The sequence below is a fragment of the Amblyomma mixtum genome, chromosome 3, assembly GCF_055824585.1.
Source record: "Amblyomma mixtum isolate Tamu chromosome 3, ASM5582458v1, whole genome shotgun sequence".
NCBI classification, from domain to species: domain Eukaryota; kingdom Metazoa; phylum Arthropoda; class Arachnida; order Ixodida; family Ixodidae; genus Amblyomma; species Amblyomma mixtum.
The window spans coordinates 127,640,904-127,712,992 of record NC_143014.1 but is presented as its reverse complement, the minus strand read 5'-3'; the positions used below and the strand labels follow the sequence as shown (position 1 = coordinate 127,712,992).

At 44.8% G+C, this 72,089-nt stretch overlaps 1 protein-coding gene across 1 annotated transcript; it reads left to right on the top strand.

Annotated features, from left to right (window-relative positions):
• The first annotated feature begins 20,015 nt into the window (after positions 1-20,015).
• Positions 20,016-54,312, top strand: LOC149351777 (cytochrome P450 4V2-like). The gene is made up of 11 exons (XM_089577087.1): positions 20,016-20,226; positions 32,561-32,673; positions 39,321-39,406; positions 39,493-39,680; positions 46,090-46,159; positions 46,230-46,356; positions 46,495-46,647; positions 46,796-46,969; positions 51,865-51,931; positions 52,341-52,514; positions 54,027-54,312. The coding sequence occupies exons 1-11, from the start codon at positions 20,016-20,018 to the stop codon at positions 54,200-54,202; spliced, it is 1,539 nt and encodes a 512-aa protein (XP_089433213.1). The 3' UTR covers positions 54,203-54,312.
• The last annotated feature ends 17,777 nt before the right edge of the window (positions 54,313-72,089 follow it).

Genomic DNA, 72,089 nt, shown 5'->3' with positions numbered 1-72,089 from the left:
GTCCACGTCCACGGCTGTAGTTACTCTATCACAGCTTATCCTATCTGCTCTTCATAACCATAATGTTGCTGTAAGCGTATTTATAGACATCAAAAAAGCTTTCGACACAGTCTCGCACTCCATTCTTTTAATGAAACTGGAAGCATATGGTGTGCGTAGCGGGGCATTTGAATTCTTTAAAAGTTATCTTTCTTCACGACAGCAGCAAGTTGTCCTCAAACAGTTCAAGTCTGCATACCAAACTGTTACGTGTGGTGTACCCCAGGGTTCAGTTCTGGGACCGCTTTTATTTTCTCTCTTTATTAATGACCTCCCTAATGCAATACAGTGTTCTCAAATTTTGATGTATGCGGATGACACTGCACTTATCTTTACTGGCAACTCACTTGAGTCAACAGAAAATCCTATTAACAATGAACTCCAACGTATCTCGACTTGGTTTCGTAATAAGCATCTAACTTTAAACACTGAAAAAACTAAATATGTTGTTTTTCGTTCAAAACAAAAGTGTATTGAATCAAGTGATTTTTCTGTATGTGTTGACAACAATGTTTTTGATAGTGTGTCTTCTTTTAAATATTTAGGGGTCATGTTTGACTGCGAATTGTCTTGGAAGGAACAGGTGCACAGTTGTGTAAAAAGGTGGTGTACGGTTGTTTTACGTTGGCAAAGGGACGGCGGCACTTACCACCTGCTATTCTTAGATCACTGTATTTTTCATTATGTCACAGTCATCTCAGTTATTGCAGTGAATCATGGAGAATCACATACAAAACGTATTTATCACCATTGCTAAGACTACAAAAACGTGCCTTGAAAACCATGGGATTACCTTCTTCGTATAGTTCTAACAACAACATTTTTGACGCAATGCAAATCATGTCATTCACAACCTTACGCGATTACAAAATAGCTCTTATAGTTAACAATATTACAAATACCAACTACCCCTTACCTCTTGGTGCATTCAGTATTCCCGTCCGTAACACTCGACAAGCCAGCAATGGCAATTTTAATCATCCTATTTGCCATCATGCGTACGGAGAAAGACGAATAGAATTTACAGGAGCGAAAATTTGGAACTCGTTGCCAATTGAAATAAAGCAAGCTAGGAATTTCAAACTGACATGCAAGAAACATTTTTTTGGGAATCGAAGCAAGGCTACAAAGTTAGTTTTCTTCAATGTGTTTGTGATTGCTGTCCTATATGTTATTTTGTATTGGACCGCTGACTAGCCTCATTGGCTATCGGTCCAAATATCTGTGTATAAATTTTGTTTGTGTTACTCAATAAAGACATCTTGATTCTTGAAGTTTCGAACGGCTTTTGGAACTTTTAGGTATTTCTTGTCTGGTTGCAGACTTGCATTATTAGTGCGAAATCACTGTCCCGGTGGGTAAACCCAGAGCTAGATCTTGCTATGCATGTAAGTTTGTACCAGGAATATAGCAACGGCGACATAGCATCCGCAGCGACACAGCAACGCTATAACATAGTTAAGAAATAAATTAACAAGTAAACAAAATAAATATTGGCGGGACTAAGTTTGGAACCCGCGGCGGCGCGAACAGACCAGACTCGCTGGCCTGTAAAGGAGAGCACTATGCTATCGCCGCAGTCGAACACGCCTCGTGTTAAACTGCAACACGCTCTCGCGCTGTGCATTGCACGTCATCGTCTCCAACAACTTTCATCTGTGCGCAAGTCACAAAAGGAAAGGAAACAGGTACATGGCGTTGGTGTCTACGTGCAAAAACCTGCTTTCGCACAATATTTCGTGGTCAGCGATGCTCAACTCCCACCACATTTTCCGACGATGACGCCATGCGTACAACGCCCTAGCCACGGTCCGGCTTCTTTTCTTTCACCCCAGCAAAGAAGGGAGCGAGTAGGGGAGCCGCACACTCAGCGCGCCTTGAATACGCTGGGTGAGAAAAGAATAAAAAGTGGTATGGGGGGAGTACGCACAAAGTGAACAATGGGTGAAGGTACTGGTTACTCTCGCAAACCAGGAAGGTGGAATGTAAGAGGAGAAGGAGGAGCTCAACTTCATGCGGCGCGTGGTGGGGGATTTGTGAACTACAGGCTCATGAATCACAATCGTGGCTATGAGTTAAAGTATGCTGCTTTCGAATATTATGCTTTCATTTTAGGTTCAGCCTTTTAGTGTCTGCTTGCCTCGACTTTCAGTACGCAGCCGCGCACTGTATGTGGTTGTCGCAAAAATGCATTCAATTGCTACTAACGAATATCGGGCCGGATTCAAGCACTGTTTCTTTTTTTCGAATGAGTGGTTGATGACGCTACAGCGCATTGCGTAATGACTCTGGAGCTCTCACAGCCCGTCGGGCTAAACCGCCGGCCACCCACAGATGGAAAATACGCAAGGCCAACTTTGTCATTTCCATATCCATTTAAGAAGGAAGTTATTACGAAAGAATCCTTCTGCCGATATCAGAATTCATGTACCGTACAGTATGGAAATGTCGACTACGGGCTGGGCGCCATAGCCTGCTTTCTCAAGTTTGCCGTGTCGATCACAGCGTCGTAACAGATAGCGATAGGAGCAATTGGTTTTTAGTCCATCTTTAGTGCTCTTCACGCCGCCTGCTTAAGCTTCACGGCGTGATCTGAGGCGTTCTATCGAAGCCTCAGGTGACGTGGGTCAGAAAACTGGTCCGTCGAGAGCAAGCACATAGGCAAAGAACGCGATCGGGCAAACGCGCGCCACTATAATTAAAATGCATTCTCGCGTTCGTAGCGGCCCAAGTGGCTGAGAGGCATTAGTTTTAAGCTCCCAGTGGAACACTTTTAGCGGCTCGTGGGCACTTAAAGTTGCTTATAGAAGCGGAAATGAAATGTACTTCGGATGGACTTTTTCTTTGACTTTTCTGATGGCCACAAATGACAATACAGAGCAGCAACTGGTATACGATTGCCTTTCGGCGTCCAGCGCCTTGTTGCGCAATCTGATAAAAAGGAAATAAAGTATGTTTGTGTGATCAACGTTAATTTAGTGGTACCCCGTCAATTTTTGTATTCTAGGTGTGAAGACCTGTGAACAGTGCAGTACTTCATTTGTGTGCCTACGTAATACCGGGTGTTTCATCTAAGATCTTGTGCAATTTTTAAAAATAGGCTGTTTGAGTTAAAAGAGCGCGATTGTCTGCACGGCACGGTCAGTGCTGTAACGCATTAGAATACAGCTAAGACTTGCTAACTGGTAGGATGATTAACTAATACTGAGTATTTAGCGTTTTAACTATTGCTGTTAGTCTCCTAATTTATTTAAATCCGAATAGCTCGCCTTTAGTAACATCCATATCAGTGTGTAGAGCATGTCCAACATTTTTGGAGAACATATTCGAAATTTTTAAGGTACTCTTCTGGAAATATCGAATGTAAGGGCCTATCCTTCCGATGTGTAGTAAAATGTTTCTTCTAAAGTATCTCCATCACTCGCACTGAGCAGCTAAGACTTCCAGAGAAAACGAAGGGGGAATGCTTTTGATGGTTGCAAAAATGTTCATTGCAAAAAAATGGAATCCTGTCGCCAGGAGATCTGCGGATATACTGATTGTTGTAGCGAAATCTTCCAATATATGAAAATTGCGCTCATAAACTCTTCCCCTTTCAGATATGCTTTTGTCCAGAAATGCTGGATATGTCGAGATCGCCGTCACACTTGGCGCTATTGCTTAAAAATTTTGGCTATTTCGACCACCTAGGACCCTGGAGGGATTGCTTTGCCTGGAAGCTTTCCGAAAGCGCCTGCATTTTGGCGTGTTGTAGGCAGTATTTGTTCTGCCAAGGGTAACTGCGTTTTCGAAATTAAAAAAAAAACTTTTATGGATGTTGCTTACGGTAGTCTACACGCATCTCCATAAATAAGGAGACTATCAGTAAAAGCTAAAAAGTTAGCTACTGCGCATTAGTTAATTAGCCTACTTATTAGCACGTTTAAGCTGCATTCTGATGCGCTAAACCACTGGCAATGCTATTCTAAAGAAAACGAGCCCTTCTAACTCAAAAATCTTATTTTTACAAAGTACAGAACATCATTGACAAAAAATTTGTATAAAGCTCAGTTCCTCACAATGCCGAGCACTAGCGTAGTGATACGATGGAGCCGTGATTTCCTTACAACGGAAGCGTTCTATACAGCACAGACAGAAGATATAAAATAAAAATTAATGTACCTTTCGAAATTTTACAAGAAACCATATAAAACAAAGTGCCGTTTTTCCCTGGTCTGTTTCATTTTTTGTCATTTTTTTTCTTCTTTCGTTACAATCTAGCTCTAAAGGCATGTGGCGACGCCGAAGAAAGATTCTCAATCCAGCTTTTCACTTCCGGAACTTGAGCTCCTTTGTTTCCTATGATCAGCCGAAGGTGCGAATCACTGGTGGCGCAGCTCGCAAACAAAAATTCGGTTGACTCTGAAGGGTACTTTGATATACTGACCACGCTGACGTTGACCACGTGTGTCGTGTTATTAGTTGAGAGGCCGCTTGCACACGCCGAGGGAGTATCTCGAGTTAAGAGCAGCGTTCACTTAGTGGATGTGCCGCCAAATTAGGTCAACTGCACAGTACTTGAGAAACTAAACGCGTGCAGACAAGAAAAAAACAACAATAAAAACACAACTCACAAAACATGAAAACTGCGTGTCGTTCACAGTCGGCTCGATACAATGCACGCAAGAATTTTGGTGATATTTCAGCTGACTTTACAACGCTGTAACTTATTAGCCGATGTTACTCAGGATAGATGGCATGCCTAAGTACGGTCAGAAATAAAAAGGTTACTTTCTCGAAGGCACTATTTGCACACATCTTAAGGAATATTTGCCACTGAACAACGTTTTCTCAACGTAAGCGAGCTTCAAACAATAGTGAGATGCGTATGTACAATTACGCTTCGTTGCTGTTTCGCTTCAAGAGAGTTCTCGGCATGATGGTCGATGATATTAATCTGCAGGAAACGGGAACGATTGCAGCCAATAAAGTGTATTTAGGTTCCTTCATGTTTATCACATTACCTGCCTCAAGTTTCTGCCTGCGCAATAATATATTGCCGATTTTGTCGTTATGCACTCCAGATAGCCTACTTATTTAGCGTTTTTGATCTCAGATTTTGTGATGGATACACGTCACTCGGATGGCGAATATACCTTAATGGTGGGATGCATTATATTTCCTTACCAAGGAAGTCACGTACCACAAAAGGATTTGCGAGGCTCTGCGGGACTGTAGCAGGCAGGTGAGCGACTCAGCTATTTGAAAATTTATATGATATGCACGAGCGTCACCTATTCTGGTTGCATGCGAACCGTACGCCTTTGCGAGAGTCTGACTTGCGACGTGCGCCCGCTTTCTGTGCTTAGAAGACGCAAAACAAAAACACAATTTTGGGGGGCTTAAAATTTCAAGCAATTAAAAGTACAGTAAGCGTAGCAGATTGCGGCAGGAGCTAGACAGAAGGGGGGACCCTCTTGTCGCTTGGTCTTCTCGTTCTATTTAACTCTGTTTCCTCACCAGTTACCAATTACCGCTTCCACAGTAAATTATGAGCGTGTTAAGTACCGCTTCGGTGCTTTTATGTCACAGACGCAGAAGAAAAAAAAACTCGCAACAGACAAGTGATAGTAAAATATGATCAAGCGGGAAACGGCGCAAAGACCAAGGAAGACGACTATGAATTAGTGCGATTTTTTTATTACTAAGGTGCCAGGAACAGCGCCAGTCACGGTCACTTTGAAGGGACCGAAAGGGGGCAAAAAGGGGATCTAAGGTATTCCTTCAAGCTGAAAGAAAGAATAAGGCGGGCTATTTATTGATGGCAAAAAAAAAGAAATCCTAATTTCATTTCGGCACAAAAATTCTTGCAAAATGGCATTAAGATAGTTCCGCTCTGGAGCGTTCGTGCATATTAGTACTACCCACCAAACTGTTGCTATCCATAACTCAACAGTTGCTAAATGCGCTCTGTTCTTGCTTATAACGATAGAATGCTGTTTTGTTTTCACGTCGTTTACTGTCTTCACAGCGCCTTCTGCTTGAAGAACTCATCTCAATGGCGCGGACAGGGGTTTCGTCATCCTGCTTGCGTAAAAAGGCTGTGCGAGCGATCGTAGATTAGAAGAGAGAGAGAAACAGAAACTTTATTTTTTTTTTGGCTCATGTCCGAGCCTTAGTCGCCCTTTCAATGGTGACTATGCTGCGGCGGGGGCGGACTAAGACCACGTGTCCCTTGGATGTGCCGGTTGTTGGCGACCAGAAGCGACCAGAAGTGGCCAGAGGACGGGCTGAAGAAGGGTTGGCGGAGCAGTCCATCTGGCCCACGTGAGGTTATAGGAGGGAGGCACGAGACGTGACGGAGGTATGGTGGTTGGGTTAGAGGCGCGAGTGCAAGGCCAATATGTATGAATACTGCACGCCTAATTTTAAGCATCTTTTCTAGTGAGCCCTTTCATCTCATCTCATATGGCAACATTCACAAATAAGAGATTACAAGAAACAACACACTATAAAGCATGCTTAAAATTAGGCTTGCAGTACTTTTGCAGGAAACTCGTCCGGCTGGCATATAGCTTTTACTTAGGCGTTTCGTCTGCCAATGAAGCAGAGCAATAGGTAAAGCTGATAACGTTTCTCTTCCATTTCCCACTACATTTAAATAGTACAAGAAAGGCTATACGCCACCGACGCGTCACTAGAGGGAGGAGTCAGGCGCTGATGATCGCCGCCGCCTTGCAGCGTAAATACGTGGATTGGCAATGAGGTTCTGAGGCGAATATTTAGAACACAGGCATGCTACGAAAATTAAGATCAATGTAGTAGTCTAGGACTATGACCACCTCCATGTTTCAATTCAAATATGGGAATAATTTCGACCCCCTGGGGATCTTTAACATGCACTGTGCTGTGCGATGTCAGTGCACATTAAAGATCGCCAGGTGGTCGAAATTATTCCGGAGACCTCCACTACGGCATCTCTTTCTTTCTTTCTTTCTTTCTTTCTTTCTTTCTTTCTTTCTTTCTTTCTTTCTTTCTTTCTTTCTTTCTTTCTTTCTTTCTTTCTTTCTTTCTTTCTTTCTTTCTTTCTTTCTTTCTTTCTTTCTTTCTTTCTTTCTTTCCTTCTTTCTTTCTCTCTTTCTTTCTTTCCTTCTTTCTTTCTTTCTTTCTTTCTTCCTTTCTTTCTTTCTTTCTTTCTTTCTTTCTTTCTTTCTTTCTTCCTTTCTTCCTTTCTTTCTTTCTTTCTTTCTTTCACTCCCACCTTCCTCTCTTCCATTACGGCGCGGTTCAGGTGTCCGCCGAGTTATGTGAGACAGATACTGCGCCATTTCCTTTCCTCAAAAATCAATTTACCAATTTACGTTAACTGCAGGGAGCAAAAGTATTATTCATTGATTTGAAGTTTACCAATGCAATTTGTCCTCTTTTATTGCGTCCACGTGATCGCTGAAGCAATGAGTAAAAGTGGATTTCGCGTACTTCGCACAGCATCTTTTAAAGTATTTCTGAAATACTGCTTTTTACGGCTGGTGCCACATTTGCTTAGGCCTCTCAGTTTTGACAGCGCCACAAGGCTATTATTGTTTATAGCATCGGGATACATAAAAGCTAGCCTGACCACTCCCCGAAAAATTGTGGTTGACCGTATATCGAGGAATATACTTTCCTGTTTCGTTCTTTTCCCTGTTTGAGGTCGGCCAGGTCCGCCTTTGAGATCAGAGCCAGCGAACGAACAGTGCTTGTTGGCTCTTAGACCTAATGTCAGGCGCGGGACCTGCCAATGTGAAATGGGCAAAGGGGAGAGGATGTGTGGCAAAATACAGCCTCTCGAAAAGGTTTCATGGTGTGTTGAACGAAACCGTTGCGCTGGCGGGCACGCCGGATGCCAAGCACTTGACTGCGCGAAAAATCAATATTTGTTCTCTTTAAGCAGACCGAAGCAGCAGTTATTTCTGCTTTCCTATTGGTTTTTCTGTTTTTTTTTGTGATAATCGTTCGCAGCAATTAAAGAGCAACATTAATTTTTTTAGCAATAAGCTGAAAGTGGCGTTCCAGACATTCAGGCTGCACTATTGCACCGTGGTAGAAGTAATGTAACAACCGTGTTGAGGTCATCCACATTGCGACTGTATACTTGAAGGGACAGCTAATCGTTTAGCATTGCTGCTTTACTGCTTATATTATACTCATTTCATGCGACCATATGACGGCCCAGGGCTTCGCGAAAATTCTGACACCTCTACGTGCACGCCTTTGTGTGCAAGAAGCTGGCCTTAAAGTGAGACAAGGACGTACTATTGCTTAGCGCTGCGCCTCCTGTATTGGATTTCCTTCGCAAATATCACACTAATTACGACTGCATTTGATGCTGGCGCAGATAATGCCGAAAAGGAAGGAAGAACTCAGGGCCAAACGCTCCCACAGCGAATACACCGCTTATTTCTTGGACATGCTTCTTCAGATGCATTTGGAGGACGGATCATTTACGGAAGAGGAAGTCCTTGATGAAACCGTAACAATTGTCGCCGCGGTAATCAGCAATCGGCTCTCCCTGTAAAGGTACTTTCAATGTATTTGTGGCTAATAATGTGAAGGGGAATGCCGCAGCACGGCTTCGATTTGCACATTATCTCCAACCAGCCAGTAAATGTAGAAGAACGCTGAAGTTTGCAAGAAAGTATGTGCGGGGTACTTCGCATACGCCAACGTTACTAGATTACCTGGTCAGTTTGGAAACTCCGCTGCAGTTCGGCGGCCAAACGTGGCCCCATTCGGCTCTCTCTCGTCAGGTGGCACTTTCGACGCTGTTGGACCGCTCCCGCCGGTGTCTCGTCACACGAACTATCGCTATGAGACGAGCTCGCCGTGTTTTACGCCAGTTTACGCCGATAATTCCTGTTTAACGAAGATATTTCCAATATAGTGCACAAATATTATCCTCAATGTGCAACTACAGTGGCATTAAGGTTGCGCAAACGGTCCTGGGTGGCAGAGGTACGATCGGGATGCTTAATCATTAGCTATTTCGATGAGACATCTGGTTCTTGGTCGGCTATAGTTTTTGTTTCATTTACTTCCCTACAAACTAAATGACTCTTCGCTTACGGCGAGCCACGACGCGGTAAATGAGTCGCATATCTCTGAAAATATCGAAACCTAACAGTCGGGGACAAAAGTCTCCGGACCACGTGTTCGTCAAACGAAGCTTATAGCTCTACTATTTGACAGCGGCTGGAGACCACACTTGTGGAGATGAAAGAAGAAAATTTTTACTTTTACTCTCCACATGTGTGGTCAGCAGCCGTCGACTAATAGCAGAGCTATCGACTTCGTTAGAGGAACGCGTGGTCCGGAGACTTTTGTCCCCGACTGTAAGGCCAAGCACCATCGGTTTGAAGCAAGACAATCAACGATGCATACGTGCTTTTTAAAGGGAGATGCAAGGCTACCACCGTGAAAGTTCGACGTTATTAAGGTCATAAAACGCGAAAAATGATGGTGATAGCACAGGTCAGATTGAAAGCAGTTTGTGAAATTCATATAGGAAAAAAACATATAAATCTTAATGGGAGCCACTTTTAATGAACCATACAGTTACAAGAGACGTGCCTTTACAAGAGACAAGAGACGTGCTGGAGAAAAAGTGCATTCTTGTAGCAATAACAAAGTTTACTATCTGACAAGTGAATGCCGGCACGTGCTCAGCACAACACAAGCGAGCAAGGCTGCACTTCCCTAGCTCTTCCAGCACTTTCCAGAAAATGTTTGTAGCCTTGGCGATTGTCAGGGTGAATTGCGGTCGCTTATTAGGCAGAACGCTGGTCTTGCCTTGGTTTGGGAGCAGACAGGTCGACAGCTCGGCCGCACCGGCTCACGGACACATAGCTCGGGTGTACCGACGCTGTTGAGCTTCTGTGTTGAGTTGCAGCCGGAGCCAGCGCGCCGCACAAGCTGCGTCGCTCGAAACGCACTTATATAAATCTGGCAAGGACACAGAGGAGCAGCGATCAACTTGCAGCACAGTTTAACCCAACAAAGAAACGGCTGGCACGCAAACGCTTCGCTGTAGTCTTCGCAGACGTGGTCAGCGTGGCTACTCTGCCGAGAAGCCGGTCAAACAGTGACGAGAGCGCCCCCGCTCGGCGGTACAGGCAAGGGCGACATCCGCGGCGTCGGAGTTTGCAAACTGAAAAAGTAATCTAGTAACGTTGGCATACGATGCGTGTACTTTACAAGATGATCCGTTGGGACAGCAGCGACGAGCCGAGCTGGGGCCCCAGTTTTTTCTCCGTCTGGCGTGACGTCATCACAGCTGCACGGCGCGGCGTGGATCCGCTGGGACAGCAGCGACGAGCTGAGTTGGGCCCCAGTTTTCTCTCCGTCTGGCGTGACGTCACAACAGAGGTCAAGCTGAAGGTCAAACGTGGATCCGCCGTGACGACGCTGAAGGCTCAAAACCTAGCGCGTATTGCTTTCGCAATAAAACACACGCAAGCAGGATGGGCACAAGTACCGTCATAATAGTTATGAGCGGGAATACGCGATCCCTGCGTTCACTGCGACGTTTGCGAAGTTCTTCCGAATTCTGCTTCGTGCGACTCATCGTATCTGCCCAGGCAAGGAGCCGCTAAATTACGCTACGTGAGTCAGCACGCACCGCGCACGATGCAAGAGCCAGACGCCGCCAGCCAAGAGGCGCCCTGGTGACGTAGCTTCAAACGTCGCAGGCGTCGTTTGAAGGCTCGATAGAGTACATGGGCACATGGGCTTCTATGCAAAAGGAAAGGCGTGCTTTCAGGCGTTCATGAGCAGGAATGCACGGTAGCACTCTGGCGAGTGCGCTCGCTCGCGCTTACCGTTCCGAGTAAGCGGAGGTTATGGGCAAATGAAAGCCGCGCTAACACTCATGCGAAGTCCTCTGCTTCTTTCCGCTCGGCCCCACTAGTGCGAACGCTTTTTTTTTAAGAACAATAGCTCAGTGGTTGCGGCGTTCGGCTGCTCAGTGCCAGGCTGAAGGGCAAAACGCCGGCCTGAGTGGCGTTAAATTCTATGGAGGCGAAAAACGAAAAGGCGCTCGTGTGATGTGCGATATCGAGCGCAGATAAAATAACTTAAGTGGTCGGTATTAATCCCCAGCTGTCTACTAAGCTCCTCTTTCACTCTTTCCTTCAACGGTCCCTCACGACCTAGTTGCGGTGCCCTCCTAGAGGTCAGGCACTTGACCTTCGCTTTCCTCACAGCCACTTTTTTGTTTCAAGCAACCTTTTCGTTTCAAGCAACTTTTTCGTTTCAAAGCAGTAAATACCGCTGGGAGACTGAAATGATGGAAAAGAGGGGAGGGGGCAGTCATCACACCGCGTGAAGAAGCCTGCTCCTATCTCTTTGTTTTCAGATCACGCGTCTGATGACATGCTTCTTTTTTTGCTAAATAACCCGACCGCTCTCTGTACTTCCGTGTAACAGCTATCTGCGGTATGCAGCGTGTTTCGAGTAACCTGAACCAAGTATTTTCAAAAGGCGGGGCACCGCAGCTGGATGGAATCAGCGGCATAGTGTTTGCTGTCATGTGGCTTTCCTTAGAGTGTTTTTCATATTCCGCTTAATTAGATAATTAACTGAGATGAATAATAAAAATGTCTTAATATTCACTCTAGGACCGAAACCGTTTCGCTAAGTTGTAGGGGGTGTTCAGAAACAACTGATCCGTTGTTTTCTGGCAACGAAAGTAGAGGCGCGGACGAAAGCTAAGTGAGCACGCTAGTGGCTTCCAACATATTTCACGCAGTGCCTAATTGACATTGGCAGATACCGTGTGTGCATGGCGATAGGGGACGCTAGTGCTCTTTCTCACGGATGATTATTGCTTCTTCGTTCCCTAAAGGCAAGGCGCGTTTGCACTTAAAACGAAATCCCCTGCTCCGTTTACTCATTTCCGCACCTGCACCTCGTGCGTGGTCCTTTTTCCCGGAATTGAAGGAGACCCAGCGAAGTATGAAAAAAAAAAATGTCACGTGACATCACTCATGCACTACCAAATTGCAGCCCTCCCAACTACGTTGTGAACGAACGAAACGTGTGCGCTGACCGCGGCCGAGTGCGCGGCCGCCGCAAAGCGGAGGCTGCCTTAAACTATGCGATTTTACTGCTTTCCGTTCCTTTTTTTGTTTTGTCTGTACGATGCCACAACAAACGCACCGTCTGAATAGGCTTTCGGTAGCGGGCCTATCACTTATAGCAGATCACGGCATGCGCTTTCCATATACCGGAACAATATACCGACGCACTTTCAAGACTGCGCTGAAAGCACTGTCGGCCGTCCGCATCGATGCGATGAGCGCGCACGCTTCGTTCGTTCAAAGCGCAATAGGAGAGCGCAAGATGGAAGTCACGTGTTTTTTTTTTGTATTTCGTGGGCTTTATTGAAATTCCAAGAGAAATATCCACGTAGGACATACGTTGCTATAACTGAAATGGCTATTACACCCCCCCCCCCCCCCCCCGGCTTAACAGCTTAATGAAACTCTCCATATAATATGTAGTGCAGGAGCGCAGTCGAGTAGTTTTTTTTTAATTTCGCGCACTTTCTTTAAATCCCGGTAAACCGGACCAAGTAGGAGATACGTTGCTACAAAACACCTAACCGGTTCTTTCTAAACACCCTCCACAACACAGCAAACGCATTTGGCCCTAAGGGGAATATTAAAACTTTTGCTTAATTAAGCTTCACGAAGTCGAGAGTGTGACGGAATCCCGTCTGGCCGGGCGGATACACTTTAAAACACAGAGACGCCGACCAGTAAAATGAAAAATTGTAATTGACGTTTCGGCGTCCAGAACGGGGCCCTTGTTCAAGGCCCCCGTTCTGGGCGCCGAAACGTCAATTACAATTTTTCATTTTACTGGTCGGCGTCTCTGTGTTTTGGAATTAAGCTTCACTGATTAAATAATTAAGCACAATTTAAAAGAGCTCATAGGAGCGCCATGCGGCGGCAAACAATACGTCGCTGGTTTCATCCAGCTACGATATACCGCATTTTTATAAGTTATCGGCTCAAGATGCATCAAACACCCTTATACACCGGAAACCAGTAGCGAGTTCCATCAGTGCAGGTGGTACGAAAAAGTTTATTGTTGTGTACTTCAAAAATTATGAGACTGGGGCTTCCGAGGAGAAATTTTTGAGCGAGCATATGAGTTTTCATTTCTTTCTCAATTCTTTTTTTCGCTCATCCTTTTGTTTAGGGGGGGGGGGGGGGGGGGGGGGGCTTGTGCGCTCGCGCGTAGTGACTAACGCTGCTGCAGAGATCACTGCGCCGAAGCTGTTGACGCAATGGTCTAGCAACATGCATGCGGTGCGGAGCGAAGTTTACCTATTGCATATAAAAATGATAACATTCCAATTCTTAATATTCGATGCAATAAACTTCGGTAAGAAAAAGCAATTTCTTGGGACTTGTGATAACAAAGTAGCGAGCTTCAGGATGAGCCTACTGACACAGGTAAGGTTGCTTGCTGCATAGAACATGATGCGTGCAACACACTCTCGAAAGTGCACTATTGGAGAGCCGTCGCCGTAGCTCGGTTGGCAGCGCACCCAATTTACCATTGATTAAATTACAAAAATGAAACAAAACATTGCCCTATGCATTTCTTGATGTCGACGACTGTTGCATTCCTGCGTAGGTAATGTCTAATCTACTTTTTCAACCAAAGTAAATACTTCTAGCTCTCACATTGTTTGATATTCCGCTAGCCGTCTGCGGTAAACTTGAAGAGAAAAGACGCGACCACTTGGTACGAAAATGAGCGAGCGCAAATGCACCTCCTCACGGACGATTCCCCAGCCAAACTTATTGTAACTTTTCATGGGGCGTGTTCGCAGACAGTTTCAGGGTCTTGAATATTCGCCTGGTAATACTCAAGTTTGGGTTGATAAATTCAATATATGCAACGTGTTGTTCTAGCCCTCCTGACGAGCTCATGAATTACGGGTCCCAGATTGAAATTACACGAAATAAACAAGCTATCATCGCCGAGAAGATGCTGGTGGCGATGGCTATTACAATATTTCCAAGGGGTCCTGTATATAGACTCAGGAAGGTAGTATGTAAAAGTCTAACGGACTCCATAGCAGTCGACCTGACCCGAGCCAGTGCGGAGCCGTGAAGCGCTGAATGGGAATCGGATCTCAACTGGGCGCGTTCGTGGCGCCATCTCAACGAGTGCCTTGAAAATAATGGGAGCGGTCGTCGGCCGACTGAGGGTTGTGCCTGTGAGTAGGCTGGTCTATGAACCGATCTTTTATGCGGAGTAGCCATTAGATACCGTACTTGAACTATATTGAACTCAATGATGGAGCTCCTATGTGCAGCTGTGCATGAGTACTATGAGCGTGAAAACAAGGATCACCCAGCACCCCGATGGCCAGAGTCTGTGTTAGAACAGCAGCCGATTACAAATTAAGATGCGCAGAAAATAAGTCTATTTTTATGCTGGCGACCATAGGACTTTTCAGCTTGAAAGCAATATGGAAGGGAATGGTATTGACAGGTAATGTAAAACATCAAGAAAAATTTAGCGTTTTCCACGTTTTTAGGCGTTCATCTCGGCGCCAAGGTCAGTAAAGCTTTTATACCTTGCCAAGCACTATTTCTTGCCTTTATTTTGTCCGTAGAGCGTAACAAGCCAGGCGTTAGGTATTCGGTCTAATCAAGTAAATTCTATGAAATGTAATTACGTCATTTCACTTCCAGGCAACGTGCGCTGCTTTCTTTTGTTCCAAAAGGGCTTCGATACCTCTGCTACCCTGGCTGCGCGCAGCCTTTACTTGTTATGCCGCCATGTTGATGTTTAAGCTGCAATGCACGACAAACTGGACAAGGCCTTTGGGGAAGATGTATATCGGCCTGTGACAGTTGGGGATCTAAGAAGGATGAGGTACCTGAGCTGTATTATTAAGCTGAAAAACTGGTATCATGCATTTTTTAGAATATAATATTTTTAGTAAACAAAATAATATCCCAATCACATGCGGCATGCGTCAAAGGGCACGTTCAGATCTTAAAATTTTCTTTCGAATCACGAAAAAATTACGAGGAACTTTATCGGCTAAAGTGGTGAAAGGCGAAAGCCTGAGTGCTGCATTCTGCTACGCGATTGTTCATTGCACATTTTGTTGGTGCATTAATTAACTGCCAATTAATGACGCTTAAGCTTCGCCTTTAGGAGTGGAACGCGACAGCGTGTTGTAGCGCTGCCACGGTCCAAGGAACGCCACCACCCGTTCGGCCCGATGCGTTGCCCTTTGAACGCAACGTTTTTTTGAGGAAAGGAAATTGGGCTGTAATTCTCTGTCATCTCGGTGGACACCTGAGCCGCACCGTACAGGAAGGGAGGAAGTGTGAGTGAAAGAAGAAAGAGGGGCCGTAATGAAGAAAATGAAAATTGTTTTTGAGGAAAGGAAGTTGCCCAGTAACTGCCTCACACATTTCGGTGGGCACCCGTCAAAATTCGCGCGCGGTGACGTCACGACAATTTGGACCAATCTGGAACGCGGACAAATACGCCTTGCTCGTCGGTAAATTGGTTTTTGAGGAAAGGAAATGTATCTGTCTCTCATATCTCGGTGGACACCTAAACCTCGCCGTAACGGGAAGGGAGAAAGATGGGAGTGAACGAAGACACCGTATTCACTAGACGCACCTTTGTTCATTCCAAACCATCGATATGGCATGGCGGAGTGGTAGCGTGCTCGACTCGCACTCCGGAGACCGGGGTTCGATTCCCAAGCTCGGCCAATTTCCTACTCAGTTTTATTTATTTACTGGTCTGACTAGAAAGGTTAATTAGGCTAATTAGTTAAGTAAGCAATTAACTAAACTCGGTCAAACTTACTTGGAGCATCACAATACGATCCCTTTAATTGGTTGCATGGTTAGTAGCCAAAGTACAATTGGCGCCGTTTGAAATTCGCGCTCGGTGACGTCACGACCGTTTCGACCAATTGAAAAGCGTGACATTTCTGTCGACAGCTCCTGCTTACAACGATGAAGCGTTAAAGGCTTGCGCCTTAAAGTTGCTGATTTAGTACAAATACGATAATGTAGTTGTGTTGAAGAATGATACCTATTCTCCGCGCTCCCTTCTAGGAAACAGTGCGTCTTTATCCTTCTGTTCCATTTATGGACGCTACATAGAAGTGGACATGAATATTGGTAAACAACATCTGTATTAACCATAGATAATGGGTACAACATCAATGCAAAATTGCATTAAGAAGAGGTTCCGGACCACTTCTATTCATTGCCCTCGTTTAGTTCTCTTTTTACCTATGACCTCTCAAGGTACCAAGCTTCCGAACTTTGGATCCTCGTGCATGCGTATTAAAATTAAGACTGTGATCATCACAGTAATTCCTACTGCTATTCTTTAAAGCAAGGCTGATATACTGGTATACGTAAACATAAGATGTTTTCGTCAACGAGTTTTGAACAGCCGTTTCGTGTGCTCACGACATGAGAATAAGAAGTACAAAAAATGTGCACAAATATCAAAATATTCACTCATTTGTGCAGGGGCATTCGTAGAGTTGGGCTTATGGACATTTTCGCTTTAGTAACGGGCGCCTTTACGAAGGCTGGTAACTGTTTTCCGCATGGAGATCTAGCCTTCTTAGACCAAACGATACTCAACTTATTCTAGGTTCGTTTGCCCCGCCAATTTTGGTAGAGCCCGCGAGTCTTCCCAAAAGCACCCGTCTAAATTGCAGGACGCATTATGTCGAAGGGCTACACTTACTACCACCACGGGGGTTTCAACGCATGCATTTTCGGGCGTCTATCTAAGCGCCCGAAAGACCACGTGACCATGGGACCTACCACACCATTCCTGCAAACAGGTTCGAGTGCCGAAGACATTTCTCGGAATGTCCGTTTGTGACTTTTCTCCTTAAGCTTCTTATGCGCGTATTCTAAAATCTCCTGCGCCTGTTGTTCTCCACTGGAGCAAATATATTACAACGCGAGCTGCACCAGGTTCCTTTCTCCTTTTAGCCAGTGACAGCGTCGACTAAATACTCACCTGGCTAACATTCGTACTAAGGGGCAAATGAACGCGGGAGCCAACAATTTACGGCATACATCGAGTGGAAGGTGACGGCCTGAGTCATAATGTTGTCTATACAACTATAAGTACTTGTTGGCAATACGTGCTTCGGTGGGGGGGAGGGGGGGGAGGTTGTAAGGGAGGATGCTGGCCGCAGCTAATGCGTGTTTCGCATATGAAGTACAGCAGTACGTTATTGGGGCTCTGAGGTGAGAGAGGGCTATGTAAGAATGCAAAACATAAATGACTTTAGTATTAATTTCAGTAGGTAAATAATGCTGTGATGCGGAAGCGAAGAGGGAAAAGTGCCAATAATACGGTCGTCCTTTATTTGTCTCCTCTCGCAGGAAATCGTCTGATACCGAAAGGAACAATCGTTATAGTCCTCATTTATTTTCATTATCGGCATGCCCGCTTTCACAAGAATCCAAATAGCTTCACACCCGAACGATTTCTGACCGACGACACTTGCCCTCACTCGTACGCCTACATGCCTTTCTCTGGCGGACAGAGAAACTGCCTAGGTAGCACACCTTTCATGTCACGTCCTTAAAGACCAACAATAGCCTCAGTGAAAATATTGGTTTGTGGCCGCACAAAACAAAAGAAAGCGCTACGAATAAAACTGCTTGTATAGACGGGCCACACACCGAACAACGCACGAGATAGCTGGGGCAAATAATGCTACGTGCAGAGCCTCACGCCAATATCCTATTTCAAGTGCTTCACGCGCTCCTGTAAGCAGCTCGATCATTTGAGCGTGTAACTCCAGGTAAGCATCGTAAAAAGTATGACATTGAGTAGATCACAGGTAAAACTTCTGTGCAAGTGGCTGGATGTCAGAAAACCTAAAGGCAACTTGTTTTCTCATGGGGCTCTCGCCGCGATGGTTCATGATTTTCTAGAATCTGGATTCACAGCCGCCATCAAAGAAGTCTGCGCGCTCATCCACAATTTGTTATCTCCTTCCTCTTTTATGCCTGCTCGCAAAAACACATAGTCGCACCTTTTGTAACCATGACACATGTTTTCAAGTCAGCGTTTCGCCCTGCAGGAAGCAAAGGTGGTCGTCGCCCAAATTATAATCCTTTTCGAAATTAAATCCAAACTGCCTGAGAAGGAACTTCAGTTGGAACTTAAAATTGTTCTCAAATCTTCTCAGTGACTCAGAGTGAGACTCACCAGAAGAGCTCGCACCGAAGCGTCACAAGACCACACGCAGTGACCGGCTGCAATGATATCAAGTCTGTGAATAAAGACACAATTTTGATGTCTCTTTCTCTCACAGCGGCCGTCGTAGAATTGTTTCAAAGCTAACATAATGGGCTTTGATAATGTCACCGAGAACAAAGCACACAATGGATGAGCCTAGTAAGCAGTGTATTACCATGCTCTGATACTTCAGGGACACGGATTGAACTCCCGGAAATTTTCCATCAGTTATTAATAACATTCGCCGGCCTGGTGCCTTAGTGGTTTTGGCGCTCGGCTGCTGACCCGAAAGATGTGGGTTCGATCCCGGCCGCGGCGGTCCAATTTCAATGAAGGCAAAATTCTACAGGCCCGTTTACTCTCCGATGACTGTGCACGTTAAGAACCACACGTGGTTGAAATATCTGGAGTCCTTCACTACGGCGTTCCTCATAGCCTGAGTCGCTTTGAGACGTTAAACCTCCGTAAACCACAGCACTTAATAACACTAATTTTTTTTTATTTCGTCGAATTATATTTGACAAAAAACTACGAGGCACAATCGCACCAACGTGGTGCAATGAAGGTGCAATGATGAATGGACTGACGCTGAATGAGAATGTGCGAATTGACTTTTGTGACAAATAAAGCTTTCATTTCCGTCAACTCTTTATAGACAAAATGGGCTATGAAGTGCTGGTGCTTGAAAACGCTCGAAACAAAAATGCCTTTACAAAATACTGTCCACTTGCGGCCCGTTATCATTTCGAAAATAAAGATCCATTATTATTCCAAAAATTTCGCTAAGCGTTTTCTTCTTTCCAACTTTTGCTCTTTCTAATTTACCATTCAAAACCCACATGTCATCTGAGTTGTGACATGCGGAAAGCGAAATAGAGTGTATAAGTGGCAAAATCATGTTCGTTATGCATCTGGAGCTGTATATAGTATTGTGTAAGAAAACATTTCTGATTTTTGAGATCGTTAATGCACGTAATATACTCACAGAAACGCGTATAAACATCGTAGCAGTTCCGTAAACTATACATTCAGCTGCGCAATAAATTTGTTTTTTTTTGTTTATACATCTATATGCCTGTGCGCTACAGTTTCAATACACAATTCCTTTTGTTGAGACTGTGGCGCAGGTTAAGATAATGCTGAAATCACTTTTCCGAATGAGATGGATAACGGAGCTGGAAAGGCTAGACACGCACCTTAAGGCTCTCCTTAAGCGTTCTAGCGTGAGTTTCTCAGATCACCGTGAAGGAAAATCTGACTAATTAAGGGAAAACAGAATAAAGACTCGCGGTCACGATGGCGACGTTACTGGCGGAAGAAGAGCTGTGCAAACACGTGATGACGCAGAGACGAGACATTCACGGACGAGTGAACACACGCACAGGATCAATTGTGTTGAGAATCGCAGAAGAGCCAGCTTCCAGTCAAATATGCGCCGACATTGCAACCGACCTTGCTTCATGGGCGTTGTTCGTACCGGAAGACTTCACCCAACCGTTGGCGAGGTTCTGCGACACAGCCGCGCCACCATTCTTCACCGGGCACTGCGTCGAGACGGGTTCTATTTCTGAATTTTCGGCTTCCACCGCTTAATTCGCATTTAAGGCTGCTTTAAAACTTGCCACTAAGCGGTTTTAAGGCTCAAAAGAAGGAAAAAAATATACTGTAGTCCCTAACCAGTCATGGAATACGTACTTACAGCTACAAAGCTCGCAGCCGTGATTGCATTGGTCCCAATCATTTTCTTCATCGGTAAGCAAGCGCTGCAATGGTTTAGAATGTACTACTACCTCCGGCACTTACCTCATGTAGAGGAGCGCTGGCCCTTCTCTCTCCTTCACGACACTTGGGCAGCTCTACGACAAATGGATAGGCACCTTCCCATCACTGCAAGTGAGTACTGTGCTGAGCATCTGAATGGTGGTGGAGTGGAGCCTCCGTAACGATTCCATCTGAAATAACTTGATATGACGCATAACGAGTCTCCACGTTAACTTTGAAACCAAACAAATTCTCTTGAATAGTCGAGCGTATTGTTTCCGGTCTTCCGTTTTCTCTTTTGTAAAGCGGGCAAATTTCCAAGAAGTGGCTGTTTCAATACGCGAAACTTCTCGTATTAGACTTCCTTCCGGCCAGATTGCGCAGACTGCTGTGCATAAAAGCTGAACTTGGTGGATAGACTAAGCAAGAGCAGCCTCTTCTCTTTAAGAGTTGCTTTTACTGTGGACTGCAGAATCTCTTCTAGAGGGCATTTTGTTCGCTTTGCTTGGTGAATCTTAGCTGATGAATACAGCATTTTCTTCCTTAACTTCAGTTGCATGCCTATTTTTTTACGTTAAAGTGATTTATTACTGCATTGTGCCGAGCATGTGTCTATTTAGTTTTTACGTCAAAAACTTCGTTTCCAAAATCATGAGTTTCCATGATTTTGGAAACGACAGCACAACTTTGTTAAGGCGCTTTACTCTTAACTTCTGTACCCGTTACTGCAAAGTCACTGACTTTTAGACACCATGTGGAATAATGATCCGGCCCAGCCCTTAACTCCGAACATGTTTCGAGAGTTTGAAGTTATGAACGCTAATGATAACAACTCATTCAACGCTTTGTCGAACCGAAAACATCGAAGTAGACGCACACTTGAGAGCTAACTTCATCGCAGAAATTCTGATAGGTGACTTTTCCGAAGGCTTGGCAGTTAGCGCTTCGCTTCAAGAACTACAAGCGGGCCCAAAATAATGTACCTAATATTGACTACATGCCTGTAAGAAGGTTACGAATAGACGTTTCCTTACTTACCGCACATAGGATAGGAATGAAGCACTCTGCTACAAAGAATCTTAACTTTCTTACCATGACCAAAAAGAAAATAGCAGGAACCAGAAATTTACGGACACAAAATAATTTCTATAGAAGGTTGATGTTTGCAGAGCCTTCAAATGTTATTCCATAGCTTTCATTCTCCTTTTTACAGCGCAACACTGTACCCTTCACTAGCCCAAGCGATGATTGAATGGAATGCTGATAATTCAAAAGTTTATACTTGAATTTTACGCAGTCCCATACATGCCTTCAGCGGTTCAATTACAAGGTTCAATTCATTCTGTTGAGTGCAATGTGAATGCGGCCGCCGATTCGACACCGATTGTAATTGTGACACAACTGGTGGAAATTGTAAGGTACTGTTATTAAAATACTGAAAGTACGCTCCATTCTTCGGACGCTTAGTAAAATCTTTCCTTTATAGTGTTTCCATCGATCGTATCCTGTAGTTAAGGCTGCCATAGAAAACCAATGGGTAAAGTTTTCGGCGATAGCAAAAACGCTAATAGCGACAAATGCAAGCCTGCTTAGGGGAGATCTGTTGATATATTGACTGATACACTGAAATCTTGAGATATATGAAAAAATTGCGTTCATAAACTATTTCCGCTTCAAAAACGCGCTTGTCTAGAAGTTCTGGGTACCTGCGCTCTATAAACTGCCATCTGTAATAATTATCCCCCAATCCTACGCTGAAATTGCTTACTAGGGGCCTTCAGGCGAAAAAGTAATTTATAATCGTAATAGCCCGCCGCGGTGGCTCAGTGGTTACGGCGCTCGGCTGCTGACCCGAAAGACGTGGGTTCGATCCCGGCCGCGGCGGCCGAATTTCGATGGAGGCGAAATGCTAGAGGCCCGTGTACTGTGCGATGTCAGTGCACGTTAAAGAACCCCAGGTGGTCGAAATTTCCGGAGCCCTTCACTACGGCGTCCCTCATAGCCTGAGTTGCTTTGGGACGTTAAACCCCCATAAAACGAATCATAATTGTGATGATCAAACCGTGACAACAGTGTTCGAACAGATATCGCTGCCTTTCATTCAGAAACCATTCATGAAAATTTACTGAACAATTTTAGTAACGTTCAGCTATTTCACGCTGGTTGACGATGCCGTGATTGTAAGCTGTGATCTCTAGCAACGGTGCGAATTTCATCGGTGTTTGGTGGCTTCATCGCGTCTCCTATGAAGTTGCTGATGTGTGACGCGGTTACACGTGCGGCTACCACTGAAATAAGCAGTATCTTTAAGGGTGTGTGGCAAGCCGAGGACGCCAAGGTGAATTTGCTGGCGCTTAACTGATGTTCAAATGCCTCATACTACCATCATCCTCTTTCACATCTATTTAGCGGGCGCATCATATGTGATCCTGGCACGGCTGTTTCATATCGGCATCGCGAGCTTGCACATCAGCCTACTTTAATTTCACTACATTTACGATTAACGTCCTGACCTGGAATTTTCTTATGTTCCTTAGCGCTGAACTTTGCGAGCGTAGCATACAGTTCAGATAAATGTTTAAAAACAAATAAAGAAAACGCAGTCCCCAGATGATTTCTAACTATTTGGTAAAGTTAATATTGGTGAATCTGAGTACTCTCCTTCTCTCCTAGGCAGACAGTACTATTGAGGCATTGCTGAAACCTGCTTTTTTGCCTCCCTGATGTTGCCGTTTAGTTTCGCTGATACTAAACGTGCAATCCAGACTTGCTAGCAATATAACTTCGATGGTGGCGACACTGTCTTATCTGCCGTCAAAAATTTTGCACGCCATCGACGAACAATTAGTGAAATTTTCATTCCATACATATCAAAACGGACGACAAAACAGTGTCTAAAGTTCTTATACTTTGACTCTTCAAATAGTACCTCGCCACAGGACGAGGAAATATGGAAACACACTTTCAGGCGTTGAGGTGAAATACAGATATTGATTTACAATATCTCGAGAATACATTTACTTAATTGCATTCAATTTCAGGTGCGGTTTCTCGTGGTGTTTTGTATCGTGTGAGAGTTAATGTTCACAAAGACTAACTAAACTCATAAAAACACTGGGATTAAAAATAAAGAAGATACACATGAAACCGCGACCATAGTAGCCAAAACGAAGAACAGTCGCATAAAATTAACACGCAAAACTCATGGAGGCATGAACAATTTTACAAACGTCATTATACCTGCTATGCCCATGGTGTGCAGGTCGAGGATTTGGGTTCGATTGAAAATTCATACCCTTTTAATCCACGAGAAATACTTCACCCTCAAAATTTTTTTCCTAGGAATTGAATTTTTTATCGTTTAAAAGCACTTGAAAGAATGAAGCTCACCAGAATACAATTCAAACAAAAAAATTACGGAAATCAGGGTCTTGACAATGGTGCAGTTCGTTATTTTTCAATATTTACGAAATTTGGGAAATAATATGGGATGGCATATGGAGCAAATTTATTTTTGCCTCTATTTATTGTCTACTGTGACCCCTTGGGAGAACTTAGTCATTGGGTTTTGTTTATTTTTAAAAATGAAAAACATTATTCTTTTTTAAGCTTCAGTTCCTTTTTTTCCCAGTAAGCAGTCATCTTCCAGAAAAATAAATTTAAGCCTGGGTGTTCAGTTCATACCAAGCAATTCTGGACAAAGGCATTTTTGAATCAGAAAGTGTTTGACCGCTTTTTTTTCATATATTATAATATTTCACTATAACATTTAATATATCCACAGTTCTCCCACCGACCGGCCGGCATTTTTTTGCTATCGTCTGAAGTGTTCCTTATTGGCTTTCTATGGCTGCCTTAACTGCTCGAGGCGAGCAGTGTAAAAACTTTAAAAGAAAGATTTTTCTACTCATCACAAGAATGGACCATTACCTTCAATACCTCCATAAGGGTACTTACAATTTTCTAATATTCAAAATTTTCGTTCCAGAATGTTGTTCATATTTTTTGTCGCGACACAGAGATAAATGGGCATACAGCGTCTATTATCCTCATGTTTTGACGTCGGTTAAGCGCACTGATGGTCGAAAGAAAAAATTCGGCAGAGAAGACTGCTTACGTATTAGAATACCAAAGGTTGGTTGGTTTATGGGGTTTAACGTCCCAAAGCGACTAAGGCTATGAGAGACGCCGTAGTGGAGGGCTCCGGAAATTTCGACCACCTGGGGTTCTTTAGCGTGCACTGACATCGCACAGTACACGGGCCTCGAATTTCTCCTCCAAAGAAATTCCAGCCGCCGCGGCCGGGATCGAACCCGCGTCTTTCGGGCCAGCAGCCGAGCACCATAGCCACGGAGCCACCGCGGCGGCAATACCAAAGCATTACTGTCCTTGGGTGCACTGGCCCCCACTCACACACACTCACACACACGTACGTATGACACCACCCGGAACGCTGTACGTCAAACGGTTGCAACACAATTTTGTACGGAAATGGTTCCTTGATGAAGGGAGCTGGCGCAGTAACTCTCTCACATATCGGTTGACAACTCAACCACACCTTAAGGGAAGGGGTGAAGAGTCTTAGGAGGCATACAATTGAAGTTGTATATGTCATCAGTTCGAATCCCTGATACAAGCTAGCTTCTAACATGATTAGCACATGTAAGCTATATGCAACGAGAAATCGTATAGACCTTATGCAAAACTGCTGCCATCTACCGGAAGAAAACCGAAACGAGCAAGCGGCGTCATGTTGGGGGCTTGTGGTCACTGATGCAACGTAGTTTTTTTTTATTTTTTCTTGTTTATTTAGTTTTTTTAAGAGCTTTTGGTGGCTTTCGTGCTTTTTTTGGCTTGGAGAATGCAAACACTGATGGTACAGCCGTGTCAGTTAGCATCCGGCGCCCGCTAGTTATGCTCCTCAGGAAGTCATTTTCTGTGAAATGCTTTTAGCAGATGCGGGCAGTCGCAATGTTGACGTGGGATCCCTCTTTATGGCGATTAGCCATGCTTTGCGCATATTCAACTCATCTGGGATGCAGTGGAAAGGCACCTGGAAGAGAAAAATGCAGTAAAATATGCTGCATACGAGGAAATATTTTTTTGTACGTTTGGCTCAACGCATGCTTTGCTCAACATCTTGTTTACATTAGAACAAAGAAGAGCTTTTGTAGTTATGGTCGTCTGAAAACTGCTGCTTAATGCACAATTGCAAGATAACTTCGTGCACCATGCTACAGTGAGGTTAGTTAATAAGTCAGAACAACAATTATTCGAGCATTAGGGACGTTATGAGCTGTTTTCAAATTTACATAAAGCCTAAAATGCCTGGTGATAGCATAGCCACCTGATCAACCCATTGCGGTGGGTCAGTGGCTAAGGCGTTGTGCCTAAGGACGTGGATTCGATCCCGGCTGCAGTAATCTAACGTTGGGCTGCAGCGGCCGTTTGTCTGATCGAGGCGAAAAATGAAAACGCACGTTTTCAGGTAGTCAAAATTAATCCAATGCAATCCTACTGCGCGCCCCATAGCCCAGGTGTAGGTTCGGCGCGTTAAAATAAAAAAAAAACGACCTGAACATCTGTGTTGCTCGTATTTCTGCGCCCCACGATAGTAGGTATTCGGCAAAGTGATGGCCCGACCATGACTGCTGACGCTGCACTGTGGGTCACACCATCGCTTGGAAAATACTATCTTCACAAAATACGCTACGATCGAGCAGCCGACAACGAACGGTAAATGATCGATTTACGCTGCCCACTGCGTATACGCTAGTTACTGACACGAGCTACGCGAAGGTCCGTTGCGGATCTGTTCGGCTGTGAAACTTCGTAAATTTAAGATTGCATAAGACTTGCATAAAAGCAAACCGAAGGTTCAGGATAAAAAAAAAAACAGGCACATGAAGCCCAGCGGCAGACGCAAAACTAATCCCGCATGAGAAACTACTAGCTGACCTACGCAGCGCGCCGTAACTTCTAGCAGGCAGGAGCGCTCCTCGGCAAATACAAGATAAGCAAACAGCCCCTTTATGAGCCTTTTTAGTTCTGCAAATGTTACTTGTGTTGTGACTTCGTCTACGATCTAATTATGAACTCTCGAAAAGCTTTCGAGACCCGCAAGAGTCTTCCCGCTGCCTCGCATCGTGCTTCAGGCGAGAAACAAAAATAAAAAAAAACGTGCACGAAGCTAGCACTGTTACCTTGTTTCCTTGGTTACCATTGAGTCCTCTTTGTGTACAGCAAGGTACAGAGCGATATTTGGGCATCTTGGACGACGATAAATGCCAGCGTGCGTGTCGCTATTCCCGTACTGCCATATACTGCGGCATCCGGAAGCCCCCAACATGGCGGAAACGCGTGCGGTCAACGCTAGGGGGCGCCAGTTTTTGCATAAGGTCTATAGCACCGCCCGGAACGCTGTACGACAATTGGTTGCGTTGTAATTTTGGTACGAATGTTGTCGGGAAAACTGCCTCCATATGCAGGCTGGCCAGCGGTGAGTATATATAGACGAACGACATTAGTATTTCTAGAAGTGGCGCTGCTCAGCTTGCTTTGTGCGTCATACGGCTGCTTGGTGACGTCACCCTATTTATCTTGCATCGCTGGGATTTCCTGTACCATCGTCGAGTACACACAAATACGCACGCACGCACACACAGGCCTCCGGCTATTTTCGGATTGGTACAGTAATGGTTTTGCAATAAATAACGGACCCCGCGGTGGCTCAGTGGTTATGGTGCTCGGCAGCTGACCCGAAAGACGCGGATTCGATCCCGGCCGCGGCGGTTGAATTTCTTTGGAGGAAAAATTCTAGAGGCCCGTGTGCTATGCGATGTCAGTGCACGTTAAAGAACCCCAGGTGGTCGATATTTCCGGAGCCCTGCACTACGGCGTCTCTCATAGCCTTAGTCGCCTTGGGACGTTAAACCCCATAAACCAACCAACCAATAAACAACTAGCTATCACCCACAAGATTTATAAACAACAAACAGTAGAACGCTGTATGCAGTAAATTTTGTTTCAGGAAATAGAAAAGTTCTCGAAGTATAGCAGAAGTTACATGGTTCAGAGCGGTGCAAGTCAGAATGGCCCCTTATGTCGCATACCTTCCTCTCTGGGAAAGGAAATGTCACGAAATGTTTCGCTGTGTATTCCAATTTCTAAATATGCAATGCTCTTGCTATTTCCGCATTCGAGACCTAAGTTATCAAATCCCTAAGCAGTCCTAAAAGAATGAAAAGGCAGGAGCATTTATTATTTTTTAACTTGGCACAGTATAAAGGCACAAAGACCTTAGTAAACCGCTGTCATTATGAAGTTAACTGCCGTAGAGTTATGAAGTTAACTGCCGTGAAGTTAACTGCCGCTTGGCGTATGTTTCAGGCAGCTGTTTCACAGGCGGTGTGTTTCAAATGCTGTTTCATACTCACAGGGAAACTGGGAGCGCGCGGCTTCTGCGTTTCGCGAAGCGCTGCCGCCAATAGCCGGGCAGAACCGGCGGCAAAGGCGCATGCGCAGTGAGCACGTCCGGCTACTCTTACCAAGCATGCGCCTTGTTCCGCTAATTCTCGCTGGGTGTCAGCGGCAGTGGTTCTCGAAGCGCGGAGGACACGCGTTCCCAGTTTCCGTGTGAGTGTATGGTAGAATAGGTGCACCAACATGATAGAATAGGTGCAAAATTTTCATACAGAAGATAAAAATGCACACTATTGCATCATTAATCCGAGGAAAACCTCAGCAAAGAAAAAAAAGAATGTTGCCACTATTTTCGACACATTAAGGACACACATGCACGACGCTTGCAAGGACGGCATGCAAGTACCCCAGTGTGTGGCTGCATTCCCAGGCCTTGCAGGCTGCACACTAGCAGCAGCACTCGTGTAAGCTCATGGTTCATCGGAACATTAAGTGGGACCGCGACCTCAGCGACGATGGTGGGTTAAATTTCAAGTTGCTAGCGTCTTTATGCCGTTGAAATCTTTCTCTCCTAAGAACAACCTGTATATACTGCAAATAATATGCGCTTCCCGTTGAGAAAGGCTACTCTGTAATAACACACTTATTACATGAATAATACACTCACGGCCACCGCAGCGGTGGCCTAGTGGTTGAGCATCCGCCTCGCATGCGCGAGGTGCGGGGTTCAATCCCCAGTGCTGCCGGATATCCACCGATGATACAATGGGCACACGCCTCCCTCGGCCTGGTGCTCGGCTTATTCAGGGTGAAGGGCTTGGGAAATCGGTCTTTCACCCCACCTTGAGCAAACGAAAATACCTTGTGCCATGGCGTTCTTTGGCTGCAGATGCCCTTGGGCCATAAAAATTCACCATTAATAGCACACTTATCGTATTACAGCGATAACTGTAATAGTATAGCTTCCGTGGTTGAATGTAGTCGGCAGTGCGTCCATGAATTCCTACCCTCCTGCCCTTTCCCAGATGGGAAGGTGAAAGGAGGAGATCAGAAGCAGAGGAGAAGTGGCGAAGGAGATACGGTCCAGTACCGCTACGCTTGGTTAGCAGCTGTACGCGCATCTAGAGCCGTAGCGGCCACCGCAGCGGTCAAACCGCGCCCGGTTGCATGACACGGCAGTTGCGTAACTGGGAGGAACATGCATGTAGCTAAAGTCGAGGTGGATCGTGCACGCGAACCATTACGAGGAATTTGGCACAGCGCCGAGCCAGTGCCACAAAGCTTAGCGGCCTATCACGCTCTGTTCTGAAGCCATTCGGTGATTCTGTTTCTTTCTTTCTTACGTCAGGGATGATGCCAAGGTGCTATCTTTTCATGTTGAAAGCCATGCGCCAAATGATAGCAGCCGAGGAAACTAGAAGCGCTTGTGTCGAATTCCTGGTAATGCAAGACTACATCCATTACTCCGCGCTCACACTCTTCTCAGACCGTATATGTAACTCTCGCACCGTCGTCGTACCGTTATTCGTGACGACATCTTCACCGTAGTCACTTCGCGAACCAGCTGTGGTCATTCATTCTTCGTATCCTTGGGTTAGCACCCGTTCAAAATTTTGTTTTTGCACTTCCACTTTCCACCTAGAGCCATCAAGCGTGTGTTGTGGGCTCGAGAAGAGGGAACCGAAACAAATTATGAGTGGGCATCCAAAGAGAACATCTGAATTGGCAATCTATACAGTCCGCCTGGTAATCCGCGAAGCAGAGGAGGAATCTTCATTTCCACGTCACACCAGACGTGTACAGGGGTAAATCATATTTGAAACACCGCAAGGACGGGACACTGTAAGGAGACACCATGAGCGCTGACTATCAACTTTCGTCCTTGCGTTGTTTCAGATATGATCGGTAACCAACAAACCGAATTTACAACACTTGTACATGGGCAAAGCACTGCATGCGTTATCGCAAAGCATCATGGTGCCGACTTGCCATGCGGTGAAGTGGATGAACGAAAGCTAGAGCTGCGTATCTACTACATGACTTCGTAAACTGTTTTATTTATTGATGCAAAAGTTAGTTACAATTACATACAGGGCTGCATGCTCACGAACCTGGCTACAAAATCACTGAGATCTCGCATTTTTTTTTACTATCCTTTTGTTTAGCTGCAGCCGAGCACAAGAAGGGGCATTGTGCATGCAGTTCTAATTTCGTATCACTAATTAACCGCACTTTGAGGCTCAGATTTATTTATACATTAACAATGCTTGCAGTTATTGACAGGCTTTATTGCATGAGAAAGGGTATCCATAAAAATGTGACCAATGTTAGAAATATATGCGTACACACTACGCACACTATACATGCGTAGTTACAGGTTATAAACACTAGGTTACAAGAACTAAAGAAACCTAAATTTCAAGAATGCTCTTTTTCAGGCAGCTTAAACAAAAACATTGTATGTACTGAATATGCAAGCCTAGAAATATGCAAGCAACCACGCCAAAGCAATAAGGAAGGTTGACGCCAAAATTTACAGAACAGCTTCACGAAGAAACAATCCATTCACGCACTGAAACAATTAGAAGTTTGACACGAAATATTTGAATTTATTAGAGAAAGACAAAGGTAGATCAAAGACTTTATGTGGTGAGAGGTTTTTCCAGTCATCGAATATTATTGGAAAAAAGTAAATTTGAATCTATACCGTGGAGAATAACAGCGCAAACAGACTAAATGCAAACCCACTCGTAAAGTTTCTTGAAAACTAAATTTTGAATGGCACGTGCGCGTGGTGGCTAGTTTACATTCATTTTAGTGACATTCAAAGCGGTATACTGCGCAATTGCAGGCTATATAAAATAAAGGCTCCGTTATAAAGATTTTGTGTCATGTAACGCTCTATATCACGTGAGTAGATTCCTCTATTCTTACTCTCCCCAAACAACGCTTCTTCATTGACTTTCACGCAGTTGGCGCCACCCATACACTGAGAACAGCAATCTGATGCTCACGTCTTTCCCTTTGTCAACAATTCGAGTCACTCTTCTTACATTGGGAAAAAGGGGCGAGTTATGTGGGCTTTCGTTTAGTTTTTGGTTGAAGAACAGTGAGGTATAAATTGACGCAGTACATCAAAACGAAGTCAAAAGCACTTTTTTAATGATATGAGCTTCGTTAACTTGTTTCATGTCTTATTTTCAAATTCTATTTGGGAAACCAAGGTTTTGGGATAAAATTTCATCAAAGCTTGGATTTTAAGGTCCTGCCCAAAAAGAAAAAAAAATCGAGAAACTCTGGAACCTACAAAACGTCTGCCTATCCAGTAGCAAATACCTCAGAAAAAATTCAATTTAGGGCCTATAGTTGGGCACACCATTGGGCGTTACAGTGAGGCGAACCCTTCGCAGCCATCAAATCCTTACCATATGTTGGGGAAACCCTGCAAATGAGACAAATAACATCGGGAACATCAATGCCCTTTTCCAAACGGCCGACGAGTTGAGCAACGTGAGCACCAATTAGAACTAACTGAAACACTGAAACCGACCATCTCGACTAAAATCAACTGCGGATGCAGCCGAATGGCGAAATTCGTCGTGTTTCAGGGAGCGTGCCACGCTGCCGGAGGAGGAAATTCTCAACTTCTGCACTGTGCTGTTTTCACAAGCAGTTCAGAAGTCATAGTTACGCCGAAAAAAGACAAGCTAAATATAAAATTAAACCGTAATTTCCTTGCTTCAAGACAGATGGATCAGCATGTTCAAGAACGGCGCAGAAGAATTTCAAATAGGCGTTGGAATCCATCCTCAGTGGGTTAGCGATGATGCATGACCGCGATGACTATTTATGAGAATGTGTGGTCCATAAATGGTATTCTCACACATTTTTGACTTAAGCTAAGCAACTTATTGAGACATAAGTATGACATCTAGCATCTTCAACGCAAGAATCTCACAAGGTTGGGTCAATGAAAGTTTAACGTCCCAAACGTTAATGGGGGCTCAACGTCCCGACTCAGGCTATGAGGGACGCCGTAGTGAAGGGCTCCGGAAGTTTCGACCACATGGGGATTTTTAACGTGCACTGACATCCAACAGTACACGTGCCTCTAGAATTTCGCCTCCATCGAAATTCGACAGCCGCGGCCGGGATTGAGAAGCTCAGAAAAATTCATATTAATAATATTTTCGCAGAAATGGCTGTGAAATGAAAGTGATTAAGCCCGAATTAAAATATTTTGCCAGTTTTTCTGTTTTTGTCTCGCCATAAGTCGATAAATATTTCAAAGTGCCACATCTGAGCCGTGTCACAAGTAAAAAAAAGTGGCAGACTATTTAGCGTGGTTAGGTGAAATGCGAATTAGGTGCGCTCGCACTTATGTTTTCACTTTGGCTTCCGTTCAATGCTCAGTTTCCAAGGTCAAGCAACTTTCCGACAAATAATCGCGAAATTAGACAAGTTTGGCCTTAGTAGTATGACACAATAGCGTTAATGGGTACTATATATCCGGAACTGGTAATTCTGTACGTTATACATTCATGTGTGTTTCACGTGTGCCTTTGTATCGCCTTGTAGAGGCGACCGTGGGCTATTGTCAAGCTGTTGTGCAGCTTTTACCCACAGCCCGCTCCATCTTTTTGACGGAAAAATAAACATCATCATTATTATTATTATTATTATTATTATTATTATTATTATTATTATTATTATTATTATTATTATTATTTTATTATTATATTCTTTGGAGTGTTTTTACCGCTCCTGGGGAAATGGTGCAGCGATTAAGTGATACGTCACTGACCTGTGATGTCAGGTGCTGCCAACAGGCCGGCTTGTGAGACCCAGGTTGCTCTTCCCGAGCAAGCTCAAGGCCACGGAGAGAGGCTTTAGACAGACGAACGTCGGCGAAATGTCAGACCGAGGAGTTTGGTTCGCGAGCGCTAAAAGTGGTATTAACTGAAAAACTTTATGACTCAACGCCTAAACGGCAACAAGAAGCCAGGAGTATATTTCACTAATTGATTCTCTTTTTTGCTTTCAGAACTTTTCAACTATATGCAAGAAATCACTTCCAAAATCTACGAGCAAGAAGTTACTATCGCATATTATGGGCCACAGCCTTTTATCATCGGTATTTCGCCGAAACTTTTTGAGGTGAGAGACAACTAGAAAAGAAAGAGCGCTCTTCACTGGATGACAACCGATGACCTTGCAAATACTCTGTAATTAAGATCTCCGCCTTGGACACCAGAATCGCATGTATCACCAAAACACAGCTAAAACAGCTTGATTGCCTTTAATTGGGAGCTGCACTACTACACGCCTGTGGCGTAAGACAAGCTCCATTCTACAGATTTGTCTCAAGCCGTACCACTGGGGAAAACCGTTTTGATAGTGGCAGTTCAATTTGCACACACTGCAGAAAGTTCGTATGGACAGTTGATGGGCTTGCAATACTACGCAGCCTAATGACGCCCGCTGAGACGGCAACATAACGGATCAACGATAGGCAAATTTTGTGCATTAAGCAACTAAACTACGCGAAAAGTACGCGAACATAGAAATAAACATACACAAAGAATACATGCGTAGGATTATCTTTGACAGATTTACGGCCGGTTTGTTTTTCTGGTGAGATGTTGATTTTATTTAAGGTTTTCTTGAACGCTTCAGAAAATTTATTTTCCAGTGATCTTTCCTCAATGGCCGAAATAACACCTTATTTGCATTATTCAATAGAGCTAGTTCATTCGGTTGAGGGCTGCCGATTAACTCTTGCATACTTCTGGAGGTGTCGTGAAACTACTTTATGAGGGGGATCGAAATAAGGTTGTAAAGGCCAAGTAACACCTCAGTAAAGGAATGGAAAGCGAATTTTGCTACTGCTTGGGAAAGTACATGAGTTGTGTAAAGAAGTGCAGGGACGTTGATGATCATCTCCCCGAAAAGCGCTAAAAGATTGAGTTCAAATGGAAAAAGAAGTGACAGCCTTATCTCGATTACATCTGTTATATCAAACTTTTCGCTGTATAAAGGCAAAAACAAACATGAGAATAATAGGCGTTCCGGGAGTGCATTCTATGAGCTGTCCATTTTAAAATAGCCATTTCTAATCCGCCTGGTCCTCTATCATTGGTCACTCAAATATGCCCGCAGCATTCAAGCGTCTGTGGAAAGGTACCCGGCCAGGAGAGAGGACCTCAACGTTGGCTGCATATCGTAGCTAATGGCAGCCAGTGGGCAGGTCCGGTCGCCTGCTGATGAAAGAGCGCTCCATTGCACTTCACCAGTGGCTGCATATCGCTGTCAATGCCAGCAAATAGTGAGCTCCAGTCGCCAACCACCCAATGGCCTGGTCGCTTTCCACAGACACTTAAAGCCGCTGGTATATCTGAGTGACGAATGACAGAGGACCTGACCAGACCTTACTATTAGCTGAAATATGGATGCAATATACAGGCAATGGTGTAGTGCATACCAGCGTTCTGTCAGCAGCAGGCGACCAGACGTAATCACTGGGTGCCATCGGCTGCTATATGCATCCATTGGTGAGGACCACTCCCACACCACTCAATGGCAGGGTCACCTGCTCCATACGCTTGAATGCCGCGGGTATATCTGAGTGAGGACAGAGTGCAAGTGAAATGGACAACGTAAGATGGACCGCTTGTAGAATACGGCCCTGCTATGGTATTACGAGTACGAGGGTGAGCAAAAGTGGATGTTATCGCGACAACAACAGAAGCCTAATCGCAAGGAAAACCCGTCCTGTGTCACTTGATTCCCATTGGCTGAAAGGTACGTTACGTCATGCATCACTTTATTGGAGGAGGCTCGCGGCGGGCTCTGCGGCAGTTGGCAGCTACGCTCGGACATCTGACGTGCCAAGCTCTCTGTTGGCACGGAGCCTATAGCAGGACCCCGATTCGCGCTGTGGAAAGTCCCCGCAAGCGCAGAAGGCACCCATATGGGTGCACTGCCTTTATGTAGCGTTGGGAACATTGACAATACAGTAACAGTCGAGCGGAGACGCTATGCTGTCGCGTTGTCACAGGTAATGATAATTAAGTGTCTTCCTAACTTTTGTCATCGACTCGTCGTACCTCAAAGGTACGGCGTGTAATCAGCACTAGCTGGATTTCGAAATGATTTACGCAATGATGATGGAGTGCGTGATGATACGACGATTTTGTGTGTACATGTTGTGGAAAGGTCCCATTGGGCGCTTTGTTCAAAAGAAGTCTTAAGGTTAGTGCAATTTTGTGGGTAGTATAACAAGTAAATACCAAAAATACATGTACGTAGTTGGTCCTGAAAGTGGTGGGTAATATACAGCTAGTGTCCGATAAGAGCGAATTTCGGCGACCGCTTTAAAATTCACGAAGGAGCAGTAAATCCGGCCCGATATCGGGGAATTAAATGGATGGTTGTAATATAATATGCGCGCTGAAAAGCGGAGGCCAATGCCGCATGATCCGCCGCATAGGGAGTTTTATGCGAAGCATATTAACGCAGGTTTCGGGCCTTCGCGCGACGCCCGGCGGTGGCCACCATTGGCCTTCAAGTGACCTTCAAGTAGGTCACGTGACATGACGTCACGTGATAACGTCACATCGGCTGCAGATGGGGCCTCATATCGCGCTGTCGGTCGCCTCCCGGCGGTGGCCACCATTGACCTTGAAGTGAGATCACATGATGTGACGTCACGTGATGACGTCACACCGGCTGCAGATGGGGCCTCATATCGCGCCGTCGGACGTCGCCTGGCGGAGGCCTCCACGCTTCGGTTTGCGCCGTCGCGCGCGACGCGGCGGCGGCGCCACCATCACTGCATCACGTGATATGTGACGTCACGCCAGAGATGAGGCGGCGCGCGCCCGCCGTCGCGTCACACTCTGTACCCGCAACCGTGCCAGCGTCTTTGCGCCGGGCGTGTATGCGGTCAAGATGCCTCCAAACGCTAAGGACATGCTTCGCATCCACTGGGCTTAACCTTGATAAGCCTCCAATTTTTTCCCAGCCTGCGATTAAAGCCAGAGACCACAATTAAAGCCGTCCATATCGGTTGTTGGAGCAAGGAAACATGTTCCGGAACGCCGATTAGTATTTGCAATAAAATTGCCTTAGTCGCGTTAAGAAACAAACCGTTTGCGTCGTTTGCGGGTAGCGTCTCGAGAGCTCAACTCAGTTCAATTCACTGCAAGTTTGCGGGCTCTGGCTTCCCGCTTACGTGCAGTGCCCCGGGCACGACGCTCCGCCTCAGCTGCATACGTGGCCTCCTGGCAACGCCGTTGACGCAGCACACGTCACTTGTGGTTTTACCCCTGCGGTGGGGACGACTGTACAAGCGCATGCGCAAAGCTTCTGATCACATGTGCCGCAAACGGATCCCACTATCCAAGGCTAGCGAGCGCCGCCTATCGGGAAAAAGCACTCCCCCCACGCGCAACTACATATTCTCTGTCTTCTGCATCTAACCCTCATATACCTCCTCTCTTGCTTCCCATCCGTTGCGCTTGAAACGACTACACGAATCCGGCAGAGCTAGGCTGAGACAGGTAGCGCTGCACTAATCTAGAAGTCAAAGTAGGAAGGCGGAAGCTGAAAGCTCACCTTTCTTGTGACAATCTTCGAGCTTTAGTACCAAGACAAACTTCCTTGCTGTGCGAATTGTTCCTATTGCAAAGCAACGTCTGCCTTTGCAACCAATCAAAGCCCATTGTAAGAGCACTTATGCACTTGAAACATGTTTTACAAATATTAATTTTTCTTCCAAGCTTGACTTAGTGTTTATTGGAGCGTCGTTGGTAAATCCACTATTTGTGATGTGCCGATGGACTCTCAAGTGAATTTTCTAATTTATATTGCCGCTGCTGTACTTCAGATTTTCAAGACCAGTATTGATGTTGTGATTCGGCCGTCTTCCACGGAAATTCACATCGAGTGAATTCCAAAAAGAATGATTTAAAAATATTTATGGATGAGTACATACCCATTACACTACCTAACGTAGACTCATATGTTCGCAAAGCTTATGTAAAATGGCCTGCAATTTTCAATGATTACTGCTCTTTGGCTTCGCCAGAGGTGTGGCTTGAGGAGCCGTCTACTACAATCTAACCTTAACTTTACCCGTTGTCTTCCAGTTCTGCTGAAATGCTCAGGAATAATTAGCAATGTCTCAAATTCATCTCGAAAAGACGATAGATCGTGAGCTTTATTATTTTTCCGTCTTTCATATCAAGCCCGTAAGTGAGAGCTCATCGTCTGCAACAAAATAAACCTTTCAGACAAGAACTGCTCAATACGACTAATTGTTATTTATGGACGTTTTTCAAAACCTGTGTGCACCGTTTACTCGGTAAAACAAGGTTTTCTGATTTCTCCGCGACGGTTTTCTCTTTCCTTAGAACCATCGTGGATGAGCATTCTGAACAATTCTGCCATTAGCGTTTTTCGTATCTTCGATAAAAAACTTAAGGTATTAGCTTACGCAATGAATTTGAGTTTCTCTACAGTGGCAAGCCAAGCGTGCATGAAGCTGCTAGCTTAAGAGTTCGCTTCGGTCTCTGGTGTGCACAACCTTTGCTTCAAAAGTTCTTGTCTGTGGACTAGGTTATGGGTATCCCCAAGGGCTGAGTATTCCAGAGTTATGAAAAATTGTCGCACCCAAGAACCTTGACATTCCATTAAGTGCCTACGAACACGATGCACGTTGCCAGAAAGAACACATACTGCGTCTACATCACTACTAAATTGTTACACCCTAAGCAGTCTATTGGTATTTAGCAAGGCTACCGCCGGTAACCTGTTCTTAGCCACCAAATTTATGCTTTGAAAATCGCTCAAAACATTAGGCGTTACATTCACTACCTTCACAGATAGTTTGAATATTTTGTGTGGGGCATCTATGAGGCATACGGCATGACTACATATATTGGCCTGTCAGCTCTTTTGGGTTTGCTTAAGTCCATCTTTATGCAGAGATTCCTTCTGCGGCACTGCTTATAGAGCAGGTAACTATAGTCCCTTAGGGTAAGGGAGTGAACAGCAACGGCAAACGTAACAATACACGGCAGAGAGGCAGATGTCGGAATGAGACTAGCAAGTTTGCGGCTACACGGTGGCCACAGCTGACGTGAGACAGGGATAATTCCAGATCAAACAAAGAGGCTTTTGTCCTCCAGTGGGCCTCACTGGGCTGATGATGATGCTCTTATGTTAAGATTTTCATTTGTTTATGTTTTCTGAAGGAGCCATTATATCACAGACAGGAGGGCGTACATAAACTTAGGGGTACTTCTTGAAGTTTTCAGCCTTCGGTGTGGTGGCGATGGAGACATGGAGACATGAAGGTGATTCCACTGATTGCAGGAGCAAAGAATTATGACTGCATAAGAATCTCGCAGCAGCATGACAACGCATTTGCCTAAACTGTTGATCCATACGGGACATAACGACCGACGCCGCGGTGGTCCAGTTCGCGACACTCTGCGGAACAGTACGGATACACAATTTTCTCAATCAGTATTTCTGTGAAGCTGCAAGGATTGCAGCTAAAACATCGTGGTTTCCAGCCCGATACGAAGTAAGTAGTTTAGGTTAGGTATAATTACTACATCAGTAATCTGCAGGAGTAACCATTCTTACATTTTGTGCTCCTACAGTTCATTATATGGGGACTCAGTTAAACAAACACACAGGGGCACTAAGAAATTAGAGAGACTGAAAATGCGTTCGTTTGCAAGGTTATGCAGAGCCATCGGACTCCCAGAAAGCGTTTATGGCTGGCAGTTATCTGCGTTTTTCACGAACACGTTCTTCTTCAACAGCTCAGTCTTGAAGTGAAGTACTTTGCACGGGGAAAAAAATTATTCAAGCCGCAATTCTCCAACAACCAGTGGTCTGTTGCATAGCATTAAGATACACAAAACTACGCTTTTAGAAATTCACATTAAAAATGACTGCCAGACTCGGCACTGTCGAAAACGCCGCTGCATCGATAGGCACTCATTACGCAGAATGCACTTCTTACGGCAAAAGCAAATTCATTGCATGTGAAACTTGCTACCCACCGAAACCTCTATTTCTCATTAAAACAACACCTCTTTGCTGTCTCGAAAATTATAATTAGAAGGTGTAAAATGTCCTCAATTCGGATACATGTATTGATTCCACAATGTTTTTAAGTGCTGCTTTTATTCTGATTTAGTGCGGAATTATTTGGCGCTTATCTTTAACGCCAGAAGTGCGTGCAATAAAATACGCTTTATGAAAGCCTGCACGCCTCCTGCGAAATGCTACAGGCATGTGTACTGCACGTTGGTAGTGCACGTTAAAGAACCTCAGGTGGCTGAAATTACCCGCAGCCCTCCACTATGGCGTCCGTCATATCCTGAGTAGCTTTAGGATGCCAAACCCCATAAAACCAAACCAAAAGATAACATAGGAAGGTTTACGCTGGACTGACGCATCTCACTCCTACTGTATACGTGAACATCAAACAACCGTTATACTGCATCTATTGGCGATTTTTTTTTCATGATAATTGGCCCCATTTTTTCGTATAACTATATGTCCTACATCAGAGTGATGGGTATGTAGGAACCACCAGAAAAAACAGAAGAGCCTGCCTCAGTTCACTATGACCCATGGTAGGCAATATGCTGTGAAACAGAATTCTTGGAATATGAGGTGCACTTCTTGTAATTGAACTTCGTATTATTTCCTCGTGACGTGCTGATGTGTCAGGGCCGCAGGAAAGGTGTTTCTGGGCAGTAAAATTCTGATATTCGTTTCAGGCAATTCTGTCAAGCACCGTCAACCTCAACAAGTCCTTCATATATCGCATGATGAAGCCGTGGATGGGAAATGGTGTTCTTACAAGGTGAATATGCTGACTTGTAGTAACGGCAAGTATTCAAGCTTGAAGTGCATTGATTAGCACTTGATGGCGATTTTCGTTTATTGCAGTGACAAAGAACTTTGGAGGGCGCGCAGAAAAATACTAACACCTGCGTTTCACTTCAAGATACTACGTAATTACGTGCCCATAATGAACCGCCGAACGAACCATGTTGTGGAGAAGCTTATGCAAAAGGAAGCAACGGTTTTCGACATTCTGCCAGTTTTGAGACAGGCTGCTTTTGGGATGCTCTTTGGTAAGTATCCACAAGTAAAACTTTTACCGGTTACCTCGACGTGGGGATTAACATCGCATAGCAGGACATGGGCTAATAAAGGCGCCGTAGTGGAAGCATTCGGGTTAATTTCGACTACCTGGGGTTCCTTAGCGCACACTGACTTCGCATAGAACACAGGCGTTTTGTCCATAACCGCCATAAGCGCTAAATCTTAACCGGTAAGCCACTACAACGGGTCAATGTCAGCCTTAAATAATAATAATAATAATAATAATAATATCTTTTATTCACTTCAATTCGCAAGTACATGCTCCAGCCCGCGTAAGCGTTATCGCTTGTGTGCGTGGCTGGGCAGCCGGAGTGTGAAGTACATGATCAGCGGTGAATAAAACACACACACACACACAAAAAAAAAAAAAAAAAAAGAGCTCGAACAAGACAGACTCAGAAATTGCTTCCGCAATGCAATAAAACATAAAAACACTAAAGAGCTGAAACCAGACAGACTCAGATACTGCTCCCGCGGTGCAAGGCGAATACATGAACAAAAAACATCGAATACAAGAAAGCATCCACCGTTTTCATGCACGAAATGACAACGCTGAGAACATGGAAAGAAAAGAAAAAAAAAATAGATTAAAAATTTATCACTCAGTATTACTATTCAACCACGATCGAAGAAACTTATTAAGTTGTTTTAATCCATTAATGCTCGGGGTTGTTTGTATCTTATTGAAGTAATAAGGAACATAATGACTGCGGGTTTTTTTCCCATAGTTGGTGTAAATCCGTGGTATGACGTATTTTTCCGACTGACGGAGAGGCCGTGCTTTAATGTTGTCGATTTTAAAGACGCTGTGGAAGAAATTTTTGCGCAATATTTCAAAGATAAATTGCTTGTGTACAGGTAGCATCTCAAAATGTTCCATACTAGCTTTTACCGCTTTATCATGACAGCTAGTTCCGTAGGCGAGATTAGATGCAATTCTGTACAGTATGCGGCTTAGTATGTTTAGTTTATACAGTGATGCAGTTCCGTAAATGGTTATTCCATATCGCAATATGGATTCTCCTAAACCTTTATAAACCATTTTTCTAACCGACACATCGCAAATAGATCGCAGGGCATACATATAAACACACACCAAGCGCAAACGTTTGGCTAGCTCCTGAATATGAATGTTCCATGACAGAGTTTCGTCAAATGTCATGCCAAGATACTTGAAACTAGATTTAAGTTCCAACGGCGTGCATGAACAGCTTGTACAATTCTTATCATGAAGATATATATTAGAGCATGTACGAAGTTGTTTGTATGGACTATGAAAACAAAGAAGGCAGGTTTTTGAGATATTAGTATAAATCTGATTAGCGTTGAGCCATTCTATCAAAAAATGAACATCCTGTTGCATCCTGCCGCATGCTTCTTCATAAGTTTCACTTGGTACCACCAGAGCAGTGTCATCGGCATATAAAAAAATCTGAGAGCTTAACGGAAGATTGGTCACGTCATTGACGTAAATATTGAATAATAAGGGTCCTAACACAGAGCCCTGAGGAACACCAGTGTGAACATGTAACATTGTGCTGAACGATTCGCCTATACGAACACATTGTTCTCGATCAGCAAAATAGCTCTTAAAAAACGACATGTAAGGACCTCTGAAACCAAAATGGTCGAGTTTAGCTAATAGTAAATTGTGATTAATAGTATCAAACGCTTTTTGTAAATCAATAAAAAGTGTAAGGACAATGTTATTTTTATCTATTTCTTTACATAAATGAAACGTAGCTCTATGCACAGATCACTTCAAGACTCTCTAGCAGGACATATTTCTTCAGGTATGGAAGGTGCCACAAAGTAGTGTTTTTGGAATGCGAGAGCGTTTGTGCCCCATGTTGGAAAAAATTGTTCGATGTCAGCGTACGCGTTGGCGTGGCGACCGTCTGATGCCTCGCGGCCAGAGCGGCCGGAGCAACCAGCCGCCGCTCCAGCAACCTAGATGGGCAACCTAGGTCGCGTGACCTTGCGGAGTCATCACAACCTGGCCACCAGATTGTGAGCAAACTGCCCACTGTGGCAGGTGGCAGTTCAATTAATTATTTATTGGTCGCGAGAGGTTGCTCGGGAAGAGCAAACTGGGCCTCGCAAGCCGCACCGGTGGAAGCACCGACCATCGCAAGGCAGTGGCGCATCGCTAAACCTTTGCACCACTGCCAGTAGTGGTATGAGGACTCCCAAGGAGCTAAGAATGTAAATTCGTAAATAACCAATTCCGAATATATGGACATTATTCCATTAACGCTATCGCGTCATGCCGCTAAGGCGGAGCTTACGTGTCCCTTCCAGTTTTTTTTTTTGCGCTGATAAATTTAGTTTCATTTTTTTAGTGAGCGTCACCGAAACTTCAGAATCCGTTGAGTAGCGCTTCACGTGCGGCCGAAGGGCTAGCCTAACGATAGCATGAGCACCCACCAGTACTCATAGAGTGCCCGGAGTAGTCACAGACGTAGGAACCCATGTGACTGCTAGCATGAAATGGAATGTGTTTCTTGCGTGTCGCACATAGTAATCCAGAAAAACTGCTATTGAAATATAGCCTTAAAGTCGTTTTTTGCTGAACAAAGAGTCAGTAAATTTTTGCCAAAATAATAGCCATCGTACGTGCTATGCACGGCTGATGTATTTGTGCCTTGTTGGAAGCAACAACTGCTTTAAAAACACCGTTACCGACTGCTACATACCAGTGGATTCTATTTGGACCAATATAAAGGCAAAAGCCTTTAATGGCTTACTCTCCCGTTACATCCAGACCTTGGATGACGGGTGTCCACCGAGATATGTGAGGCAGTTACTGCGTAATTTCCTTTCCTGAAATGAAATTTTCATTTTCTTCATTACGACCCCTCTTTCTCTTTTTTTTTTTATTCCCACTTCCTCCCTTCCTGTTCGGTGCGGTGCGGTTCGGGTGTCCACCGAGATAACAGAGAATTACGGCGCCATTTCCTTTCCTCAAAAAGCGTTGCGTTCAAAGGTGTTTCCAAAGGGCAAGGCTTCGCGCCGAACGGGTGGTGGCATTCTGTGGACTCCCTGGCAGCGCTACAACACGCTGTCGCGTTCTACTCCTAAAGGCGAAGCTTAAGTTCATTAATTAGGAGTTAATTAGGATTTAGTTATTCATCGGTAATTAGTCATTAATCAGTAATTTTTCGTTACTTAGTAATGAGTCATTAACTCATGTGTGACTTCATCCAGTGGTGACGTCACCAGTGCCACAGAGGTAGTCAAAGTGGTTCGGAAAACGCTATCGCCTCTACGCACTTTAGACAGTCAAAGTTCCCCCTGAATTTTAACCCATTAGGGACCAAGAAAAATTTAACCGAGGGATTTCTTCATTTTTAGCTTATAATTCTCCCTATAAATAAAAACAGATTACTTAAATTTCGTCAAGATTGCTTCATTCATTCCTAAGTTACACAGGTGTACTTTTTATAGTACGCTGGGTCTTCCAATAGCACATGTGGCTACTTCGCTCTACTCCTACTTGGTGGCGTGAATTTTGTCAATGTGTCCGTGATTTTTACGCAGGGTGATATAACACTTCCTGCAGGCCCTCATGAATCTTCTCTGGCTATACTGCACCCCAGTTCTGATTTCTGAGGAAAGCTTTCTGCTTTTCGAACAACCATCAGACACGATTGAGCCAGAGAGTCTGCGAACCGCTGGTTGCTGCATGACAAGGCGTAGGAAAAGAAGAGTAACATTCTTACCGAAGCAAAAATCGTCAGCAGACTCATCGCTAGCAAATTTGTGCATTGTTCAGGCGTGCGCAATTGCAAAGTTGAGCTTACGTGTAAACAGCCACCCCCTTTTTGTCCCTGATACTGACGTTGTAGCAGTTGACGGCTTTGTCCGAAAGGTCGACACCTGCCATACCACTTTTGTAAAAGGAAAGGAATTTAGGCTTAAAAAAGTCCAGTTTTTCGTGCGCTCTAGGCAGCCACCACTTTACAAAACATGTAGGCTCAATGCTGTTACAGTTGCAGGCCATAGTGATTACAATGCTATCCTTAGGCTTCAATAAAAACACGTTACCTAGACCATTGAAGCAAGAAAATATTTCTCCTGGCTGCTTCTATTCCGTTGCTTTCTTTGGGCCGAGTGGAAACTTCCTAAGCCTATTTTGGTGAAGGTTCCTGTAGCCCCGAAATTCCTCCAGGTGGAGCGTTATAAGAAGGTACTGAGTGGTAAAAAAAATTGCCAAAAACGAGGAAATTATCACTAAGCGTTGAAATCACCCCAGGTAACGGGAGGACTTTCCACAGTACATATGAAATGCTTAACAGTGACCGTCTGCTCTGCAGAATATCCAGTTTTTATAACCGAAACTTTACTATAACCTATTAAAATCCCACCATCGTGATATTCAGGATAGCTAGCGACAAGTAACGCAGTCTCTGAGGCCTTGCTGAGTTTTTTTTTGCGAAAAATTTCTAGGAACCATAAGATCCATGATCTGGCATAGGAAGGCGAAGTTGTGCACACAGGAAGATCCAGCGTACTATAGCAAATACAGCAGCATATAATTCATCATAGCACAAAAAGAACTAAAGGTGCGGGACATTCAAAGCATCCATTGCTTACTTTCGTCTTTCGTGCTTCTCTATACTTGAAACTAGCATAATATCGTTGAAATTCGGGCTTGTTGGTTCATACTTCGGAGCAATAGCGCAAACAGGACAAGGGACCAAGGATGAGTAGACACACAAAGCGCTAACATTGAAAAGGGCCCGTTGAACTAGAAATATGCTTTAACAATGTTGAAATTCGGGCTTGTTGGTTCATACTTCGGAGCAATAGCGCAAAAAAGACAAGGGACCTGTTAGCGCAATGTTAGCGCTGTGTGTGTCTACTCGTACTTGGTCCCTTGTCCTGTTTGCGCTATTGCTCCGTAACATAATATGTGCATAAACGTGCATGGCACGAAAAATGGAGGAGCACAGCGCTGTTGGAACAACGAGCAGGTATCGTGGGCCCACAAGGGAGTACGTCTTTTCCCATAACAGACCTTCGCGGATACAATATGTATGTTTATTGCTTCTGCAGAATTTCACCTAATAACGACGGTAGACCTACAAATGTGACAAAATATCTCACTATTGGGGCAAATATTCGCCTCGCCTCCTCGCCTCGCCGCCTGCTATATAACATCCTTCTGCTTACCTTTCTGAAAAAAAAATCCGTCATAATCTTTTCCATATTATGCCACTCGAGCTATTTGCTGAAAAGTAAACAGGGATAAAGAGTGATGATGTGTGACTGTAGCGTGTGCAGTGACGACACACAAAATCACGTGATGAGGCGTTGCGTAGTACTTGTTTTGTAGCATTCGGCACGAACGCCGGTAAGAGAAGCAATATTTCTAACCAAGCACTGTTATACCGGGTGTTTCTCCTTATTCCAGATAGATTTTATTCAGAAAGGGTATAAAATTGAGATAGCACAGCTTTTGAGGTTGAGTAGTCTGGTCACGCTGGGATTGCTTTGAAGATCATTTGTAAATATTGATTGAACGGGTATCCAAAATTTTCTACTTAGGTTATAAATTAAACTGAATTAAATGCATAATCATTACTTAAATCAGCCAACACAATGAGGCTATACTTATTGTCATAATCTTGTGTGTATGTGGACAATTTTTCAATAGCAGGCATGACAGCGTAGTTAACAACTCTAATCTACTAATGTGAAAACGTTTTACCAATGAGTACGTGGTGTTAACCATCAGCCTGCGAAAGTGCAACCTTCCTAGCTGCTGCAGCACTCATTAAAGTTGGCAACGTATGCCAAGAGATCGAAAAATTTGAGCGGCAGCTAAGTAAAATGTATAAAGTTAATGTTCTGACAACTAGCTTTATGATGAAGTAATTTGGTGGCGCTTATGTTTTTGCAAGAAGCGTTTTATTCAATTTAGAAAAGAGAGCTATCCTAGTAAAACACGCTGTAAGACAAGTCGGTGCATAGCTTAGTGTCAACGAAGTGTAAAAAAAATCACTTTTTCGTATATGTGCTCTCTTTGTTGCGTTTCGTTGACACTAAGAAGAGAGAATTCGTTACCAACAAAGTATCATAGGTTTTTTTTTTTTTTTAGGCGTTCAAGTCTTACACCTATGGTACTTTTTCCGAAAAAGCAACAGCATAGAGCAAGACAGTCTCCGCTGGGTCAACGATGGGGATTTAGGTTAGCTCGTCTTATAGCAAGCGAGTATCTTATCCTTTAAGTGAGCTTGCCTACTTCCGGCATACTCAGTCTGCTGCTGTTACATTGCTGATATGGTTCAACATTTCTAAATTTGTTTTCTAACGAAGCCAGCAAGAAGAAAGCCATTTGTCATTTTTTAATCTGCCTATTTACAAACGGTGCAGAAACTGCCATGGGCGTTAATATAAATGAAGAAGAAGTCGCAAGCAGAAGACTTCTGTGTACAACCGACGAGTAAGTATAAATTTCTTTGCTTTTTACTATGCAGGTTTGTGCAAAAATGTAATGAATGCCTACTGCGCAGGCTTGCAGCTAGCATCATGTCTCGAGTTCTCAAAGTTTTTCTATGGCCCGATGCTATCTTTAATATGACTCAAGAAGGCAAGACATTCCTGAGGAAGGTGCAGTACATTCGAGACTACAACAAAAAGGTGCATCACGACTTCTTCTGATTTCTTGGGTGCACCAAAATATGAATGCGTGAACATTTATACATGTTCTTGCTGTGATTAATAGGTTGCCAATAAATAACCGAAATAAATACGTCTCCCCGATGCTCGTTCCTACAGATTATTCAGCAACGAAAGGCAGAATATGTTTCAGGAGGTACTGACACTGCATCCAGGAAAAGTTTTCTGGATATTTTGCTTCGCATGCACATCGAGGAGGGCATTCTAACTGAGCATGAAGTTGCTGAAGAAGTTGCTACATTTTTTATTGGAGTAAGTAGCAAATCTCTTTTCTCTAAGAAAGCCTTCCCGTTTGTGTTAAAATATAGCCTGCTTGAAGCTTTCTACGAGAAGAGAAGGTGTGACTAATCGACGTCATTAAGTTGCGAAGTTTTTAAAAGGAGCGCTTTCTCTTCTTTAGGGTTTCGATACCACAGCCACTGCAACATCGTACACCTTGTATCTGTTGGGACACCATACGGACGTCCAAAAAAAGGTCCACGCTGAAATCGACGCTATTTTGGGCTATGACAATCAGAGAGGAGTAACTATTGAGGACATTAAGAAGCTCAAGTACTTAGGATGTGTCATAAAGGCAAGTAAAGGGTTTTGTAACAAGAGAAACACATTTCGTTTTGCTCAATACGGTAGACATGATAGCTTCTTTCCCTTGAAATGAAGTAATGTGTGTTGTCGATCCCGCACAAGAATATATATGGCGTTGGCCCTTCCTTCCTGGTGTTAGAAGTTACAAAATCTCTCTCGTGATGTACCCCCTTTGTCAAAAGTAACCGAGCAGCAGGTTTTTGCTTCTGAACCGTATAACGGAGCCGTTATGGCACTCCTCAGGACCGAAAGGTGTCAGAACTTGAGTACAAGGGTTCACCTTACTTTACACAAATTCACAGCTTAAGGGCTGCCATAAGTGCTTCTCTACGCGGCCAAGAAACAAACCACCTGTGCCCGGTTACTTTTGACAAAGGGGGTACCACAGCGCATGGTCATAATCAGCACATTTTGTAGAGCACATTAATGCTGTCCACCGCCTCGATATCTCGGAGAAAATAAAAAGTGCTCGCCTTTCACTAGCTACTTTCACATTGGATTGGTTTGAAACTTTTGCATACGATCCCTGAATACAAGCTTCCGTAATATGGCGAGTTTCGGTTTGTTTTCCTACGCAAAAATATGGGTTTAATACTTGAAGGATGATATCAAAGCTTTTTTGTGCGTTAAACATGAATGGAAATCTTCCTTAGAATATTTTGAAACGAATTCAAGCGCACAACAACACGCACACAAGAGAGGAAAGACACAGGACAGGCGCTAACTTCATCTGATTTATTCTCAAGTAAGAGAGCAGATTATATACATAAATGGAGACATGCGCAGTAAAGAAACACATCGTCAGTTCACAATGCGTGCTCGAGATACCTGTACTCTGCGTGCAAAAGATTAACAGACGTGTCACTCACACAGTCATGCCCCCTCTTCCTGATGTGAAAGGCTTCTAATAGTTCACGTGCCGTTCACGTGCCGAAGTTAGCGCCTGTCCTGTGTCTTTCCTCTCTTGTGTGCGTGTTGTTGTGCGCTTCAATTCGTTTCAAAATAAGCTATGCACCATCTAGCCCAAACAGAAGTTTTGTTAAATTACCTTCCTTAGAAGGAAGCAAGAAAAAATAATGTTTACTGTAAGCCTTCGTATCTGTGTCGAAACAGCAGTTATGCTCATTTTCCCGTGTTAACTCTTTGTTATCAGGAATTATCATTATTATTTTTCACACTTAGAAGCATTGCGCGTCACATGAGAACACAGTTTATTTTGTGTGTCCGGTATTGAAGAAGGTTTTAAAATGTGTCATAATGTCAGCATATTAATAGTGGAAGGTACAGCGCAAAAAGAGACGCAAGAAGTAAAGAAGAGAACATAGACAATCGCTGTGCATCTTGCGTCTCGTTTTGCATGGTACCTTTCAATATGAACCTTTACCAACTTGCCCAACTGTCCATCCTTCTCCACAACGTCAATCTGAACTCAGATTGCGGTAAGCAGCTCACGCACTGTCCTAAGGTGCGAGCGATGCGAGTAAAGGCAGTCGATATGGAATGTCACGTTAAAGGACTTGCAAGACGCCAGCTTGGGCCGAATACTAATAAGTGCTCGAAGCATAGTGTAAGTGAAATATTTCGAGAATTCTGTCACTTCTTCACTCTATTTTCTTGCGAATAAGTGGCACTGCAACAATCACACGCTCCGATCACAAGTTTCCTTTCGTCCAATTCGATCTTTTATATTCCCTTCGTGCGCTGCCCATTGCTTTGATGTCAAAGCGACAGTTATTTCTATTTATTCAGGTGACAATGAAGGCGTACTCAATTGTGCGCCCACTCTGCTTTGCTTCTGAAGACACGCTCGTACAGCTAGCACAGGGTAGACAGCTGCAAACTGGCGGTTTTTTTCGCTGAAAATACTCAATGTCGTTATTATCTCCTTGACAATTATTTCGTTCTATTTGTCGCCTAATTGCAGCATGACGCAAATATTTTTATTTACGCAAACTGTAGACTTCAAATGGCTCTGGCAGGATGGGAAACTATAAAGAATCAATTTTTGTAGCTCCAGGAAGTAATGCAATGCAATAAAATAAAATGGTTACAATACAAAACGGCAAGTAGATGAAACATGAAATAGAAATACAGAATTTACACAATATCTTGGAGAGAACTTGCATAATTTTCATTTTCGAGCACCTCTTGAGACAATGAATTCCAGTCTATTATAGGCGTGGGAAATATGAATATATATGTTGGTTAGTCCTTGCGAAGTAAGGGGCCAAAGTGAGATTATGCGTGCGTTTGGTTTTCCGAGTTGCAGAGCGCGTGGCGTAAGGATCTGGTGACATTCCATGTTTTCTGTTTACCAGCGAATGAAGAAAGCTCAAGCCAGAAATCATGTGAACAGGCGGAAGAATCAGTATTTCCAAAGTTATTGTATATTAAACCCACTTCATGTCTGTATACTTTTTGCAGTTCTGAAATGTCTTTTTTAGTGTGCAGCTCCCAAACTTCGTCTGCATATTCGAGTGTGGGTCTAATGAGCGATATAGGTATATACGCCAATTTCCTGATGCTCCTGGGTTGTTGCCTTCAGTTTGTCACAAGAGGCCTATTTTTTTGCAGATGGCGTGATGGAATTATTGTAGTCAGTCCCACTAAACTGAAAATAAATTATAACCCCGAAGTATTTGTAAGATTCATTGCAATGTAACACACAAAATAACTTTCTGAACAAATACCGCAAAAATGCTTCTTGCACAACTGTCGCTATGCGGCAACATAAAATAACGGGTCATTGAGTCCAAGAAAAAAACCAATCCAAGGAACACGCGAAATTTGCCACTAAGTTGTGTGCGTTGCTCTTTAAATGTGTGCTAACTTTTCATTACCTATTCTCCTTCTCCCTATCGCACGCCGGCAGTGGTGGTGGTGACAACTCACCAGTCACAGGCCCATGCATCTTTCCTTTCCTTTTTCTTCAACCGCTTACTACTAATACTACTACCTATTCTACTCGGGTCAACTTCACATAATATTCGGCTTGGCTTCACGAAGGAAGCTCGCAGAAAGGTTATCGAGGAAACAGCAGCCAGGAATTACTTCGGCTGCTCAGGCGTAACAGCCTTGACGTTCGCCAGTGACCTGCCTATCTTCTTTTTTTTTCCTCCTTCTTTTGCGAGGTTTGGCTTCGAGGACTGAAAGGCAGAGAGCGGTGGCAAGTATGCGTGCGATGTCGCACTTCACAAAGGAAACTACAATTTTAGGTCGCTGTGTAAGGACAAAGTTGCCGAACAGGCCATCGCACTAGCGGGGACGACACACGTGAAACGAAGCTGGTGATGGCCTTACGCGCCACTGAAGTGTGACGCACTCATCGACAGGCGGTTCATGCAAACAGCTAAGAACCCCCGGGAGATAAGTATATGTAGATGGCAGCCACGTACAACGATGTATCCGTGACAGGACCGACGCGCCATAGGCACAGATGTAACGCTACACGTGCAGAAAGAAAGGAGGCAAGGCCAACAAAAATAGCCTTGTTTACATGAACCCGACAGGACCAGGTAGAGTCAGCGTTGGGTTAGGTGACTCTACCCTGATTCGCCCCGCTTGGTGTCTACATGAACTCGGTTCAAGTGCGTAAGTATCGCAGCGGCGCCTAGGGTCGAGGTTTCTAGAAAGGGGGGTCAAGCGAGTTAACCTACTCCCTGCAGGCGAGTTAACTCGACTCGCTCTGCCGCTCATTTTACTCGACCCGACAGCGTTTACATGAACCCGACAACTGGTTTTTATTCGACAAGCAAACTCGACTCGACTCTATCGAGTTCATGTAAACAGGGCTTCTACGTCGAGTTAGACCCAGCCACTGCAGCAGCCAAGGCGAAGCGCACTGCTGCACCCCCATGCTAGCATTAGCTCGACGGCTGAAGGGTGTCTCGCAAGCGCCTAACATAGCGAAGTGCACCAAACTAAGACGGGATCAGAAAAGCATTGTAATAATTGGCGAGAGAAAAAGTCCTGGTGAAGAAAGGAAAATTTCTTTCGTGAAAAAATACAGCTCTTTGCAGCATTAGTTTTTAAGGCCAATGATCAGACTGGCCTAAAACTTATAAATAAATATGAGGTAGGCATTAAGGTAGGCAGGTATGAGGTAGGCATTAATGAGCTATTAAAAGTTATCGATTACTTCATACCAGACAATTCTAGACAAAGGCATTTTTGAACGATAAAAGCTCAGGAACGCAATATTTTCATATATTATAAGATTTCGCTATAACAATCAATGTATCCGCAAAAAATTCCGTCAACAGGCTTGCATTTTTTTGCTATCAACGTTTTTGCGATTGTCAAAAGCGTTTTGGTTGTCTACTGCAGTCTTGACTGCTTCATGCTAGCGATCGAAACACTTCAAAGTATTTTGCTATATGTCAGAATAATAGACCATTACCTCCAATATTTCCATAACAGTACCTTACAATTTCTTAATATTGAAAATTTTTGTACAAGAATGTTTGACATGTTTTAGACATAACATCCCCACCACTCCCTTTCTCGCTTTTGCCGCCGCGGTGACTGAGTGGTTATGGTGCTCGGCTGCTGACCCGACAGACGCGGGTTCGATCCCGGCCGCAGCGTTCGAATTTCGATGGAGGCGAAATTCTAGAGGCCCGTGTACTTTGCGATGTTAGTGCACGTTAAGGAACCCCAGGTGGTCGAAATTGCCGGAGCCCTTCACTACGGCGCGTCTCATAGCCTGAGTCGCTTTGGGACGTTAAACCACATTAACCAAACCAAATCATCTTTTTTTCTTTAAGCAGATCGTTAAGAAATCAATTAACGCTGGATCTAGGAGCAAAGGCAGGGCATTTGTGTTCAACTTTTCTTTTAGCGCGTAAGCACGGCTGGACTTTTTTCTCCCTATTCACTCTCCAGGAATCTATGCGCCTGTACCCACCAGTTCCTCTTGTTGCTCGAAACATAGACGAAGACGTACGCGTAGGTGAGTTGAAAAAAAAAGAAATGTTTTCCCTCGGGCATTGTGCATTAGAGGTATTTGCTGTCTCAGCTTACTCTGAATTCCAATGTGGCACACTTTTATATTCACTCAACGCCTCATTTTTGCATAAAATTTACAGTGTCTTACACTTTCATTCGTAGTCACTTGCATCTTATTCGCTCTCAAATGATCGTAGTATCCGCATATAAAAGTAAGGAGAACAAATTGCTCGCCCCGTTGCGACCCCATATTATTTACCTAATAATGGGTTCGCTGAGTACAAATAGTGATCTTGCCAACTGGCGAAAATTTGGCGCACAAGTAAAAGTGCATTGAAAATAATTGTTTTTGCTTAATTGTTGTGTGCACACAACCCAAACCGAGTTAACTGAACTTTCATTGAATCTTCCAGGAAATAACATCATTCCTAAAGGCACAGTAGCCCTCTGTGCGATTTATTTTTTGCATCGGCACCCTAGAGTGTATGCAGATGCCAACTCTTTCGTGCCTGAGAGGTTCATGGACAACAGAAACATCAGCCCATACGCTTACGTACCATTCTCTGCTGGATCGCGCAACTGCATAGGTATGACCACAAAGAGCTATTTCAATATCGCGACAGCGTTTCTTAGCGCATAGAGAAGAGCCAGCACTGATGATGATGAAAACATTTATTGAAAGCCACAATGCTTTAGATGAAGGGAAGGCTGATCGGGTCCCTAGTCCGGGACGCCGTTGGTAAAAGCCGCTGCCCGTTCTCTGGCGACGAGGGCTCGTTGTTCCTCGAGGTCCGAGCTGGACAGGGCCGCCTCCCATCCCTCTCGCGTTGGCTGATTTATGATGTCAATGCTGTCATTTTTCTGACAAGCCCATGCCATATGGTATAAGTTTGCCTTCTGACCACAAAATTTAAACTGTGCCGAAAAGGACTCGGGCCCAATGGCGTGAAGTGTAGCTGGATTGGAAACACGCATTAAAAGCGCCGAGATGGGGTTTCTTGGCGACAGCAACTAGGAGATTTTTTTGCACTGCTTCCGCACAGCCCTCTATGAGGAGCACATCAGATGCGACTTGTGCTTACGCAGCATATCTGCGAGAAACATCGCTTTATAGGGTGTGCTTCTCAGTAAGCTGGTTACATAGCGGATTGCAATAATCTTAGAACTGCATACTGCGTAATGTCGCACAGGAAAAGGTCAGTAGGAACTTGGACTATTAATAGTAATAAAAGAGACAAATATGTCTCGCAAGGTACAGACTTAAAATCTGAAAACGAGGAATATAAACCCCTAGAGGACTGATAAATAACTTAATGACGAGTAGAAACGCTCAACAGCAACAAAATAGAAAGTAAACTGAAAATTTTCATGGCGCTTAAGCTTCGCCTTTAAGAGTGAAACGCGACAGCGTCTTGCAGCGCTGCCAGGGAGTCCACGGAACGCCATCGCCCGTTCGGCGCGGCGCCTTGCCCGTTGGACAAATAGAAAATTTGCTTTTTTTGAAGAAAGAAAATGAAGCAGTAACAGTCTCATTGGTCTTGGTGGACACCCGAACCGCGCATGATACGATTTGTTTTGCGTAGCCCTCAATATAGTTCCCCGGTTCGAATCCCTGCCGCGTGCTGGGCTCTAATTGAACAAGAAGGTTGATGATGCACGAAACGCTGAACCGTATGACTCCATCCGGAACATTCTGCGGCAAACGGTTGGCATGGTACGATTTTATTTTCGACGCGAGGTGCCGACAACCACGACGCCGATGGCTTTTCGGCCGAATGAACTGTATACGCTGTCGTATAATGCTACTAATTTTTTTAAGGAGTGAAATAGTAGATGCTAGCAAACAGAAGGCGAAAACATGAAATTTGATTCTGCGTGCCGTGCACGGTGCGGTACAAATGAAGTGGTGGTGCATATGTATATAAGTCACCGCTGAATGATGTAAAAAGCTTTCCGTTAAAAAAAATGAATGTGTGTTGCACTATAACAACAAACAGCTAGCAATATTTATATTCGACTATGGAGAGTGTTGGGTCCGCAGCAAAAAATTGTACTCATTTTAAATCATTATAACAACTTTTCTTTGTTCATTCTTACAGGTCAAAAATTTGCCCAGCTCGAAGAGAAAATAATGCTGACCCAGATCCTGAGGAACTTCCAGGTGGAATCCGTAGTGCCGATAGAGGATCTTAAGCTGCAACTTGAAATAGTTCTAAGGCCTCTCCAGGGTATACAGGTCCGGCTAACTCCTCGGCAACGAAGTGCGAACCGTTAAAAATGAGATGGTGTGCTTAAGGTCATTACCAGGTCAATTAATGCTTGAGTGTGCATGCAAAATCATTTGAAGATCCCGTTCTGAAATCCGACACGTTCACGCAGGAAGCGCAATCAACGGCTCTTTTCTTTTGCTTTAGATTGTATGATCTGCCTAACTTAATAAATGTGCAGACAATGGAAGCTGCGAATTTTTTTACATTACTAATTCCTCTACATGAGAATGTATACGCTCGAGGCAAAACACAAAAACACCCAAACACTCCACGATGTCAGCGTACATTAAATAACTGCAGGAGGTGGCCTAAATTAGTTCAGAGCCTTCCACTAAGGCGTCCCTCATAGTCCACGTGACTCTTCGGGACGGTAAACTCTACTATTTACAACTTACACTAACCGGGCACGCATGAATGACTTTCTTGTATTGTAAGTCGTAACTGCGGGAAATTAGATTCCCCCTCCAACTCGTCACTTTAACGTGCCTACTTCAGTCACCAAATAAAGCGTTTAATTACGGTAGGAATGAAATCCACCAATTTCCACTTTGTGTCGCATCCATAGAAAGATCAGCGGGAGCAAAATATGCAGTAGTAAAGGTTTCACCCAGAAGAGATCACTGCACCTAAGTAGAGGGGGAAGCTCTCAGGAGAGTCCGGACATGGGCCAGTTTCTGCATATATAGGTAAAGAGGAAATCATTAAAACATGGAAAGGACGAGAATAGGTGCTGTGTTTGCGACAGCTGACGGTAATGGCTGCCCTGCCGCCACACTGGCATGGTCTCGGACCCAGCGCTATAAGCTCCGCTGCGCTAATGTCGGTCCGAGCCACGCGCTTGAGCATTCGGTTTAAGTTGACGGGCGGTGAAACGCACATGCATACGTACATCTCAAGAAAGGGAAAATACTTAATATGAAACTGAAGAGTTTCTTTCTATCCAACTACGCATGACAGTGATGAAGTATTCGCGCAACGACACCCGTCAGGAAGCGTATCCCGAGGAGGTGCATCAGTACTTTTCTAAGACCGACAGAATGGCTTTCTTAGCTTGTAAAAAAAGGCCGTCTTACTTCAGGGCAATGAATGATCTGTTTGAACATGACTCCCTGCAGATACCAGTCTTAGGGAATCTCGTTCAAGATGTGAAGCGACTTCATATTCGAATGATACGTTTAGTGACCTCATATAGATCTTTAATAAAGCCCTCATTACAGTGACCTCAAAACAGAAGTCGACCCATCAGTTTTAATGAAGTCCTTTAGAATTTATGGGCTATGATTATCATAACATAAAGAAAGTAGGCGAATTTATTCACGATCATCAAAAACACTTTTTCACCATCAAGCCACTGCGGTGGCTCGAAGGTTATGGTGCTCGTTTGCCGACCCGAAAGAGGCGGTTCAATCCCAGCAGCGGTGGTCCAATTTCGTTGGAGGCGAAACGCTAGAGGCCCATGCACTGTGCGACATCAGTTCACGTTAAATGTCCTCAGGTGGTCGAAAGGACCCCAAGCCCTTCACTACGGCGTCCCTCATAACCTGCGTTGGTGAGTCTCCTTGGGGTGTTAAACCCTGCAAACCTAAATAACTTTTTGAACATCATAAAAGAACTCGCCCACTCTTCACATCTAATTGTCACGAGCTTATCATTTGTTACGCTACCACAAAAAGCGGAAAATTCAGAACCACACTCGAAAGTTGACTTGGTCTTTACTTCTGCTCTTCAGAACATAGGAGGAGGAGGAGGATATAGAAGAGGAAAGGCAGGGAGGTTAACCAAAAGAATAATCGGTTTGCTACCCTACACGGGGGGAAGGGGGTGAGGGGATAAAAAAGAAAGAGAAAGGAGAGTAATAGAAAATTGAAGTCACTATAAAACGTCACTGTTCGTTAAAGTCACAGCCTATCGTGCAGGCCAGAAGTTCTCAAGAAGCGGAGCAGTGCCTTGCAGGCCTTCTTCGCCGACGACCGCCGCGGCCAGTGGCCGAGAATCTTCATTTCCGTGAAAGGGCGTGTATCTAGGCGCTCCAGCGCACGGCTGAGAGACTGCCTTTCGGTGGTGTAGGCAGGGCAGTCACAAAGAATGTGGGTTATGGTCTCGTCATGCCCGCAGATGGAACATGCAGGACTATCAGCCATACCGATTAAGAATGAGTAGTGGTTGGTGAAAGCTACACCAAGCCAGAGGCGACACAGCAAAGTTTCTTCTCGTCTTGGTAGACCTGATGGTAGCCGGAGCTTCAGATCTGGGTCCAAGGATTGTAAGCGGGAATTGCAAAATTGGCCGGAATTCCACGCGGCAAGCGTGATGTCCCGCGCAAGTGCGCGAAGCCTGCTCGCTGCATCCGATCTCGAAATGGGGATCGACACAAAATCGCCGTCGTTGTGAGCAGTTCGCGCGACCTCATCCGCGCGGTGATTACCTGCTATGCCGCTGTGCCCCGGTAGCCATTGGTAGACAATGTCATGTCCTTTGTTGATGGCAGAGTGATGTAGCTGTCGAATTTCAGCGACCAGTTGTACATGGGCTCCACGGCGAAGAGCAGCTTGTAAGCCTTGGAGGGCAGCTTTCGAATCAGTGAAAATAGACCACCACTGAGGGCACTGCTGACTGATGTATTCAATGGCGACACGAAGAGCAGTGAGTTCTGCACCCGTCGAAGAAGTGCGGTGACCTGTCCTAACTCTAATTTCTGTAGTGCTTGCGGGTATGACGACGGAGCCAGAAGAAGAGATAGGGTTCACTGAGCCGTCGGTGTAAACGTGCACCCGGTTTGCATGGTGCTCATGTAAATATTCAAGGGTGACTTGTTGTAGTTCTGTCGGCGATAAATCTATCTTCTTCCTGATGCCAGGTATCGAAAGAAGCACACCGGGATTGTGCAGGCTCCAAAGTGGCTAGGACGGTCTAGAGGCGGGTGCAAACTGGGACGGCAGAATGGCGGGATGTGCGTCAATGATGTCTGCAAACGATGTGCGCGGCCTGGTAATAGGAAGACTGGCAAGATGGTGAGAGGGAACCCGGGAAATGTGCCGGAAATGTGCCCTCAGTGCGTCAACTGTTAAGTAGGTAGAGATTGGATGCTCCTGGGCGATAAGTACAGATGCGGCCGTAGAGGCACATTTCGGCAATCCTAGGCAAGTCCGGAGAGCTTGAGCTTGAGCGCTTTGCAGACTTCGTATGTTTGTTTTTCGAATATTTCCAAGTACAGGGAGGCTGTAGCGAAGAAATCCCATGAATAAGGCGTTGTAGAGCTGCATCATCGACCGCACCGACGCTCCCCACGACTTTCCCCCAAGAAAGGCGAGAACGTGAGAAATCGCTGTCAGTCTCTTTTTCGTGTATGAGATATGAGGGGTCCAGATAGATTTCGGTCGATGATAACTCCCAGAAACCGATTGCTCTTTACGTAGGGTATTGCTGTGCCGTTTATGCACACGGTATAAGGAGACATGTTCTTTCGTGTAAAGGCAACCAGCGAGCACTTTTCGGTTGAAATCTGTAGGCCTTGCTGGCGAAGGTAGGCCGCAAGAATACTTGACGCCTTTTGAAGTCTCGCTCGAACTTGTGGGCGCGTAGCTCCGGATGCGCAGATACAGATGTCATCCGCATATATTGAGAGTTGCGCCGACTGTGGTAGTATATCGACAAGACCGACAAGTGTAAGGTTGAACAGCGTTGGGCTGAGCACTCCACCCTGCGGGACTCCACGGGAAGTGAAATGAGAAGATGTTGGGCCTTCCTCTGTCTGCACAAAGAGAGATCTGTGGGATAAATAACTACGTATCCAGCAGAATACGCGGCCACCAAGCTCGGCAGCTTCCAGAGCGTCCAAAATAGCCTGGTGGGTTACATTGTCGTATGCGCCCTTTACATCCAGGAACAATGCCGTGGTCAAGCGCTTCAAATGTTTCTGGCGCTGGACGGATGACACTAGGTCGACCACGTTGTCGATTGAAGAGCGTCCACGTCGAAACCCGGACATTATATCCGGATATATGCGGTAGCGCTCCATGTACCACTCAATGCGTGTAAGTACCATCCTTTCCAGTACTTTGCCAACACAACTAGCCAGCGCAATTGGACGGTATGATATCAGGTCAAGAGGCGATTTCCCTGGTTTCAGGAGCGGAACTAGACGACTGGACTTCCAATCGTCTGGAACTGTGCCCTCATTCCAAGATTTGTTATAATGCTCCAGAAGGACACGCCTAGCTTCTTGTCCAAGGTTTGCAAGTGCAGTGTATGGCACACCGTCGGGTCCCGGCGATGATGATCGTCTGCAACAAGCCAGCGCGGCGTCAAGTTCCTCCACGGAGAAGGGAAGGTCCATCCGAGGATCCCGAGAAGCAGGAACATCGCTGCAATGCAGCGTCGCAGATGGGGCAGATGGTCCTGCTACCCTAGCGCAGAAATCCTCAGCTACCTCGACCTCGCCACGTCGTTGGAAGAGTGCAAGAGACTTGAAAGGGTGCAGCTTGTGGGGATGTTCGAAGGCCACGAACTACATTCCAGATGCGTGACAACGGTTTCCGTGGGTCAAGCGTTTCACAGAATGACCTCCAACGTTGTGCCTGTACTGCTTGAATTCTGCGCTGAATTTTCTTTTGCATGCGCCTCGCATCTCTGAGGTCAAGGCTCGACTTTGTGCGTCGGTACCTACGCTCGGCCCTACGCCGCAGTGATCGCAGGCGCTGCAATTCCATATCGCATTCCGTGTACTTTTTAATTGGGGTGAATAACCGTGTCGCGTTCTCCATGGCCTCCTTAACTTTCCCTTCAAAACTTGCGGATGAACCTTCTCTGGATGCATCTTCCATAAGTGCTTGAAACACTGTCCAATCGATGCGTCGCATGCGTGTGGCAGAGGTGCATGTGGAAAGGCCAGTAATGGTCAAATATGTAGGGATATGGTCACTGCCGCGGGTTTCAATATCCGAAAACCACCGTACTTTGCTGATAAGGCATCGAGAAACGAACGCCAAATCAAGGCAGCTGCTGTAAGTTGTCCCTCGAATATAAGTTGGGGAGCCGTCATTTAAACAATGAAGATCATGGTCAGAAGCGAAGGACACAAGTTTCCGTCCCCTAATGTTCATTCTAACGCCTCCCCACATTGTGTGGTGAGCGTTAAAGTCACCCATGACGATCCAAGGGCCGGGTGTAACCGCGATCAGGTCACTCAGTCGTGCGGCGTCAAATCGACTTGATGGAGATATATACGCACCCACAAGCGTAAGCGTGAGATTACGCTTCTTCACTGTTAGACAAATGTACTGGTTGTCGTTATTAGGGGGAACTGGATGAAGCACATATGTAAGTTCACGCCGAATGTAGATGATGACTTTAGTGTTCCCTCGGTGCGTGGGAGATGCAAACGCCTCGTAACCTGACAGTCGCAATATCTTCGGCACATTAGGCTCACAAATGATAAGGATGGGGAAATTGTTTACGTAAACATACTGCCGAATATCTGAAATTCGGGGCTGAAGTCCGCGGGCATTCCATTGAAAAATGGAGGCTTGCCTCAGCTGCTTTTGAAATGTTAATGCTGGGGGAGCCAATGTTCCTGCTACTGTAACGCCGCTAGGACTGGTGTTAGCGCGTCTAGTACTTGCAGCGCATTCTGTGGCGCTGGCGTACGCAGGCCTGCCAGCACAGCGCGGATGGCACTCAGGATGGACTTCAGCATTGCCATAACCTGTAGTTCTTGGCCATGGCTGAGATCTTGGCCTTTCTCCGGATCAACAGTAGGCGCCGAACTTGGAGATGGCATTGACGTTCCTGACCCAGTGGATGTGGGAGGTTTCGGGAGTGACGGCCAGGTAACGGCCGATGCAGCAAGTCTGGCCTCATCAACTGTCGGGCTCCCTTGGTGTAGTACGGCAGGCGGAGGAGGAGGACAAGATGCAGCAGTGCTAGAGGCCTCTCTGTCAAAAGTGACGGCTTTCTTAGAGGACCTTCGACGACGCGAACGACGTCGTCGCACCTTAGCAGCGGCCTCTCTGTGCGTGGAATGGTCTCGAACCATTTGTTTCAACACTGCTCGTTCATTCTTGAGGCGTGGGCAGTCTTTCGAAGAGGAATCGTGAGGGCCACGGCAGTTGGCACACTTCAGGGTAGTCGCGCGGCAAACGTCACCGCAATGTGAATCAGAGCATCTAGAGCACACGATGTTGTTCTTGCAGACGCCACTCACGTGTCCGATCTTCATGCACTTTCTACATTGCAGTGGCTTGGGCACGAAAGGTCGAACTGGGTGGCGAAAATGCCCAACTTTCACATACGACGGTATGCAGTCGCCCTGGAATGTGAGCTTGATGCACTGAGATCTTCCAAGGCGCTGAACTGCCATTATAGAGATGCTGTTGGACGCTGGCTTGATTAAAATAGGCAAATCAGCGTCAGCGATGGAAATGTCGACGTTGTAAATGACGCCAGCTGTAGTGCCGCTGTCTTGGAGGACATGGGAGCGTACGCTGATGTCGCCGAGTTTGGTAACGGCGGACAGACTTTGCAGTGCGCTGCGCTCCGTGACATCAATGGCGATAATGTTTTTGTAAGGGTTGACTCGCACGTCTTTAATCCCCCCAGGCACGAGGCCCTCAAGGAACATAGACGTGGCATGCCTGTTCAGGTGGTTGAGGTTTCTGGTTGGCGTTTCAGGCACAAGCTGCCTCCACTATATACGCAAGTTTTTAAAGGGGAACTTATCCACCATGGGAATGCCGGAAAGATAGAGGTATCTTACTTGGCTTGGCTAATGTTAGCCCTAAAACATAACGGCATAAATACAAATTTTCGCAGAAAAATATTGCAATGAACGTTGTTTTACAGTATATATGTCCTATAATAAAATATGCCTACTGTCCAGTCATGAACAAAAGTTTGCAGGATGCGAAATCGCGGAAAAAACATTATTCCAGTGACGTCAGGCGAAGCAGATAACTGAAATGCATACCAACTTGAGGAGACGCGCAAAAATCTGCTGCAAAAATAAATCTGTCTGTCCAGTCAGGCGGCACAAAAATAATTTTTCTTTTCAAATGCGCATCCCGCAAACTTTTTTCCTTGACTGTACATTGCAATAAATGAGTAAGATATCCGTAAGCGAGCACCGAATTTGCCCATGCTGAAAGAGGGCTTTCTCTTCACGTTGCCAAGTATACCTGGGCGCCGCAAATTCCTTTTTGCGTTAAACGGAGACACATTTCACAGCAAATATTCTTTCAAAAAAATTGTTAGTGGTTAAAATAGTAAACTACAGAAGCTTCCGTTTTTGCATTCGGAAAAAGAGAAGATTTTCACTGGTGTCGTCTGCTTTTTCCGGGTTCATGCCCCCAAGTTCGTGCATAGGCTATGGTTTGTGCCATGAAAAACTTGCCCGAATGTGCACTTTCCTATGAGAAACTAGTTGCACACGCTAAGTGCCGGCTTTCACCATGTTCTGGCACAGCGCTTATAGATTTTTCGAAGAAATATATGCATTAGGTAGCGGAAACCAGTCCTACCCGTAAATGACGGCCATGTTCATGATGACAAGTGAAACATGCTGATAACTGCGTGAATTAATTCATAAAGTGGAAGTCGTTCCTGCGTCCAATGCTCGGGGCCACCGCCATACTTGGAAATGAAGCAAATGGAATCCTTGAGGAGAAAGGTTGCATAAGTTGCGCTTTTCGAAGTACTTTGCACTTCTAAAAGGGTCTCCGAGACTCCTGCGAGAAGTGTTTAGAGTGGTCACAGCAGCAAACTATTAACAGTTAAATTCACTAAAAACTTCCTTCCCTTTTTTCATTTTTCAATGCGCTGGTTCCCGCTGAGCAAAGACAACTTAGCTTGTTGTGTAAATGTCTCCAAGTGATGGGATAAAGTTCTTTGTGGACAAAGTGCCGGACCGTCAGCTTTCTCTACAGTCAACAGTAAGAAACTATATGCTTCAGAACTCGCGGTGCCTTCGTCTAACGTGGCAACGTGTACAGGTTTCGAAACAGCCCCTTGTGGAACCGTCAGCAGCCAGCATTCACGTGCTCCGAAGACATGAAGTGGCTGCCTTGTGCGATAAACGAAAACATAAAAATAAGAACACAGATTACATCAACGATGATGTTTGACAGGAGGGGGCTGGTGGAGAGGCACCTCGCTTGGAGCATGCTGTAGGAAACACGAGAGTCGGAGGAATCATGCGAGGAGAAACTCAGGTATAATTCGACTGCCAGTAACCCAGCTTCTAAAAGACGCCTTCGAGAAATTCTTGCTGGAAGAAATTCACAAAGCAGCGTCCTTCAGAATGGCACGCATCCTCGCCTTTTTTGGAAATGGGTTCATTCCCCTTTTAAATGAAAAGTCTGACTGAAGATTTATGGCTTATATTTACCGAGGGGTATAATGCCACAGGGACCACAGTAATGATGAATGCTAGAAAAAAAAAAGCGTTTATCCAAGATCCTCAAATGTTTTGCATGAAAGCTCAGTTGAATCAAAACAGAGTTTAAGAACTTTCCGCACGAAAAGTTACCGCGCAGAAGGGCATGCCAGAAGCGTGGGGCAGCACGTACGCGTTGTCGACAGAGTGGCGACACACACGAGAGATTTTTAAGATGAGCTGCACTAGCGCTCACGCGATTGAAACGACGCATGAGTATGTGATATAACCTTGAATGTAGGCCGTCAGACGAGGACCTTACTGTTTGCTCTTTCTGCACAAAATTGTTTACGCATTCATGGGTACTGAACTGCTGTTGACTGTTTTGCCACAGAAACCACACAAGACGCTGCGCTGCAAACAAATGCAAACAGGTTTTCGTCCCTCGCGTTACTGGCTTTTTTTATCGCGAAATACCAATACTGCATTGATGGTGGAATAAAAACATGAAACGATAGCATCAACGTCTCTAAAGGTGGGTTGCTAACCTGCCTCTACTGTGGAGTTTTCGTGTCAGATTGACAAGAAAGGGTCGACGTCAAAGGTGCTGTTTACGTTTTTTACCAGAACCGGAATGGGAATTGCGACCTTCGTAGAAGTGCATTTACCGCGCAAGGTTTAGCGAGATCTCCAGGAGAGCAGCAACACGCCTGTGCCTAGCTGCGGCGCACTTTGCCCGGGGGACGAACAGTAGAATTTGTGTTCGTGGCCACGCGACGGTACCGTCCCATCAGGTACGTTCTCGCTCTGCAAAATTCCTGCGTTAGAAACGCCTAACGGATTGCTGTGCTAAGATCCATTCTGAGGTGAGTAGAAATGTTCCAAGGCAGCGGTGAACGCGTAAAGCATTTCGTTGATCTCTTTGCCTCTGGAGCGAAGCTGGTGACCGAAGGCATTCTTATCACTCCGCTGGCTGCAACGACAGATCTGGTAGGGCGTGACGGCTGCCTGGGGCGCACGTCTCCGTCAAAGCAGGCTGCCGCCCTCTGCGTTTATTGAGTGTATCAGGCATTCGATGAACTACTGGTCTTTGGTGTCCTCGGCTATGTGGGCTCCGTCGGCCCTTCACTCTCCCCAATTTGTGATAGAACAACGCTTTCAGCTCCTAAGCTGTGCCTCAACAGTGAACTTGCCTTTTTTTTTCTCATGTTGAGCATTTGTTGAAAAAAAAAGCGCCGTCTGCTGTCTTCATGCTGGCTTCGAACCTAGCACGCAAAGGCAAAGCCAGAGTCGCTTCCAAAATTTTTCCTAGTGAAAAATCTGACATCTACCCCATCATGTAGGCCTGTTAACGTAATTCGCGTCTGGGCAGCGAGACGTGGCACATAACTATTTGTTTCCTTAGGAGATGAAAAATGTCCTAAGATATCTTAGAGCAGCTTGAACTTTCGTGTTCTGCATTATTAGCCCAGACCATCACGTGTGAGAGCAACAATTTCAATTTTAAACGTATAGTTGCTGTTTGAAGAGTTTTGTAGCATAAAGATTATAGGAGACAGGCGAAATCTCGACATTTTGGTACTTACAGCCTCCAACTTTGAAAAGCTGCCCCGCTCGCTCTGGAGCAGCGAAGTGCCGAGGAGCGGGGAGCACCGCAGCGCGTGCGGTACAGAGATTGTCACGGGGCACATCGCCACGGTATTTCGCTATTTGAGGGTCGTCGCTTTGCGTTCGCAGTAGACGCGCAGTTTTTGAAACCGCCCAAATTTGTTGAACCCCAGGGCCGAGGGTAATCGCGCTTCTGAAATTGTCAAAACAGATGGCTGTTGCTAACAGCCGGCTGCAAATCTCTAACTGCAGACACCTATCGGTAATAGTTAAAAGTTAACTATTCGAAATTTTGTCAATCACTTTACGAGCTAACATGATTCGCCTGTTGTTTTCTTGACGTCTGCCAACACTGATATTACTGTGCTGCAAAAGCCTTATCTTTACCTCAAAAACCTATTTTCCTAAATTATTAGCGTGCTTGGCTCAAACACCTTTCTTAGTCTGTAACAGCCAGCCAAAGTCATGCGCAAGCGGTGAGTGCAAGTTAACGATGCATTCTCCGGCATTAAATGAAACAGCTTCATAATGAAGACGCGGGGATATCCTGATCGTGCTATAAAGCAAGGTAGACAACGCAGAAGTCATGCTAAATGAGTGCGCTGTAAAAGCTGCCATCCCGATCTATTGTCAGTTTGCTAGCCGTAACTGTTGATATGCATATTAAGTACCAAAAGCGCTATAACACGACAGCACAGGACCGAAGAGCCGGTGTGTGAAAAACACAGAAAAATGACGCAACGGGGAAATGAAATAGATGCTGTATACAAAAAAGCAGTGCAGAGAGAAAGTGTTGGCGTAAAAACGCCGTGGTAGATTAACACTGCGATAAGAGCACAACCACTGGACTGTGAAACAGCATTTCAGATAAACGGGACGTGTACGTGTAATAAGGGAATAGTTACTCACTGGCACGCACCCAAGCGCAGCCATACGGCTAAAAAGGAAAGCTATACAGCTTTCCCAGAAACTTCGTAGTTAAAGATAAATTCGTCCTGGTCCGGGGTTCGAACCCGGGACCACCGCCACACCGGAGCAGCCGCACTACCAACTGAGCTAACCGGGACGACAAGCTTATAGTAGGGCGAGAGCGAATTTATCAATAACTCGAAGTGGGAACAGTGTTGGTGAAATGTTTATGGGAATCCCCCAAGGTGGAGTAGATTTGTAATAAGGGACTAATTACTGACATCCACCCAAGTGCAGCCATACGGCTACAAACAAAAGCTATACAGCTTTCTCAGAAACTTCGTAGTTAAAGAAAAATTCGCCTTGGTCCGGGGTTCGAACCCGGGAGCACCGCTTCACAGCAATAGTCTACGATGAACTTTTCAGATGAGCCGATGTTTGGTGATTGTTTTCGTTCTACCAACCTGACAGTCTAATTTTAGGTAAATACAATCTAACGCTCGATGCTAAATCGCTAAAGACTACTGTAACATTGCCATGCCCAAGCCTTTTCGGAAAAGGATTGAGATCATCTTGTGGCATAGAACATTAGCAAGAGTAAGAAAACAATATACACATAATGGATCAGAAAGGCATGATGCAAAATTTTGCGTGTCGTATCAGCAGGAACCAACTCCTGAGCAAAAAGTCAATCTTCTATTTTTTTTCTTTTCCCGGCGGTGTGACATTAACGCGTACGAGTCTGGCTATTGCCACACGCTCAGGAAACTCCGGTTCTCGGCAGTCGTTTCCAAGGACATACGAAGCGAGCAGAAGCGAATTCCTCATCGACGTTCTGCGGCAGGAACGGGCCCGTCAGAAACCCATCACTTCTGTGACAGCCCGATGAGAAATCACCCGGCTCAGCACCCAACCCCGTGCTCATTGAACATAACGCCACGCGCTGCGAGCGCTAGCTTGAAGCCGCAAAAGTCGGGTAAGCGCTGTCCCAACGCTTTGCGCCAAGCTTGTCAGGCGCGTTTTCATTAAAACCGGCGTAATGAAGTCCTAGAAGCTGAACCGTCGGCGCTATCCAACACTCTCAGCTATACGTAAGCGATGCCAGACCTTGCGAAAGAGCGCTCGGTGAGAAGGCAGCTGCCAGCTAAGACAGCGACCCTGGAGAAAGACGCATTTACGTAGCGGTGCCGGTGGCGCAGTAGTACGAAGAGAAAAGCGAGAGGCCAGCTTTTATTCACTGCGGCCAAAGACACACGCCAAATTACTCGTCAATAACCGAAGACAGGATGGACGAACGGTGCTACAGTTAACTCTAAAACAAGGTTCGTTCTTAAAAAGTGATGAGGAAAAGCAGGTAAGTGTGCTCCGAAATGGAGCCAGCCTGCAACACACTACGTCAAGCCACAGGATGCAACATGTAGTAGACGTTTGCGCCCAGTACGCATTTAAGTGAACCTGAGGAAGGTGGCATTTTCGTCTGAGGAGCAGCGCGCTATGGTAATATTGCAGTCAACACTGAAACTAAACTGACAGGCGCGCGGTGTCTTCTCTATGCTGCCTGCTTTTTTTTACTGCGCGAGCACTTGATACCTCAATGGCGAAAAAGTCATCCTGTATGCGAATAAAACCTTCGCCTGCCAGCGGCTCCCCGCCATTGTAGGCAGGTGGAGATACACAGCACTATGCACGTTACTAGCTAAGAAGCCTTCATGTGTCCTGGTGAAGTCTCCACCTGCAAGCTGCCACAGTTACCAGGTGGCCAAGTGGAGAGGGAAAACCTCTCTTCGCTCTCAGAGGAGAGGGAAATGCAAATGGGAGAGGGAGACTAAAAGAGGGTGACAGGCGGCGGTTTGCGGATGGAAAATTGGAGAGGGAAATCCCCCTGTCCTTTTCGTGCGCTAGCGCTAGGTGAGTAACTAGCCAAAAAGTCGTTATATGTCCTGGTGAAGAAGGAAACCCCATTTTGGGCAGCTGCAGCCACCTGGGAAGAACGAAACTCGTGCATTTCATTTTCATTTCATTTCATTTATTAGTTTTGTTTGGTCAGTACAGAGACTGCAAACAAGGGAGAGCAAGCTAAAGGCGCCTAGTAGCGCCTGACAGAGGCCTGCCCTCCCCATGTAAAAAAAACAGAAAACAAAGTGGCACTTGGCAATGGTACAAAGTTTCCATAAGTAACAGAAACTAGAAAAGCAGCGGATATATTGACAACGAAACAGAGATCAGGCATGCATAGAGCTAAGCACAACAAAACTAAGATCAAAACATAGCAAAGACAAAAACTGATTAGGTAAAAACACACCACAACTAGCTATAACAAAAATATTCATGAACAGTTTTCCTAAATCTGACCTCGGACATATTTTGTAGTGACAATTCTGTTAAATATGGATAGGTGTTTAATGTATGAGGAATTATGTGAGTTAGTTTTTGGAACCCATAGTTTGTACGGGATTTTGATGCATGGTATTGAGGGTACCTAAGACTGTATGCTGTTTCGGCAATTAAATATGTGCTCTCGAAAGTCTGCCAGTTTCCTTTCATAAGGTTTCTGATATAAACAGCAAGCTTCTTGTGGTAAGCCGCCGTGATGGTTAGCAGTCTATGGTTGAGGAAGGAAGGACCCGTGCTCTCACTGTAATGTAAATTATCAATCGCTCGTACAGCTCTTTTTTGTAAAGTAAGTACTTTCACAAGATTGGTTGAGGTAGTCGTTCCCCAGATCAACAAACAATATTGTACACGCGAAAAGACTAGAGAGAAATAAGTTTGTAGTTTGAATTTTCGAGGCAGTATTGTGCGAAATTTATTTAGGATACCAACAGAGCGAGCCATTTTAGTGCAAACGTAGTTTGCATGATCTGTCCAGAGTAAATGTTCTTCAAAAATGACTCCAAGGAACATTGTAGAGCTGACACGAGTTATAGGAGCTTGTTCGAAGTGAATTTGTAAGTTGTTCGGAACTTCCTTATTTTTGGCTCTAAACAGTATGTACTTTGTTTTCCTGACATTAAGTTCTAACCTATTTGATTTTAACCAAACAGACAATTGGGATAACCAACTATTGGAGGCTGCTTGCAAAATATTACTATCTTGCCCTGAAAAAAATACGTTAGTATCGTCTGCATAGATTATAATGTTGTCTGCAGGACGAAGGTTGACGATATCATTAATATATAATAAGAACAACGTTGGTCCTAGAACGGAGCCCTGTGGCACACCAGACACAATCTGACCGATCCCAGATGAAATACCGTTAATGATAGTTGTTTGAGATCGGTTGTCAAGGTTGCTAGCAAATAAGGTTAAAGGAACGCCGCGTATTCCATAACACTGCATTTTTTCAAGCGATATCTTATGGTTAACCGAGTCAAACGCTTTCCTCATATCAAGGAATATGCCAACTGTTAGCAGTTTATTTTCTATGTTTTCAATTAGCTTTTCTTTGATTTCCAGTAAGGCGGCCTTAGTTGTTTTGTTTTTTTGAAATCCGTACTGTTGCTTGGAGATGACATGGTTTTTGTCGAGATATTGAGAAAGACGTGTGTTGATTGCAAGTTCTGCAATCTTAGAAAAAACTGAAAGAATGGAGATCGGCCGATAATTATTTAAGTCATTAATGTCACCCCCTTTGTGAATGGCAGGGACACGAGCTATTTTCAACTGATGTGGAAATGTGCCTGTCGTGAATATTAGGTTAACTATATGTGCTAACGGTATCGCAATGACATCTGCTACTTTCTTGATCGGGACTGGAGCTATGCCATCGACACCTGGAGCACTATTACTGCGTAAGGAGTGAATAATGGTAATTATTTCTGAGTCAGTGCATGGTAACAAAAACATGGAATTACTCTGTTTACTGGTTATATAGACTTTGGTTACTGGTTATATATTGCTGCACCCAGTTGTAACGGACGATATCACATCTGCTGCAGCCTAGTCGAAAGGAGGTAATCCGGAGCTGCAGCTAAGTGCAAAGGCAGAAACCGCCTTGCCCCAGCTGTCGCTTACAACGTCTGTAAAACTATCATAAATAACCTATGGGAAGGGTACATATCAATTGTGCTAGCACATCTTCGTCGCATTTAGTTTACCGAAGTAAATCGAGTGTCAATTTTTTCACGTCGCTCTTGACGCAAACCTGCAACAGTGTTCCTCAAATGAAGGTTTCCTTTTAGCCCCTACCACAGATTTACCAGGAACAATTGCAAGTCCATCGGACGTCAGCATTTATTATTGAGCGCTTACTGACTGTACAACAGCCGGCTTTCCTTCTAGCGTACTTTGAACACAATGGTAGAGCGTTGTCTCTTCCATGGAAATGCATTCTTCGGCTCTTCATAATCCTCAGTCACATACACGACATTTAGTGTATACGTTAAAAATTAGTATAATTTACAGAGGTTGCATGTTAGGACAGTTTTTCTTTTCTTCAAACTTCTTTAATTCAAAACTTTCTAAAATTGCGCACTGCGCACACTTATCACTGGACATGAGTTCGCGAATGTTGATCAGCTTGCCCAACAGGAAACATAATTCGGTTATGAATCACAGGGTCGCCCACTAGAAGCCAGACTTTTAGACTCACCTAAAGAAAATATCCATTTCGGGATCCTGCCGTTGCTACAGAATTCTACCACTAGTAAGCAGTTCGTTAGAAACTGCTCTGCATGCATTACACGGATCATACAATATTTGCTATACTAAAAATTCAAAAAAGAAGAGCAAGCCATGCGAGCGTATATTAATTTATATCTTTGTCGTGGTCGTTGCGTTGAAACAGCCCGAGTGCAGGCAATCTTTATGGCTACGAGAAATTACCGGAGCTCGGTTAGTTCTACGTTAGTAACGCTTTGAACAGCGGGGCATAAAGAGGGGCCATGATTAGGAGCGCACTGCTAGTGCGCTTAGCCTCTCCGCCGTTCGGGTTTTCTCCACATTCATGCGCTCGCAAACGCATAAGAAAACTGAGAACAGACGTTGTTGGGCACACTAGCGGAGGGGCGAAAATTTAAGCGAAAATAAGTGGCCAACAACGAAGTCGCTTTCTGAAAATGTGGCTTCTCGACATTAAAACTGAATGACGACTTTCAGTTGTCTTGGTCTCGGGAATATTAGGTACGTATGGCGGTGGTGCTTGCAGTGTTGTAATAATTGCAGTGCTATAATGAAGGCTGATGCAACCAGCTCAGCAGACACCAGGTTCGGGCAAAAGGTGACTAACATTTGTTTCAACTTGTTTTTTTTATTTATCATGTCCATTGCGTTTTAAACGAGCTCTGTAGTGCACGACTGATTTCTCCAAAAGGCAAAGATTTAATCATATATAAGCTACACTCATAGTGAGTACTGTACACATTATTTTTGGTTTCAAGAAGTTTTGAGCTTGTTTAAATGCGCCTATGAGGAGTGCGGGTTAATGTGCAATTTAAAGAGCGCTCAAATAGGAAACATTTCTGTTGCATTAGAGTAAACTTCTGCTTGCCCATTTCAACCGTGACGTGAGTGAATCAAATGCGTGCCCTGGGCTACCTAGAAGTTCGGAAAACGCAATTATCAAACTTAAGCAAACGTGTTTCTGCTGGAGATTCCTGATAACTGTTTTCAGAATTACTGTATTTTTTGCGTATTGTGTAATATCAATATAACTGACTATCAGAATAAGATATTTGTGCTAACAGCTACTCTCTTAACAAAGAAAAAGGTATTCTATACTTCTTTCGTTGAAACTAAGAAACCAGGCTCCTGGATTTCGTTTTCTCTTTGGAGTCGCATCAAACAGTATATTGCTACTAATTATCCACTTTTACGACTTCAAAATTCAGACCAACTGCCATAGGTTTCTTGATTAGTAGCCGTGAGCGAATGATTTTATTAATGCGCTAATCTCTGCTGAAGGAGAATTAGATACGAAAAATATTATTCTGGTCATTGAGAGCAACAAGTTTATCTTTAATATGAAATGCCTCAACATTTCTCATGATTCGAGAATTCCACCTGAAGTAGCACATATACACAAAAATATAGCAACGTAGAAAACTTACAGAACCGCAAAGGCCTAGTACTACAAACAGCGTTCGCCGCTGACAATAACCCATGACGCAAGGCGAGCTTACGTTCTGCGCATGCGCACTTCCACGCCCCAAAATTCTTGGGGGCCGAAAGCCTTGGGAACAAGCCTATTCTAAAACTCCATAATGGTGGCTTATGGCGGTGATTCCTTCTTTGTTCTTCTAGCCCGTCATTGTAAGGGCGGATGACCGACGATTGTTCACACTAAGTGAAACACTTAGGTGGCCTTTCTTGGCTCTGAAATGTACATTCAAAAAACATTTTCTTGCATTTTTTGCAAAATTTTTCGTTCAACGACCAGAAAGTTCTCATTTTTGCAACATTTTTTTATTTTTAACCGGGAAGTCTATAGAGACGCGTTTCAACAGGCACTTCATTTCATTTCGTCTCAGATCTCACTCCAATGCAAGTCGTATTTGCGGATTCTTGCCTGTATTTGGTTACAGTGGTGCACTCTTTTGGTGTTGCGATTCTTGTCGATGCGAGGAAACCATCACGCGAAATTTCTCTCTCCTTGCTTTGACATACAATACTTATTGGTACTGAGAACCATCCACCGATAACTACCAAACCTTGTTCCTAAGCAACCATACTTGAACCGTGAGGTCGACAAACAGGAAGCCATAAAGCTGATAATTCATTGTACCGGTTCAATAGGCCACAACTATGACTTGTACATTTTATTTGCAGCCTTCTCTGTCCGTGTTTAAGCTGTGTTTTTCTTTCTGTCCGCCTTAATATTTAGCGTCTTAGCCCCCTTTACTCAGTGCCAGAATACCAACCGATATGTGACCTGGCTAGCTTCCCTGAGCGGAATACAAAAGCGCTTGTAGTACAAGAAGAGTTGACGAGGCTTTCAGTGTGGACATGCGCAGTGTCTGTCAAAATTAGCGGAGCGGGGTGTACAATGTTTATAGGAGCGTACAACGACG

Excerpts from the sequence above, each read along its gene's own strand:
- LOC149351777 (XM_089577087.1), top strand. The coding sequence starts at position 20,016 with ATGGAATACGTACTTACAGCTACAAAGCTCGCAGCCGTGATTGCATTG. Across the intron at positions 20,227-32,560 it reads GCACCTTCCCATCACTGCAA|AACTTTTCAACTATATGCAA; the intron begins GTGAGTACTGTG and ends TTTTGCTTTCAG. Across the intron at positions 39,681-46,089 it reads TGCTTTTGGGATGCTCTTTG|AAACTGCCATGGGCGTTAAT; the intron begins GTAAGTATCCAC and ends CAAACGGTGCAG.